Here is a 71,340-nt window from a genome sequence, read left to right on the forward strand (position 1 = left end):
ATAGCCCTAACCACTAGGCTAACTGGAGTACCATAACCGTGACAATTTGGCAAGCTCTCTAAAAAGGTATTAGAAGATTTTTTTTGAGCGTCATCCTTAGTTTGTTTGTAAGAAAAAATAATATCTCTTGAACCATAAGAGACGAAAATGTTTATTGTGACCTGAAATTATGGAAGGACCGGGTTAAAATAAATAGAAACTTCAATGCAAATGTACTTTCGACTTCCAAATCAGTATGACAAATTTCCAAAACTATCAACACGGTGCCTCTAATGTAAAAACTTGACTGTCCCAAACCCAATGTGAATATTTTATATTGACGACCCGCCGGCTATAGGTTATCATTTTCTTTATCATCGTCTCCATCCGTAACCAAACGTTTTACAATTTTATTGTTCCTAAGTGTACATGTTTCTCAAAACATATTTTCTGCCGTTTCAAAAATTTATTCATGAAGCAGGTGAAGAAACCCAAACTCTGCAATTTGCAGCTTAAGCCTGGCTTAGCGCTGCTAAGCCACCTCAGAGCACCGCTTAAAATAAGCCACACTTAACGTAAACCATAGCTTTATTAAACCGGGTTTAGTGGTTAAGCCGAGGTGAAGAAATTGAAAAAAAAGTTAAGCCCGGCTTAAAATGTTGCTAAGCCTGGTTTAAAATTTAAGCCCGGGTGAAGAAATCGGCCCTTAGTGGCAGGTATACAGAAGCAACAGTAATTTTCATCGGTAAGAAGAGCTGAACTGCAACGGCTTATAGATTAGTTTAAATCTGAATTCGCTGGAAAGGCGTTTCGTTTTTGTTTGCCAAACCAACGCCTTGTCGTCCGTGGCTCGAGCAGTGGCTGAACAGAAAGTCGTAACTGTTTCCTAGGAATTTCGTCGACAGCTGACAAGTCGAGCACGCTCTAGAGTTGGGTTGATGTAGATGTGCTTCTTTGCAGAGTAGTAGTCGTGTTGAGCCCTAAATTAATGGAAAGGTTTCGGCAGAGTGACTGATTTACTTGGAATGAGTGTGTCATAGAGGTACTTGCCGTTAAAAACGACTTACCCACGTCGACTGCCGCCAAAGGCTCATCGGACGAATCCGGGACATCCCTGGTCAGGGTCGACGTGGTAAGCCTCGCGCTTGGCGATTCAAACGATGCAAAACTGGCGGATGGCACACAGTTTATGTTGTTAAATCTGTCGTGGGCGACGGAGTCAGATACAATATTGCTTGGAAATGCTGCAGGATTCCATATCACAGCGGCCGAGCTGGAAGTTTGGTGGAAGGCAAACAAATTTGCATTACAAAAAGTTCCTACACCGACCGGCACAAATTTCCCAAATGGAGGAGAAAGTGCCTCTGGCGCCGACCTACTGATACCTGATACACCGACCGGGAATTGAACCCTCAGCACGGCCATACTTACTGAATACCCAAGTCTTAACAGCTGTGGCCAAGGCTGTGGCTGTATGAGGCACTCAACGTACGGTACGTAGAATAAATAATCTGTTTATTAGCTTTTAGTTTTAATCATATTTATTGTATTTATCAAAAAAAAATTACTCCAATCTAATCAATTCCGCACCTTAAGATAAAAGACGGCTTATGACAAGACACTTTGTAGGTATCCGCTACAAAAAATGAGTAAAAGAGCCGAAAAGCAACGGCATCATTCTCTTTGGAATGAATTATTCTGCTATTCTGATATCATTCTTTTTGGAATGAATTGCCGCAAAATCAAAGAAGTATTTAATACATTTTTTATGGTAAGTTGGTGCAACTACACCAACACCACATAACAAAACAAAAATGCTATCACATCTATCTTCCCTTATCCGGTATTCAATCAAGCATTCAACAAAATTCAATCTTACAACTAGTTCTTGCAAATGCACGTTTTTCAATAAAATCAAAATCAACTTCCTTCAAACCTACTTGCTTGATTGAATCTCAGCCGATTCAACATCTGGCCTCGACCGCTTCGCTCCGGAACGACGACGAACACTTCCAGCGGGTTCCACCCGTTTTCCGTTCAGTAAGAGCGCACATGATCGATTCGCTGCAGCAATCTTGCTGGTAACGCTCTCCGGAAGTTCCCAGTTGGTGTTGACCGCCAAGCTCTTGAGCTTCGGCAGAACGATCACTTTCCTCAGAAAGGGGAAGTTCGACTGGAAAGAGTAAAACCGGTTAGAATGATTTTATCTGAATGTTCATAGAGTTGTTTCAAGTTACCTTGGCGAAAACACCTGCGTTGATAACGATGCTCTCCAAACGATTCATCGTTTGCATTAGATCAATAACATCAGAATTGACGCGATCGATGGTGATCGTGAACTCCTTGAGGCCTGGCACGGAACTGCTGAACTTCTTCATTTCGTAATGCAGTTCGCGCATGCCCAGCGAAAGACTGTGAAGATTCGGAAAACGCTTCAGAATGTTGCTTAACTTATCGCTGAGCATCAAGTCGTGGCATTCAAACTTTTCCACCGTTGGAACTTTATCCATATGACATTCGCTTCTTGCGATTATGTAGCCTCCCTTCATCGATAGTTCCTGTAGATAGAAATTAGGACAAGTTCTACTTAGTATAATTATTGTATATTTTTAAATGTTTCATTTACCTTCAAGCGTTGCATCGTGTGCAAATCTTCGAGCGTTGTCACCGTTTCGCTTGAGATTTGTAATTTTTCAACAAGCGGAAGCCCAATGGCTACCGTAGGGAACACGTCTTGGTGATCGATCATCGGAAGCGATAGTAAAGCTGTTTTCAGTGTTTGACAGCCAAGCAGAAACTCAATGAATCCATTGTTGTCGTACCCGTTATGCAACTGAAGCAGCAAAACCTGAAGAGCTGGAAACCGCAAGTTCAAAACAGTGTTGGTAGTGTCTTCGTGAGCTTCCATCTTAAGAATCTTCAGCTGGGGAGCCATGCGTTCTACCAAGCTCAGTGTAGCGGGTTGATGGATAGCAATATCAAGCTTCGTCACGTTGAGGGTGTTGTTCTGGAATGCTCTCTCGAATACCTCCAAATTGGTGATGTCCAAACCCAAAGATGTGATAGCAGGGACATGACTCGATGCGATCTGTATTTCGGATTCCGTAACATTCAGAATGCATGGGCTAAGTTCTCTTCCGAAACTACCAAGCTTGCTGTACTCCAAATCCAAAGAACTGACTGCCGGCGTAGTTTTTCTGGCCCTGTGTAGCATTTCTTCCAGGTCGAAGCTGTGTTTGAAGTGGAAGCCCTTGATGTGCAATTCATTCATTCGGGGGCACAGTGAAAGTATCTTCCCTAGTACAGCCAAGTCAAGCGATTCCAGGCTTAGTTTTAGGGATTCCAAATTTGGAGCCAGCTGTTCGATTATCTTCATCATTTGGTCATACAGTTTGGGAGATCTCAGGTGCAGGTGTTTGTATTCTCTGCCCGGTACCAACCCAACGACTCCTTGTTGAGGAAACTTTCGATAACAGGGATCCAAGTGCAGTAGAAAACGATGAGACCAGTACTTGAAGATCAGCCGATTCCAGTGTTTGCACACACGTGATAACTCGAACAATCCACGGGTCTCCATGTGCCCGAATATTTCGACCCACAGCTAGATTGAACAGTTTTATAAGGGATGAGAAAAGTCTATTCAGGGACGGACTTGGGCATGTCCGTAAACTACGTAGACTCTTGGAGGCGGGGTAAGTCTGGCCATAGTCTATGTTGCATACTAATTGCGAAAGGAGGGGAAGGGGGAGTTTTAGACGGCCATAAATAAGTCTACGTGGTTTATGGACAGCGCCCATTATGAGTTTGTTGGAAGTTATCAAGTCGGCTTTATCGACGGCCGGTCAACAATGGACCAGATCTTCACCATTACGGAAAACCTCCAAAACTGGCGTGAATACCAGGTCCAACGTATCGCATGTTTGTCGACTTCAAAGCGTAGTAATACCGTAGGTATCGACCACACAGAGCATTGGGAAATCATGGACGAAAACGGATTTCTTGGGAACTCACCACACTGCCGGGGGCTACGACAATGCGACAGACTCTCGCACCTACAGTACAACATTGCTCTGAGGAAGGTGTAATGCGAAGAGTCGGGCTAAACAGCCGGGGTACAATTTTCACGATATCCGGTCAATTTGTGTGCTTTCCCAATGTTTACATTTTGGACTTGGCCATTTTCACATGTTCACGTTAGATTTGGCAATTTCGGCGTAACCTCAAACGATGCTTTGCATCAAGAACTACCACAAGAAATAATGTGCAAAACTCTCACTTACCTCGTTCGGCAAATTAATTGCTGCTGGTGGTTTAGAACACTCCATTTTCACCGGATGGTCAACAAATTTCCTGAACAAATCCGCGGCAGAATTCGCCAGAACACAACACGCTGTAACTCGGTTGCGGAGCAAGTCTGGTTCGGTTTTGTTCATCGGCGTCCCAGGATGAACAGAATGAATGACGCCGTCAAGGTATATAGAACTTTACCAAAGAACCATACCACAGACAAACAGACGTAACACAGGCGAAATTTCCTTCGACCACGCTTTTCAAGATCATTTTGAATCTGTTGTCGTCGCGGTTGAAACCCGAAGTTTCCCCACACCCGACAATCGAATTTTCTCAAAATCCATACGTGAAATCTAACGTCGGGCGTAGTGCGCTGGACAGCGGACCTGGCCCTCTATCCAGCGCACTGTGCCCGACGTACGTCCGACATACGGACATATGGGAAATGTGTCAAACTACTGTCACGCACACGCAAACGTATGTGTCGTGTTCCGCCGAGGAACAGCCGGACTCCAGACGAGCTTTACTTTTTTTTAGCAAGATTACGCACGACTATATTTCAACACGTTAGCCGAAAGAATGAAAGCGCGATCCAATTCTTATCTGCTGCTACCCTGATCTGTACCTACCACACACATCCGCATTCTTCCAGTCGATCAAACAGTCCAACTCTATGCACTCACACACGCGCATGCTATCTCAATTTCCTTCTCGCGTGAAGAAGCGCGGAAAACTCTGTTTTCGTTCAGTTAGCATTGGGCGCTTCTCCGGAATATTTATCTAGCCAACGTTATGATAATGTCCTATATTTTGAAACATTATTATTTATATGCTGTTTACCTACTTCTCTTCTCTACAATACCTACCACCCCTACTCTTGTTTCTTTGCTCAGTTTTACATACTGAATAAAAAAATAAATTCTAATTTTTGTTTTGAAGGCCTTCAATGAGGCAAAATAAAATCTGAAACGTTCATTTAACAGAATTGTTTCTTTAATTGACAGAGTTGTACGTTAATACGCATTATCACTTAATGTTGCTTAGTTTTTCTTTTGTAAAGCTGTCCATGAAACTGTGAAGCTGTCATCATTCCATGCATCCTTCCAACATCCAAAGTAGCAAATCTTCCATTCAACCATTTATCGTTCTAAATACTTCAAAGTGGTTGATGGCTATGAGCCTCTGCACGAATCTGGTGTACTGCTCACTCCCACAGAAAATTTGAAAACAGCGCGCACAGTAAAAGTCAAATGTGACTTTTACTGTGCGCGCTGTTTTCAAATTTTCTGTGGGAGTGAGCAGGACAGGGCAAATTCGTACAGAGGCTCATAGGTTTCCTTTGCTCCATAAGTTGTTATTGTTCAATTGCAGTGTCTTATACAATCCTCATTTTCGATGTCCATACCAATTGGTTAGTTGACAAAAAATCTGGAAGATTGCCCGCGAGTACTCCTTAAATTTAATCTGGCAATCTCTTATTCAAATGTCATGTTGCCCTCTTTTACGCTCAAATTCACTTTTGCAAATTTGTCGGGTTTCTGCAGAATAGCCATTTTTATTTCGTTCGCCCCATACCACTATGGGTGATTTCCATACAATCAGGCGGACGAAAATATTTTTATAATTTCTTTTCGTTTTCTGTGTTCTATGGGAAGATTCAAAAATTACGTCCATCGTTTTTCGGGATTTCTAGACCCCCCCCTCCCCCCTCTGTCACGCAATTTTCCTATACCCAATACACGTACTGTCACACTTTTCTAGACCCCCCCCCTCCCCCAAATGTTGGACGTAATTTTTGAACGTTCCCTATACTATCAAAATATTTCGTGAATTTACTTTTTTTAGTTGAACTAGAAAACTTTTCAAAAGGGCGTATATACTTATTTATTAAAAAGTATTTTTTTTTTGTTTTCACATGGAACCATCCATACACTACTTGGAAAAAATATGAAAGCGATACAATTGCTATTGTTACCCAGGTAACCAATAAGCATTTGAATAAGCCGTATTTCTGTTTTATATCTGCATTTGACCTGCTTACTGCCGTATGATAGCAGTTCGACGGCTAAACTGCCCTATATTAGCAATTGAAATGCTACTTAAAATCTGACAGCAGTTATGTAGCATTTGAGATGCACGGTATGTTTTGGTCAACAAGCAGCATAACTGCTACATTAGTGCCAAAAAACTGCTAAGTGGGAGGAGTGATGCTGAACCCACAACACATTTCCACTTTTTAATTTACGTGCCCCGGCTGTAGATGCCATTATCATTCGCTTGTTCTGTCATTTATAGAGTAGCAACTAAAAAAACATACTTTGGCAAATAAATTCCATGGTTTTGGCAACTTTCCAATGCTCGATTTAATTATCAGCACATGCTGGGCACATAGCATATCTGACGAAGCTACTGCCGGTGTAATATTCAAGCTTTAAATTGATCAAAAAACCAACGCACATTATCTAATCATCTATAGCTTACATCGTAGCGAGGTTCAGCACCATCGTCAACCCGAGGATCGAGGGATCAAATCCCAATTTCGCCGAAATCAGCAAAAAAATAACAAGAACAGAATTTCAAAACGTGCCTCCAAGCCTCAAAAGTTGCACAGGAGAGTGAAGATAAAAATAGAAGAGAAAGAGAGGCCGTAAAATGGGCAGGGGAAATTTTTTGTTTTTATTTTTGACAATCTGGGGGGTAGGAAATTTAAGCATTAAATCAGCCGTATATTGGGCCAAAACCTGCATTTAAGTAGCACTTATGGCGCATATGGGGCAAATTAGCATTTAATGACCTGCCGTAAAGGTGCATATAGTGCCGAATTAATGCCATTTTAACTGCTTATTGGTTACCTGGGTATATATAAAAAATATGAAATTGTACTAAAATGCACTAATAAAAAAACCTGATTCAAAAGTTGCGCAACTTATGCGTTAACTTTTTCACCGTAACTTTCTAGAAAAGACCCAGATTATGCTTTAAAACTGCTGGAATATGCGCAACCCAGCGCAAAAAAAGTTGCTGATCAATATATATTATATTTGCGATATTTCAATATTTCAACGCATTTCAGTGTTTTTTTTTATAATTTAGTTCTGTATAGCAACCTTGTGTTTTATTTTTATCTTACAGCTTTTTTTTTTTGGTAACCTTTTCAATGATGTATTGTAAACTGAAGGGTTTCTCATGAAAATAAATTGGTCTAAAATTGATTTAAGATAAACCGAGCTTATCCGGAAAAGTTCTATTTTTCGTAAATTTCCAACTTTGACATTTCATATCTCAGAAACGGAAAGTGTTAGCGATTTGAAACTTTGGGCTTTTCTTTATTTACTTTCGACAAAAAATATAACAAAAATACTTGGTGAGGGTCACTTTTTCGATTTTTTTTTGTCCGCCTGATAGTGCATACTAGCACTGCCCTTTTTCTTTTCTTTTTTTTCCTCACATCAGATTGCTCTTTCTACTTTAAGCAAAACTGATCTTTTTGATGCCTTTCTGCTTTGCAATCCTTAAGATTGCTTTTACGTGAATTTGTAAGTTCAATGTCAACTATAGTTGCTTAATCGCATAGCAGCAAATCCTTCCTATGCACGCCAGATTCTTTAACTCTCAAACCATTTAAAAAATCAAATTATTCTTGGTGTTGGAAACACCGATTCAAATTTGAATTCGATCCAAGCAATCACATGTTAGGGTAGGCTAGTCGGTTGCTAGGCAACCAGAAGGGGTTTGAATTTCGATGAAGAAAAAACCGTGATTCTGTCACGCGAAGTAGTGGAGAAAACACGTGTTGAATACAAGCTGTGAATTCGTTTTGTAAATCTGGTTTTTCGCCGAATTTTCATTCCGAGTCAATTCCGAGTGTCCCCCCCAAAGTAATTCCTACAAGAATTTGAGCAAAGGCAACAGTCCATTCACCCTCAGCAGCAGCAGCAGTAGCAGCAGCCAAAGCAGGTGAGCCCCGGTGTGCGCCCTTGAATCGCAAGTCGTCGTAACATTGGTCCTTCTCTCCCCCGGCAGGTGAGCCCCGGTGTGCGCCCTTGAATCGCAAGTCGTCGTAACATTGGTCCTTCTCTCCCCCGGCAGGTGAGCCCCGGTGTGCGCCCTTGAATCGCAAGTCGTCGTAACATTGGTCCTTCTCTCCCCCGGCAGGTGAGCCCCGGTGTGCGCCCTTGAATCGCAAGTCGTCGTAACATTGGTCCTTCTCTCCCCCGGCAGGTGAGCCCCGGTGTGCGCCCTTGAATCGCAAGTCGTCGTAACATTGGTCCTTCTCTCCCCCGGCAGGTGAGCCCCGGTGTGCGCCCTTGAATCGCAAGTCGTCGTAACATTGGTCCTTCTCTCCCCCGGCAGGTGAGCCCCGGTGTGCGCCCTTGAATCGCAAGTCGTCGTAACATTGGTCCTTCTCTCCCCCGGCAGGTGAGCCCCGGTGTGCGCCCTTGAATCGCAAGTCGTCGTAACATTGGTCCTTCTCTCCCCCGGCAGGTGAGCCCCGGTGTGCGCCCTTGAATCGCAAGTCGTCGTAACATTGGTCCTTCTCTCCCCCGGCAGGTGAGCCCCGGTGTGCGCCCTTGAATCGCAAGTCGTCGTAACATTGGTCCTTCGAAAGTCAACTGACAGTTTATATGGATAAAAACCTGCGAAGAAGCGAAAGAGCTAACGCTGGTACAGTCCCAAAACGATTCGATAGTTTCACCGTCAATCTTCCTACCCTGGTGGACAGAGAAATGCTCCGTACACCCCCGCCGCATGTGCACCCTCGGGAACAGTCATCCGATCTTCCCAACAATGACCATCCATCTGGTATCGAAGATAAACAGGTAGGAAAAAGCGTGGCTTCAGGAAAAACTGGCCGAAGTTCACGAGTTAGTAAATATTCGTCGTTGTCGAGCGCTTCTTCGAAACGAATCAGAGAATTAGAGTTAAGACAGCAGTTAGAAGATGAGGAGTACAGGTTATCTCTAGAACAAGATAGGATACAGGCTGAGGTACAGTTAAAAGAACTGCAAATTAAAAGAGACTTAGAGCTAAAAAAGCAGCAGAAGCAGGTTGAGTATTTGAGGAAAAAGCACGAACGTGAAATTCAAATGGATGAGTTGCGATCTCAATCCGAGGTATCGAGTCGGGCGTCAAGCAAAAGTAGTTTGTCCAATCGGGTTAATGGTTGGATGGAGGGTGTGGCAACTGCTAATCAAACGACGGATCAACAAAATCCTATTATCGAGACCTTCGGAACGGAGTTTCCAGTACAACCTGTACCAAGCTTGCACCCAAGAGGCGAGGATGGTCAACCTAATGCTGCAGCGGTGACGGACGTACTCTCCCAGGCCTTCAAAGCTTTGCAGACAAGACAGATAAGAGAGCTGCCCACGTTCAACGGTAGCATCATGGACTGGCCGATCTTCGAGAATGAGTTCAAAACCTCAACTGCTGAGTTGAAACTGACCAACCGTGATAACCTGCGCAGACTCAATACCGCATTACAAGGAAAAGCGCGTAGAGCCGTTGAAGCCTTGTTATCGTCAGCTGAAAATGTGGAACTGATCATGAAGATGTTGAAGTCAAACTTTGGTCGAACGGAATGGGTTGTAGCCAACCGTCTCGAGGTTCTGCGAAATCTGGATTATGTAAGAGACGGAAATATTGAATCATTCAGATTTTTCTACAACGCTGTAGTTGGTACGGCAACCGCACTGAAAAACGTAGGAGCAGAAATGTATTTGTTGAATCCTGAACTCATCGCACATCTCACCGAAAAATTGCCAAGCTTCAGTAGGCAAATGTGGATCCGTCACAAGGCAGAGCTCCTGAGAACAAGTGAGGTAGTCGACTTCCAGGCATTTTTGCGGTGGTTGGAGGATGAAATGGAGAATCAGCTAGCAAGCATTAATCCAACGTTTGCAGGACGGAAACCAGCATCGAATCCGAAACCTAAGGCACCAGTTCTACATGTCAGTAACGAGGATGGGGAAACCAAGTGTCCCCTATGCAGCGCAACAGATCATTTTTCGTTGGTAAAATGCGAAAAATTTCGTAGATTATCTGTGGAGCAACGTCGGTCTGCGGCTAGGAGCTGCAAAGTTTGCTACGTCTGCCTTAAGAATGATCACAATCGTCAAAAGTGTCCATCGTCAAAAACTTGTGCAGTGTGCGATAAGAATCATCATGAGTTGGTGCACTCTGGTGATAATCCGAGACAGCCGTCACAAAAGCCGGATATCCAATCCGAAACGTCCGAGAATCTGTGCCACGTAGCTGCAAGAAGTTCGAACACATTACTCCGTGTTGGGAAGGTCAGAATACGAAATGGAAGTGAAATTCATGACGTATTCGCTTTGTTCGATGAAGGATCGTCCAGTTCTTTGATCGATGCTTCGCTGGCAGATAGGATGAAGTTATCTGGACCGGTGACGCCCGTCACATATCGTTGGACAAATGGAATCACACACAGAGATGAAGATTCGATGATACTCTCGCTTCAAATATCCGGCCCGAGCGAGCAATCGTCTTGGTATCAGCTCAACAACATGCGGACAATCAAAGGTATCAATCTACCGCAAATAAATCTGGATTTAGACAAGATACAACGCTTGTATCCGATGGTAGACGACGACAAACTAGAAGCTATACAAGGTGCAGTGCCGCAGATACTAATTGGATCCAACAACGCTGGCCTCATCGTACCTTTAAAAACTATCCAATACACACTACAAGGACTACAACTGACACGTTGTCATCTAGGCTGGACAATTCATGGTGAAATCGAACCGAAAGAAGCTGATACCTCCGAACAGATCCACATCCTCATGAGCTCAGAGACAACTGATATGGATCTAACAAACTTGGTCAAACAGATGTTCAAGGTGGAGGATTTCGGAATTACACGTCAAGATCCAAAAATGTCAGAGGAAGATGAACGCGCCCTGGATATAATGAACCGGACCCTGAAACGTCGTGGCAATCATTTTGAAGTGGGACAGCTGTACAAGTACAACAACTTCACTTTTCCAGACAGTAAGCCGCAAGCCCTACGTCGCCTGCAGTGTATGGAAAAGAAGATGGACACTGATTCACAATTCGCCGACAAGTACTGCCAGAAGATACAAGAGTATTTGGATAAAGGATATGCTCGGAAACTGGACCCAGCTGAACTAGGAGAGACTGCCAATACTTGGTATCTCCCACACTTTTGCGTAACCAATGCTAACAAGTTTAGGTTAGTCATGGACGCAAAAGCGAAATCACACGGATTCTCACTAAACGATCTTTTGTTGAAAGGTCCAGACTTCGTTCCATCGTTGGTTTCTGTGTTGATGCGAGGACGCAGAAAGAAAATTGCATTCATGGCGGACATTAAAGAAATGTTCCACCAGGTTCACATACGTGCAGCGGATCAGAACTCTCAAAGATTCTTCTGGCGTGGTATGAACCGAACACACACCCCTGATGTGTATGTGATGAACGTGATGATCTTCGGAGCGGTGTCGTCTCCATCAATAGCACAATATATTAAGAATTTCAACGCCAAGGAGATAGAAGAGCAACTGCCTGGAGTGGAACGCGCCATTGTGGAACAACATTACGTGGATGATTTCTTCGATTGTGCGGATTCAGAAGAGGATGCAGTCGAGCTTATCCACCGAGTAATTACTGCACATGAGGAAGGAGGTTTCAAGTTGGTGAAGTTTCGATCAAATTCCGAAGCGGTGATTCAGTCCATTGACTCATCGCTCTGTGCAGACATCAATGATGAACAAACGTGTGCAAAAATACTTGGATTGAACTGGGATTTAACATCCGATGAATTCGTTTTCTCGATGGAGTTTCCTCAATTGGACAAATCCTTCCGGTCTGGTGAAGTAATCCCTACGAAGCGACAACTGCTCAAGTTCATGATGAGTATATTCGATCCTTTGAATATTTTGAGCCCGATCACCGTCCAGCTGAGGATTATTTTCCAGGAACTTTGGCGTCTACAGATCGGTTGGGATGACCTGCTGCCTGACGGTCTGGTACCAAAGTGGAAGGAGTGGCTAGTAGAAACAGCAAAGCTGCATGAAGTTCGGATTCCAAGGTATTACTTCCCAGGACTTGCAACTTTCGGCAGTGCTGACCTTCACGCATTCTGCGATGCAAGCGATAAAGCCTTTGCTTGTGTAGTCTACTTAGTTCATCGGTGTGGTGAGAAATCAAATGTGTCCCTCGTGATGGCGAAAGCTAAAGTGGCGCCTTTGAAGTCGCAGACCATCCCGCGATTGGAGCTACAAGGATGTGTGCTAGCCAGTCAGATGGTACGAACAATACAGGATGAGCTTAAGATTGAAGTAACGTCATGTCACTTCTGGACCGATTCCAAAATTTGCCTTGCCTGGCTCAGTACTACTGAGAGCAACATTAACGGCGGCTACTATTCGAGCAACCCGCGCAGCGCTACCATTTTGACTTAACCACCCTTTTCCACACCGGTAGCAATCAAATTAGTCACCCTGATTCGTATCGGGAGGGCTGTCATATTTCCATAGAATTTTTAGCAGCGCAACTGTCCCGCTACTATATTTGGTCACCCACCCATAGCGCTACTATTTTGCGAGCGCATCTAGCAGCGACCGGTAAAGTTTGCTGCAATGATGGAGGGCTGCCAAACGGGGTATAGAAGCGCACCGTTAAAGGTGCTCTGAGAAACAAACGGCATACATTGGATCAAGGGTGACCAAAATCAAGGACAATGGACACTACACGAGCATGTGGCACTGGATTCCTTCTAATTTAAACGTGGCTGATTTGGGAACAAAATCTTCCAAGTTTCCGGCGATCGAGGATTGGATCAAAGGTCCTGATTTCCTTTATCAGTCCCGTAACATGTGGCCGCTGGAGAATGACCTCGCCTTGTCAGATGAAGAATCCGTGAACTTCCATACAGGTTTGGATAGCTGTCGCGCAGAAAACGTCATGTGCTTCCAAACGCTAGCTGAAGAAGTACAGGTTTTGCCGGACATCAAACGTTTTTCCGACTATCATCGTCTGATTCGTTCCACAGCTTATTACCTGAAAATGAGGAAGATTTTAGCCATGTCTAAAAAAGAGAAACCTAAGCAGTTCAGGATTGATGTACACGATATGATGGAGGCTAAAGATGCTTGGTATAAAAAGGTGCAACTAGATGAATTTGAAACGGACATAGCTGATTTGAAAACGAAGGGTTTCGTGAAGAAAACTAGTAGGCTGCATGGATATTCTCCCTTCCTACACAATGGAATAATAAGGATGAGAGGACGAATTCAATGCGCGAATACAGCTTTTGGAGTCAATAATCCTGTGATTTTGCCTGACAATCACGATTTCACAAATTTGTTGATTACAATGTACCACATTGCAAATTGCCATCAGGGATTGGAAACAGTGGTCAACAATCTACGGCAGCGGTACCGCATATTAAAAATGAAGTCACAAGTGAAGAAGATGATACGGGGATGCATTAAATGCCGTGAGCTTCGTGCCAAACCATGCGTGGCACAAATGGGGAACCTACCACCTGAACGAACCTCACCTGGTGTATTTGCATTCTGTTATACGGGCATTGACTATTGTGGTCCTTTGACGGTGAAGGTGGGCAGACATCTAGAGAAACGATGGATCGTACTATTCACCTGTATGACAAGTCGAGCTGTCCACTTGGAGATCGTGCCTTCATTGGACACAAACAGCTGCATCATGGCGATTCGATGCTTCATGTCTCTGCGAGGTGTTCCGAAAAAGTTGTTCACAGACAATGGAACAAACTTCACTGGAGCTAACAACGAGATGAAGAAACTGATAGAGCAACTGGATCAACGACAAATGGAGGAAACGTTGAGTGTCAGAGGAGTCGAATGGTCGTTCATACCGCCCGGAGCCCCTCACTTTGGCGGATGCTGGGAACGCTTAGTGCGTTCTGTAAAATCAGCGCTACGAGTCATGCTGAAGGAGAGACACCCATCAGACCTAGTTCTTCGAACTACACTGTGCGAAGTAATGAATGTCGTGAACAATCGTCCGTTGATTCATACTTCAGAAGACCCCCATGAGCCAGAGCCTCTGACCCCAAATATGCTTCTACTGGGACGCAGCAATTATATGCAATATGATCATCAGTTTGACGAGCGGGACCTGGATTGCAGAGCAGCATATAAACATGCACAAGTGTATGCAGATAGGTTCTGGCGAAAATGGATTTCTACATACAGACCAGAGCTTTTGAGGCGGAGTAAATGGCATGACGATCGAAGCTACTACGAATACAAGTTAGGAGATGTTGTCATGATTGTCGATGAAAATATGCATCGAGGATCTTGGCCAAAAGGACTCATTGAAAAGGTTTTCCATGGTCCTGATGGCAAAGTTAGGACAGCAGTAATACGAACAACTTTATCAACTTACACAAGACCGATAAGTAAGTTCATACTGTTGCAGTCCAGTTCTACTCTGGGTCGGGAGGATGTTGGAAACACCGATTCAAATTTGAATTCGATCCAAGCAATCACATGTTAGGGTAGGCTAGTCGGTTGCTAGGCAACCAGAAGGGGTTTGAATTTCGATGAAGAAAAAACCGTGATTCTGTCACGCGAAGTAGTGGAGAAAACACGTGTTGAATACAAGCTGTGAATTCGTTTTGTAAATCTGGTTTTTCGCCGAATTTTCATTCCGAGTCAATTCCGAGTGTCCCCCCCAAAGTAATTCCTACAAGAATTTGAGCAAAGGCAACAGTCCATTCACCCTCAGCAGCAGCAGCAGTAGCAGCAGCCAAAGCAGGTGAGCCCCGGTGTGCGCCCTTGAATCGCAAGTCGTCGTAACATTGGTCCTTCTCTCCCCCGGCAGGTGAGCCCCGCCCGAATAAAAAATACAGTAGAAAAACCGAACGTTATATTGTAACAGTACTATTTAGAACCATATTTTTACAATAGACACCACTGTAAAAATAAAAATACATAAACAATAAGATGTAATGTTGGATACCATACCGTGAATTGTAAATAAGATTTTTACAATATATTATACAGGTTGTTAAGTATCGTAACAATATAAAAAATATTTTTCTCCATATATATTTTTTTGCAAAACCATACATTTTATTGTTAATGAATTGTTCAAAATACTGATACGTGGGTTTAAATATACCGTACATTGTATGGTACATGAATGGTTTCAAACAATAAAATGTACCGTAAATAAATTGTTTTTAATTGTAATTTCACTACTGGTTATTCATTTAATCAAATGGTTTTGGAATGGTTCTCTTTTGTTATGTTGAATTGTTTTACATTACATAAACCATATATTGTTATATTATCTTGCCATTTTCCTCCTGTTAATGGCATCTTAGGCTTATTAGATTTATTAGAATGCGCTTTGGGAATTCCCAGAGCGTTTTGGATAACCCTTCATATATAGGATCGCCCACGTCTAAGTCTGAGTAGTCTCTGATTGCATTAACAGTTGAAGCTTAGGCTCCCATTCCCCACCAGCCAGATAACCGGGTTTCGCAAACTAAGCATTATTTGTGGCAACACTTTGAGCGGCATGATGGAACTATGCCGAGCGCACTAAGTGTTATTAGACCACTAATGTAGTTGCATGAAGTGGGTGACGAGGTACATAAGTATCATTACAGCGTGCTTAACCGTTATTGCAATATTGAGGCACCAGTTTGACTAAAATTTGAAATACATAACAACTCATGAGATAAGGGGCTGTCCATTAATAACGTAAGGGTTTATAGGGGGAGGGGGGTTTTGAGAAATCTTACGCGCCATACAAAAATATTTGGGTTAACATAATTAATGGACAACCCCTAACTGTCAAGTTCGATTCAAATATTGTCTATCCGGTTGGAATCAAGACCGACTGTTGGGGGCATTCATCTCCAGTTCGGCAAAACTCATATCGAAAGCAGCGTTTCGATTCAATCAAAAATTGTCATTTTCTTGGTCCACAAGTGTCGCAACTGTTTCGCATCTAGTGCGCTGTGTTGCTGACAACAACGGGAAGGATGCGCACTACCTTTGACATGATTGAAAAACGTCGCGAGTTGGGTCGCGTCGCGACTTCATTGTGCGAAGTCCGGTTTGGTGGCAGCCCGACAATATAAGTTAGGTTAAAAAGCGAACCCACAGACGAACCTATATTAAAAGTCATTTCAGTGTTCAGTCCAGTCCATATGTTAAAGATGGCTCTACGTCAAAGATAAAGTTTGTCAACCGCATTTTATTCGATTGTGGTCGAAGGCAAGTTCACATGAGAGAAGAGGAGAAAACTCCCCTAAATGCAAATACAGAAAGAATAGTGTTGAAGTGTTGAACTCATCTACTGATTTACGGTAATCTGACCTGCATCTTTCCGGGTTGGCCTACATTGCATTCGTATTTCTCTCATCGCACTCTACACACCTAGCCCGCCCTCGAGCCCGCCATATCTCTTGGACCACATAACATAAGTGGAACTCTGGCTCAAAAAGTTGATGCCTTTCCGAGTTCGTACGCTGTTATACAGGGCATCGAAATGTCAAATGCATTATAACATTATCGCCATACTATTTTTCAGTATGTATACCATTTTTCATTGCTGTGAAGTAAAACAAAGACCTCATAGATCTAGACTAGCAACACGAAGATATCTAAAATAGGACATAAATTGTAATAAAACTTTGTAAACTCTAGTCAAAAATACGTTTTATGGCTTCAAATATAAAGGGAGATCGATATGTGGAACGTGGATATGTTATTTCGAAGATTTCAATGGATTTATGACAACATGAATAAGTGGATTTGCAGCAGCTAGTTATGCGCATATGTCAGATGCCAATCTTTGTTCCTGTATTCTTTGCCAAAACTGGAATAATGGTTGGATCAGATGTTTTTTGTTTACCAAAATAAATGACAGTTCGGTGCCTTTTATGAAAGATATAACAGTTTTGCATGCTGGAAAAGGATACAACTTTTTCCTTCGCTCTGACCATGGAGTTCCACTTATGTTATGTGCTTGGACCCCTGCTTGGACCTGCAGTTCTTAGGACATCTGGTTTACCACTGATTTAAACATGTTATTGACATTAACCCTTTGGAGTCGGAGGGGTCATATATGACCCCGGCGATGAAACCGAGCATAACAAACGTGTTCGACACCAGCGAGGTTGCGTCAACAGCGGCGAAAAAAATCGATTCCAAAAGGTTAAATTGATGTTTCAACTTATTCACTTTTTTTTCTTTCCTTTTCTTTGCATCAAAAAAGTCACAAACATCAACAAAACAAAGCACGGAAAAAATCTTAAACTGAATAAATCTGGTGTTCGATTTGAATAGGTCGAATCTGCATAGGAATCACAGCAAACATGCTATCTATTCAAATCGAACAACAGAAATAATTAAAAATTCACGGAAAAATAATGTTTCGGAAAAGTGAATGGTTCAAACGTAAGAAAAACAGTATAATATATTGTTACATAAAAATCCAATGTAAATGTATAGTATAGCGAACCATTTCATTACAATACACTTTATTGTAGCTGGTACACTGTATGGTGCAGGAATGGTTTTCACCATACACCCTATGGTTAGTTTTTATCCGGGCGGTGTGCGCCCTTGAATCGCAAGTCGTCGTAACATTGGTCCTTCTCTCCCCCGGCAGGTGAGCCCCGGTGTGCGCCCTTGAATCGCAAGTCGTCGTAACATTGGTCCTTCTCTCCCCCGGCAGGTGAGCCCCGGTGTGCGCCCTTGAATCGCAAGTCGTCGTAACATTGGTCCTTCTCTCCCCCGGCAGGTGAGCCCCGGTGTGCGCCCTTGAATCGCAAGTCGTCGTAACATTGGTCCTTCTCTCCCCCGGCAGGTGAGCCCCGGTGTGCGCCCTTGAATCGCAAGTCGTCGTAACATTGGTCCTTCTCTCCCCCGGCAGGTGAGCCCCGGTGTGCGCCCTTGAATCGCAAGTCGTCGTAACATTGGTCCTTCTCTCCCCCGGCAGGTGAGCCCCGGTGTGCGCCCTTGAATCGCAAGTCGTCGTAACACTTGGGTACTGCACATCTCTCCTGCATATGCCAAATAGTGTTTTCAGTTAAATTCAAGCAACATGCACTTTTAAATGAATGACTGACCTTGTTTACACTTATTCAACGCCCGATCGTTCTTTCGGAAATTCTTTTTGTTTTTGGTCTTTAACTAATGCTAGTTCTTCACGCATTCGGACATCTGCCCTGATCGCTATTTCCATCAAGCATAACACAATTTCCCATTATTTGCTCAGGATAATTTTTTCTATGATTTTTAAGATTTTAGAATTGTCAATGAACTCGTTGATCATTTTTTTTAAAGCTTAAGCTTGTTCTTGAATGGGATAGCCAGTTTCCATAAACGTTCAAAAACCATTAAAAGCAGAAAAATGTCAATCGTTTCGTCGAAAATTTGCAATTTGCATGAGCTTCTCCTTGAACAGCTATACAACACAGATTCTAATCGTGATCGTGCCGAAAGTAAACGTTCATCTTATTTATAAAACTTTTTCATCCCAAAACATAAGCTTTTTTGTCCACAATTTCCATCATTTGTCCAAAGTCATTTTTCTTAAATCAAGAGTGGGCATTCCTGACATCCTTAGTCGTTTTTCTCATGTTTTTGGTCTATTTAATCACACTCATTGCTCATTGCACTCATAGCTCGATGTGATTTTGATGAGTTATTCAAAATTCTAATGAATATCACACGAATAGCTCAAAGTGATATGATATTAGTTTTTATTCTTGTCGAAATAGCTGAAAATTTCTACATACGAACAAGTTCAGCTCTTCTGCGCAAAATGGAACACATACACTCATAGAGATGGCTCAATGTTAGTGAAATGCCTTCCACTGCTCAGAAAAGGGCACATTTCGAAGAACCGCATGCTCTTATTCCCATGTTATTTACAACAGCGAGCCACAGTACAGTAGTAAACATCGCCGCCTGTGAATCCTAAGGTCGTAGGTTCGATGCTGGATGCTGCAATTTTTTTTTTGTAGAAAACAAAGTGACAGATCTTGTCTGCTATTGTTTTGATCTTGTAATATCTTAACGAGCTATTATTGAGTAGTTCACCATATTAGATTTTGCTATTATTTCTGTTCTTTTACCTCTTATATCAATCAAACCAATATCAGTTTTTGCTCTTCAGTATTTCAGTAAATCATAACTGAATATGCTATTCATCAGATTTTTCCACCTACTCGGGCATCCATTCATATTTCGAATTCAATGAAAATGCTCTGAATCATGGAACATTTAGGAGTTCAGTCGTTTTTTTTACCCAGAATTGCAGTCACAATTTAGAACAAATTTGTGAGGATAGTCTTTCCTTTCCACACGACAGGTTTTTTTTTGCAACGACTATCGAATAAACATTACTATCTTTTTATGAAAACTGAATATAGGGGAAATTACCTATTCTCGGCCGTTTTGTTCTCTTCGTCTTAGGGGGTTTTTTAAAACCTATTGAACTCAGAGTTGGTCTCAAATCCTTCCCAACTAAGCTGAATAATATGGCAAAGTTTCAGGCAATTTGGCTGACAAAAACCCCTCATGACGAAGAGAACAAACCTGCCGATAATACCCATTGTCACCCTATATCAGCTTTACCATCTCTCTTTTTCACACACAGTAGATTCATTTAACGATAGCAAATCTGTCTTATAGCACGCCAGATTGCTTTCAACTTTATCCAGAAACCCTTGTAATGAAACCTGATTTGAACATTTAATCTGTGCTTTTACTCGCCTCGCTCTATGTTATCACGCTCTAGCGGTCTTCGAAATGTTGTTCAAAATTCCTCACAGTTCCTCAGATTTTCTCCCTCTTATACATGTTAGCAGGCACCAATGTCAAACTTCAAAAAGTTGCGTGTGCTGAATGAAAATTGCAGCTTTGGGGATTTTTTTGAACTGTCCAAACTGTTCTATAATGAAATCCTTCATATCTACAAAAATAACTTTACGTGTTTTCATCATAAATAATAGTATTGCCTAATGTGGAGCGGACCTGGTGTGATGGTTAGAACACTTGACTATCACGCCGAGGACCTGGGATCGAATTCCACTCCCGGCAAACTCGCAAAATGTGAGTTCTTCCTTCGGAAGGGAAGTAAATCGTGGGTCCCGAGATGAACTAGCCTAGGGCAAAAAATCTCGTTAATACAGATAACAAAGTATTGCCTAATCTGCTGGGATCCGCGAAGCTCTTGAAATCTCAAATGTAATTGAGAGACACTACAGGGATATTCCAGGTCAACCAAACTACCTTAGAGTTCAGGACTCCAGGTCTACACTCGTAACAACAGCCATATCTGCTATACTGAGTAACGTTGCATATTTATCCGCGTTTAGTGGACCAATGTGAAGTCTGCTTTTTTATTATAAACCTTTGGTACATTCAGGTTCGTCCAAACTGTTCAATAATGAAGTCCTTCAAATCTACAAGAAAAACTTAAACCATAAACATTAGCATAACATAATCTGCTGAGATCCGTGAAGCTCTTTGTCGTGTTCCGCCGAGGAACAGCCGGACTCCAGACGAGCTTTACTTTTTTTAGCAAGATTACGCACGACTATATTTCAACACGTTAGCCGAAAGAATGAAAGCGCGATCCAATTCTTATCTGCTGCTACCCTGATCTGTACCTACCACACACATCCGCATTCTTCCAGTCGATCAAACAGTCCAACTCTATGCACTCACACACGCGCATGCTATCTCAATTTCCTTCTCGCGTGAAGAAGCGCGGAAAACTCTGTTTTCGTTCAGTTAGCATTGGGCGCTTCTCCGGAATATTTATCTAGCCAACGTTATGATAATGTCCTATATTTTGAAACATTATTATTTATATGCTGTTTACCTACTTCTCTTCTCTACAGTATGCATTGTGTGGGGCACTTTTAGGAGAAAAATCGATTTTCGCGTGTCAAAAATTCCGATTATCAACTGCACGAACAATACCGTTTACCCCGCTGGTTTGACACGGTTTAATACGTCACTTTTTAATAGGAGGCAATCAGTGAAGTACTAGATTGAAAGTAGTGAGCTGAATTTTAGTATGGTGAGATGATCAATTCTCCATTTCTGCAATGAAATGGAGCAAACAGCGTGGGTTATATGATTTCATGTCCAATTTTATGCTGTTTGAGCAAAAGTTTGGGTAACTGTGTTGTTGAAGTTGCAAGAAATAAATAAATAATACAACATCACAGTTACCCAAACTTTTGCTCAAATAGCATCAAATTAGTCAATCAAATTGGTATACTCGAGACACTTTAATGTTAACCATTTCCGAACAGCGTCGCGACGGCGTGTTTGACAACCGAGCTGAGAGAGATGGTTGCAAGAAAATTGAACGCTCGTGCGTGTTTGTGTGCCGGGAGTGTGTACGCAGCACTCAGGTTTTGACGAACGTAATTTTTAAACGAGTCAGATGAATTGGATGAACTGTTCCTACCCTCATATAAAATTCTTGGCGTAGCGACGCGAAATCGTCGACGCGACGCTTGACGTTTGTTTTTCATCCTATGTTTTCGCAGAACCGTTTTGAGTGTTTTGTTGCCGCTGCGAGGTGCCCGAGGTGCGCTGTGTTCAATTTGTATGCTCAGTGTTATTTCTTTTTGTAATTTGTAATTTGTTGAATTGGTTATTTGTTTTAAATAAACTGTGAAGGAATAATGGAGCTTCGCAATCAAACACCAGCAATTAATTTGCCAAATGAGGTAAGATATTTCTCATATTCGTAAGAAGATTTGTGGGAAAGTGCCGACTCGGTTGATTCATTTTTCTTTGGCTTGCACTGAACAAAAAGATCCTGTTCAAATCAAGTAACTTCATTGATAAAATTTCTGAATAATATTTTTTCTCAAATGGAAGAATGTGACATTCGAATTTGATTTGTTTAAATTTTTTAATCTAGATTTGGATTGAGATATTCAAGAACGTGGACAATCCCAATCTGCTGAAGCTTTGCCTGGTTTGCAAACACTGGAATGGGCTCATTTTCAAGTACCTGGTGCATCGCTTTCAGCTCAGTTTGGATGCCGTCAAGATGGAACAGCTGTCCAAGAAAGGGATTCGAATGGCCGCGGATCGGAGCTACAGGCATCTACAACTGACATTACCCATGCTGAACTGCTCGCCTAAACCGATGAAGATTCTGCGGAGGGTAGCGCCAAACCTGGAAGCTCTGAGGCTGAATCTAGAGACGCTTGACATTAAGGTCTTGCTGCGCCTGCTCCAGTTGTGCCCACGCGTGCAGGAACTCACCATCAAAGGCGTTAATCTGATTCTAGATGTGTTTGCATTGATCGATTTACTGAACGAGGCAGTACTGATCGTCAACGGTGTAACTAGCTTGGATGTGGATCATCCGCTGAAGGTTATCGGAAAAACATTTGAACCCTGTGTTGTGGAAAATTCGGTGCCTGAAGTGCTCAACGAGGGAACGATCTTTCCTGCCATCAGATCTTTGGGTTTGGATCTCACCGATTTGGACCAGTACCAGAGAACTTTTCTGCACTGCTTTCCGAATGTGACGGAGCTTGAAATAGTCGCCAGCCAGGCGGATCTCGGAGTCATTGGAGCAATGGCCAACCGTCTGAAGGTTCTAAAGGTAAAACTTCTCCAAGATGCAGTGAGTACTTTTCTCACCTTGCGACTACCCGCGCTGGAAGTGTTGGCTCTCAAGGTCAATGGAGATATTGAGAAAAGAGCGCTGATGCATTTTTTGCTTGGAAGTAAGCTGCTCAAAACGGCCATATTCACCTTCCATCGAACCGACGATGTGTTTCCGGTGTTGGCCGCAAGCCTTCCGATGGTAGAGAGGCTCCAAATATCCGGCCAAACGTCGACCGCTCTCATCGGACTGGAGAAGATGATACATTTGAAGGTTGTAGATTCAGTCGTTGCTTTTACAAATATGGAACCAAATTTGAAAAGGGTCTGATTGCAAGTCGCTGTTTAGTGACGTAGAACACCATTAATGGCGATCACCACTTTTCATATATGTTGGTCCGGAAATGTAGAAAAACTGTTATGCCTAATGTCAACTGTTATATTTTGCAGGAACTCGCGCTGAAGGGCTGCTGTTTGAGGCCGACCTTTATCTATTTCGCCCTTCCAGTGACGTACTCGGTGAAGAAGCTGGAATGCATCGGCGTAATGACCGAAGATCGAGTCGGTGAACTGTTGTACCGTTGTCAGTTCATCAGGAGTCTCACGTTGTCGGTGCGCAACGTCCACGATATGTCCCATTACGCCGAATGCATGCAGTGTCTGGAGGATTTCACGCTCCTGATCGATCGCGTCTATCCGACTATCATCAATCAGATGCATGAAATGCTGAGTCTGGAGCGACTTGTCATCAAGGCAAAGCTATTCTCCAAGGTAAATCGGACTGATCCAAATCGCCGCCATGAGGCTAATCAATTCTGTGGCGTTTTTCAGACGAACTTCAAACTGCTGCACAAGGTGATGGCGCTACCGACGATGAAGAGTCTGACGGTGACCGTGACTGAAGGGCTGATTCCGCGGTACGTTGCCCGTAAGGTGGCGTCGGCAAATCGGGCCTGTTCGTTGGTGTTGAACGGGGAGAGGATCGATGCTTTACCTCTGCTCGTTCGGTCAACCGGAAGGAAACGCAAGGTGGCATCCGTTGCCGTGGTAAGCGAAGCTACTAATTGATCTGATGTTGTGCTGTTGTTGTAAGATGCATTTTATTGATTTTATTGAACGACAAATGAGATTATCCGTCTGTGTGAAGTCTTTGTAGTCTAAGATTTGCAGACTGTTTTATGAAACTTTTATTTTCATGTTGAATGAAGTTGTTTACATTAATACATTTCCATCCCCTTATGAACTGAGAAGCGGAATTTGAATATCAGTTTGTTCTATTTCTTGGTCGTAATTTATATGTTTTAGATGACATTATAGGACCTTATGCAATCAATTTGAAAGAAACGAGTAACGCTGGTCGCTGGAGCTTCATTTTAATATTCAAGGTATCCATACATACAGAGGTACATATCACTTTCATCTGAAATTCTCGGTAATTGAATTGATGATGACCGAAGAACAAGAAGGGTTTCGCAAAAAACGCAAGGCTGCAAAAATCAGGTCATCCTAGATGGAGCCATAACGTACATCGACTACAAGAAGGCGTACGACTCAGTACCGCACTCGTACCTTCTCAAGATACTGCAGTTGTACAAGGTAGACGTGAACGTCATCAAACTAATGCAGCACGCGATGGGGATGTGGAGCACGTCCCTCCAAATTATCGACGGATCTGCTGTGCTGCGGTCTAGAACTCTTAGCATCAGGAGGGGGATATTTTAAGGCGACACCTTTAGTCTGCTATGGTTCTGCCTTGCAGCAGAGCGCTCAACCAATGCAACTATGGCTACCAACTGAAAAGTGGGGGAAGGAGTTCAATAATAACCCACATCTTCCTTTTGGACGACCTGAAGCTGTTTGCGGAATCAGTGCAGAGGCTGCATCAACTGTTGCAGCTTGTAACAGTGTTCAGCAATGGATGGAGTGTGGAATTGACAAATGTCGATCAGTCTATCTTCACCGGGATCAAGTAGAGGATGCCAGCTGTTTCCGCGTCAACAAATAATAGGAGATTTGGAATATTTTTGAAGACGAAGCGTACAAATACCTCGGCTTCCTGCAATCAGGCTTGACAGAAACTCCCTCGCGAGAAAATGAGGAAGCGATTTGGGCGATTTTCTGAGGAGTGAAAATAAAACTCAGAATTCACAACGCCAATCCTCAACAGCAGCGAGCGCGAGCTTGCCGCGCAGCGAGGAGTTCGTCCAACACTCAAAATTGCTTGTTGTGTTTCTCCCGTCCACTCACACTCAAAAAGCTCTCGCGAGTTCCACTCCCATACTGTTCGCGCACATGCGCTCCCAAGAAAAGTAGCAGCATGCAGGGCTGCGCGGGCACTGACACCAACCAATGCATCCGAGTCAACATCGACCACCGACACGATAAACACACACTCACCCGACCCAATGGAACCACAGCGATCAGCAGCGAGAGAGTGAGTGTCGTGAGAACCAGCCGTGAGAGCAGCAGTGAACGCCGCCGCTGCGGCCGTCATTATCATCATCATCGACTCTCGTCGTCCAGCCAGCGTGGTGATGATGATTCGTTCCATGCGCGTCGCGTGGGTTCTACGGGCGCGTAGAACATTCCTCGTGTTTCCCGAATAAAAGAATATCGCTATATAAACGCGAGACCTTCGCGGTAGCGAGTCAGTTGCAATTTTGATGTGAATAAGTGAAAAGCGTACGCGTGGCTTAAAACAACGCGAAGTGAAAGAGTGTAAATAGTAACAAGAAAGAGAATAAAGTATTAAGTGTAGTGTAAAAGTGACCCAGTGTGTAATCCCTCCCATTCCGAAATTCCCGTTCTCTTTCCGCTGTGCTATACCCATTACAGTCCAGTGTTCTACGCCTAAAACTCTTGTGTTCATTGCCGAACACAAATTGGTCCTTCGAGCCGGATAAGGATCCGGTAGTGTTTAAAAGCGTTCCGCGTGGCTTAAACAACGCGGTAGTGTGTGTCTAAAAAGCGTTCCGCGTGGCTTCGACAGCGCGGCAGTGCGTAGAAGCGTGCACGTGGCTTCAACAGCGTGCTGTGCAGTGAAGAGCGTGGACGTGGCTTCGACAACGTCCGTATCCGTGTCGGTCCGCGAGTGTAAACCGTCGTCGCGTAGTGAATTTATCCGTCGTTCCGGAATTCGCGTGTTCCTAATTCCATCCGGTCCGACAAGCGCGTCGATTTTCGTAGTACCAAAGTGAATCCGCCGTCGCATAGTGCTACCTTCCCGTCGCTCCGGGCATTGTGTAAAGTGCTCCACCCGTTGTGACAAGCGCGTCGGTTCCCAACCCATAAGTGATTGATTTAAACGTCGCATAGTGTTTGCGTTCGTTATTCCGGAGTCCGTCCATCCACTGTGACAAGGCGTCGGAATTCTTGTCCGAATTCTGTGTTGCTGACCCGTGAGAATGCCACCCAAACGGACACCGGTGAAGAAGGTTCCTGATTCTGCCGAGTGTGAGGACCAGCTTGGGGCGCTAGTCCACAACCGTGGATTAGCACAACGCAACGTGAACCGAATCCTAACTACCCTCAAGCAGGCCGAAGAGGATGGAAGCGAGCTAAGGCCAGCCCAAGTGAAAGTTTTTCAACGGAGTGTTGAGACCGAAAAGGCCGAGTTTATCAGGTTGCACCAGGAGATTGTTGCTCAGTCCTCAGCCGACAAGCGTGATGAGCAAGATGAGCACTACCTGCGGTTCATGCACCTTTATGAGGAGGTTTCCGTGCTGCTCGAGAGTTCTACAGAGAAGTTGACCGTGCCGCCAACTCAGCAGCCACCGTGTGTAACCAACCAACAACCGATCATCATACAGTCTCAGTCCTTTGGTGCTCCATTGCCAACCTTCAATGGTCGTTATGAAGCATGGCCACGCTTCAAGGCCATGTTCCAGGACCTGATGCGGCGTTCGTCAGATTCGGACACTGTGAAACTATACCACCTTGAGAATTCGTTGACAGGAGATGCCGCTGGTGTCATCGACCTCGAAACGTTGCAGGACAACGACTACCAGCGCGCATGGGACATCCTGGAGCAAAGGTTCGGTAATAAGCGGCTTATCTTGGAATCTCACATTGTAGGCCTCCTAAACATGAAGAAGATGACTAAGAGGTCGTCGAAGGACCTCCGAAGGCTCATCGATGAATGCACCCGCCACGTGGAGAACCTCTGCAAGCTTGGTCAACCGCTTTCAGGAATGTCGGAGCTGCTCGTGGTGACCGTACTCACTCACGCATTGGATGACCAGACCCGTGAGTTGTGGGAAGCTTCAATTGACCAGACGGAGCTTCCAGAGTACGAGCAGATGATCGAATTCCTGAAGCAACGCTGTGTCATCCTAGAGAGATGCGAGGAAAGTGCAACCAGCGTATCCACAAGCATCAAGATCTCCAACCAGAAGCCACCTGCATCTAAGTTCCTACCTTCCATGACATCAAATGCAGCGTTAGTGTCGTCGATGTATATGTGCGACTTCTGTGCCGGACAGCATCAAAACTTCAAGTGTTCTATGTTCCAGAAGCTGTCCGTGGATCAGCGCCATGCCAGAGTCAAGCAGCTGAACCTATGTTTTAATTGTTTAAGAAAGGGCCATCGCTGCATAACGTGTTCCAGTAGCAAATCGTGTGTGATATGTTTGAAAAGGCATCACAGTTTGCTACATTTCGTGCACAAAGGGACTGAAGTACAGCGCGCTGATACTCAAGGGCCTTTTGAAGCCAGACCTGTATGTGTCAGCCTCGTAAGAAGATTGCCAAGCAAATACTTTCAACCAGTGCCAGATGGGAAGTTGACGAAGAACACCGTCGAATGTCCACGAAGGGATACACCGATAGCCGGCACCTTCCAAAACCCAGAGCATACTCTACAGCAGTTAGTAAGGACATTGCCTAAAGGACGGCAGAGGCCAACAACCAATAGAATTGGAACTGCATTCCAACGGGCGGGAGTATGTTCGCGCACATGCGCTCCCAAGAAAAGTAGCAGCATGCAGGGCTGCGCGGGCACTGACACCAACCAACGCATCCGAGTCAACATCGACCACCGACACGATAAACACACACTCACCCGACCCAATGGAACCACAGCGATCAGCAGCGAGAGAGTGAGTGTCGTGAGAACCAGCCGTGAGAGCAGCAGTGAACGCCGCCGCTGCGGCCGTCATTATCATCATCATCGACTCTCGTCGTCCAGCCAGCGTGGTGATGATGATTCGTTCCATGCGCGTCGCGTGGGTTCTACGGGCGCGTAGAACATTCCACGTGTTTCCCGAATAAAAGAATATCGCTATATAAACGCGAGACCTTCGCGGTAGCGAGTCAGTTGCAATTTTGATGTGAATAAGTGAAAAGCGTACGCGTGGCTTAAAACAACGCGAAGTGAAAGAGTGTAAATAGTAACAAGAAAGAGAATAAAGTATTAAGTGTAGTGTAAAAGTGACCCAGTGTGTAATCCCTCCCATTCCGAAATTCCCGTTCTCTTTCCGCTGTGCTATACCCATTACAGTCCAGTGTTCTACGCCTAAAACTCTTGTGTTCATTGCCGAACACATACAAAGAAAGACTCTCGAGGCGAAAATCCCACTCAAAAACCCGAAATAATCATCGGCTCTTTTTTTCGTTCCCCTCTTCCTCGTTCAGTTTTTATTGCCTCTCTGTTTGGGGTTCGTTCGCTCCCTCGCGACGAGGCAAAAGCAAAACACCGCTCTAGAGCATGTTGCAAAACTCTTTTGATTTCGAGGATTATCAAGCCTGCCTGCAATTTCGAGGTATTCGCCACACATCGATCAAGAAGGAGCTTACAGTTCTGACAGCTCATGTCGTAGCGATCGGTCATTCACGAGGACCTACACAGGTTCATAAGCGTATCAACTCCCATGGTCAACTGACGAAGATGAGGATGGAAGCTGTCTCAGGAATTCTTCCCCAAGCGCCTTTCTTTCTCAGAAAATCCGTGGAAAGTTATCTAGGGATGAAAGTGGACGGAGCTTATCCTGAGAAAGAAAACGCCACGTATGTTCTGAAATTACGGAACAAAAATCATGTTGAAAATCTGAAGAAAATATAGAAACTTTTTGACGGCTTCCCGATTAAGATCGTGGAGTATCCGGTTCTCAACGTGTCGAAGTATGTGATAAGCTGCAGCGATACCTGTATCTACTCAGACGAAGAACTGAGGGACCAGGGCGTTAAGGAAGTGCGAAGGATCACCAAGCGCGATGGTAATCAACGAGTCAATACACCAATCATCGTTTTGACTATCCAAAGCACCGTTGTTTCAGAAGACATCTACGTTGGATGGATCCGATATCGAATTCGCCCATACCGATGCTGTGCTGCGATTTTGGACACACGTGAGCTCGCTGCAGGGCCGGATCTAAGGGGGGGGCCGGGGGGGGGGGGGGGCAGGGCCCCGGGCCCCCACATTTTAGGAGCCCCCACAAAAACCATTTTTGGTTCAAGTACTACTCAAAAACAAAGAACAACTGTATTGCTCATCGCATTTGTACCTACGAGGGGCCTCCACAACCGCTCGGGCCCCGGGCCCCCACAGTCGTTAATCCGGGCCTGGCTCGCTGTCAACACCAAAGCAGCCTATATGCGGCAAATTCTCTGGTAAGCACACAAGTAACCCCGAAACTCCATGCACGCTTGTTTCTTTCTGCAAACGATGTAACACAAACGATCATCATCATCCACTGTTATGCCGCAAGCACCCCAACTACGTCAAAGAAGATGAAATCCAACATCTCCGGGAAGACATAGGCGTATCTTTTTCAGCAGCAAAACGTCAGTATGACCTAAGGTATACCTCGAAATCAATGGTATCTACCGTAGCAGCCAGCAATGATCAGCGCATTGCCGAAGTCTCGGCAAAACTGGATAACGTACTGAAGAAAGTTAAATCCAAGGACGATAAGATTAAAACACTACTCACCGAAATCAAAAACAAAGACGCCCAGATAGAAAGGTTGGAATCAGCAGCAATGAAGCTCTCACCTCAGGGACGGCTGAATCTGGTGAAAAACATGGAACTATTTAGGATCTTGTTGACAAGATCCGCTCCCTAGAAGCAGCTTTGACTAGAAATGACAAAGAAGTCGCCATGATTCGTGGTGATAATTACATTCCAAAGAAAACCACCAAAACTAACTCTGGAAACAGAACCACGAACACCAACTGCTCTAACGAATCTGACGTAGGAAAAGATGAACCTATAAAACCTATAAAAACCGACAGCTATGAATGCCTCAACAAACGCACTAGAAGCCGCCTTTCGTCAATCACAACTCCTGATGCACACCCACGTCGGAATCAACCCCGGAAGTTCGTCACTGACATTTCCTCAGGCGACGAACCGATATCGGTACATATATACTGAACTAGACTTAGACTACCGTGATAATTTGAGAATCTACTGGATCATCATTTCCCAGCAACATAACATTTTTTTACATTTTATTTGTTCAACATCACATTTAAGACAAGCCATAATCAACAATAGTAGGGGTATTAGGGGCATAATGGACACCCTAAGCAAATGAGTACGTTAGGCCTGTATAACAGACAAAAACTTAACATATTATCAGTTGGCTTACAACTTTAACTTGTTTTCTACGTATTTCAATCATTTACAGCAGATAGAATGTCATTATTGTGAAGAAATAATTAATTGTAAACCGTGTGTATTTTGGGGCTGGCAGGAAAGGTACGGGGCGAAATGGACACCCATCGGGGCATAATGGACATCCCTGCATATTTTATGCTGTATCTTTGAGAATATCGACAAGTTAAGTAATTTTCCAACGGAGATCAATACCACAGATATAATACTCCATCTTAGACGAGTTAACATAACTTCAAAGTTAATTAAATAAATTTTAGGCTAAAATAATCGAATTGAATTTTTTCAAACTCTCTTAAACGCCTAACAGTATGCAACGCGCGTACATCCATTCATAATTGCCAGTGTTCATTTCGCCCCGAATAGACTACAACTAGAAATCCTCTACATAGAGATAAGCGGAAGTTACATATGTCGATTCGGCAACGCTGTTCATTTTGTTTACATCAGCTGCCAACACTTGTTGCAAAGCTAGATGTTCAAACTTTGTGCGTGACTTCGTAGTGGTTCAAGTTGTTTTGTTTACATTTTCTAATTATAATAGATTTTATTTTCAAAATTTTGAAAAAAAAAAATAGCGGAGCAATCGATGAAATCTGAAATTTATTGTAAAGTGTTAAGCTAAACATATCGGCAGAACTGAAGCAAGAAGCAGCAATGAAAGTTTTTTCGAGAAGTGCAGCAACAAAAGTTTCGTCATAAGCTTGAGCTTTTGAAAGCAGAATTAATTAAATTCTATCTTTTTACTAAACTTACATATACCGTCAATTTCTCGATATTAAAAATAAATAATTTTAATTTATTTAGCTCGGATTGCAATACCGTTCAATCGACGCCTTCTTACGAACGATCAGCCTGTTCATTTGGCTCACACTTTGACAGTTCTTTCTGCACGATTGGCTTACAATGGCCGCCTCCGCAGATCTCTATAATGTAGGATTACTAACTACAACATTGAAATTGCTATTTTCAGTGTGTTCTGATCAAAAATATAATACTTCATCCATTGCTAAATCTACGTATACATGTAGATAAGCTAACAATTCACTTGTTTGTATGGTGGACTGTGGACATACTCAATCACTCGTAATACCTTATTTGCTGCTGCTTCGAAATTATAAGAAATCCACCATATGAAAAACATACTTCAATTTCAATGATATTTTGGTTATTTTGAAGGAATATAAATGGTACTTTTGATAAATAGAACAATGACTTGTCCCTTTACACTTATGCGTTGAAAGTTTTATATAAAAGTCAACGGTTTCGGCAAAAACAGGGGTGTCCATTTCGCCCCGGGTGTCCATTATGCCCCTAATCCCCCTACGCCACAATACTCGGTTTGTGGCTGCCGCTCTCCATCCTCGGTCGCGCCCAATGCTCGCCAAGTCACGCTCCACCTGGTCCGCCCATCGTGCTCTCTGCGCTCCACGCCTTCTTGTGCCAACCGGATCCGTTGCAAACACCAGCTTTGCAGGGTTGTTGTCCGGCATTCTTGCAACATGCCCTGCCCAACGTATCCTTCCGGCTTTGGCCACCTTCTGGATGCTGGGTTCGCCGTAAAGTGCAGCGAGCTCGTGGTTCATCCTTCTCCGCCACACACCGTTCTCCTGCACACCGCCGAAGATCGTCCTTAGCACCCGTCGCTCGAAAACTTCGAGTGCTTGCAGGTCCTCCTCGAGCATGGTCCATGTCTCGTGCCCGTAGAGGATCACCGGTCTTATCAGCGTTTTGTACATGGTGCATTTGGTGCGTGGGTGAATCTTTTTCGACCGCAGTTTCTTCTGGAGCCCGTAGAAGGCCCGACTTCCGCTGATGATGCGCCTCCGAATTTCTCGGCTCTCGTTGTTGTCAGCCGTCAGTAAGGATCCGAGGTAGACGAATTCCTCCACCACCTCGAAAGTATCCCCGTCTATCGTAACATTACTACCCAGACGGATCCGGTCGTTTTCGGTTCCGCCTACCAGCATGTACTTTGTTTTTGAGGCATTCACCACCAGTCCGACCTTTGCTGCTTCGCGTTTCAGGCGGGTGTACAGTTCTGCCACCGTTCCAAATGTTCTAGCGATAATGTCCATGTCGTCCGCAAAGCACACAAATTGACCGGATTTTGTGAAAATCGTTCCCCGGCTGTTGAGCCCGGCTCGTCGCATCACACCTTCCAGTGCGATGTTGAAGAGTAGACATGAGAGGCCGTCACCTTGTCGCAGTCCCCGGCGAGATACGAATGAACTGGATAGTTCACCCGAAACCCTTACGCAGTTTTGCACACCGTCCATCGTTGCTTTAATCAGTCTAGTCAGCTTCCCAGGAAAGCCGTTTTCGTCCATGATTCTCCATAGCTCTGCGCGGTCGATACTATCGTATGCCGCTTTGAAGTCGATGAACAGGTGGTGCGTTGGGACCTGGTATTCACGGCATTTCTGGAGGATTTGCCGTACGGTAAAGATCTGGTCCGTTGTCGACCGGCCGTCGATGAAGCCGGCTTGATAACTTCCCACGAACTCATTTGTTTTAGGTGACAGACGACGGAAGATGATCTGGGATAGCACTTTGTAGGCAGCATTCAAAATAGTGATCGCCCTGAAGTTCTCACATTCCAAATGGTCGCCTTTCTTGTGAATGGGGCAGATTACCCCTTCCTTCCACTCCTCCGGTAGCTGTTCGGTTTCCCAGATCCTGACTATCAGCCGATGCAGACAGGTGGCCAACTTTTCTGGGCCCATCTTGATGAGTTCAGCTGCGATACCATCCTTACCAGCTGCTTTGTTGGTTTTGAGCTGGTGAATGGCATCCTTAACTTCCCTCAGCGTGGGAGTTGGTTCATTTCCGTCCTCCGCTGCACTGGCGTCGTCGTTCCTTCCGTTGCCGTGGGCTCCCGTGCCTACGTTCTCCACGCCGTTCCAAGCACAAAAAGGTGCTGATCGAAGTGCTGCTTCCAACTTTTGATCACCTCACGTTCGTCCGTCAAGAGGCCTCCGTCTTTATCCCTGCATATTTCGGCTCGCGGTACGAAGCCGTTGCGGGCTGTGTTGAGCTTCTGATAGATCTTCCGTGTTTCTTGGGAACGGCACAGCAGTTCCATTTCTTCACACCGCTCCTTCCAGGCGGCACTTTTTCTCCCGAAAGATGCGGGTCTGCTGTTTCCGCTTCTGTTTTTAACATTCCACGTTCTGTCGGGTCCCTTGCTGCAGCATTACTGCCCTCGCTGCGTTCTTCGCTTCGTCAAATCATTCGTTCCATCGATTCCGTTCCGATGGTGCTCTCGGCTGCGTCGTTGATGGCTCTAGAAGGGCCTCATCGAGCTCGCCCTCGTCTGGCAACGCGGCCTCGAGATTCTACGTGTATGCTGAGGCGACATCCGGTTGTTTCAGTCGCTCTAGGTTGTACCGTGGCGGCCGCCGTACACTGTTGATGACGGAGAGTTTTGGGCGCAGTTTGACCATCACCAGATAGTGGTCGGAGTCGGTGTTGGCGTCACGATAGGTCATGACGTCGATAATTGTGCTCATTCTGCGAATGGAGTGACGTGAGAAAAGTCGGAGTCGTATATCGAGGTGAGAAATCTCGATTCGATTGAGGTGACTCTCCATTTGATTTACACGGCGAGTCACTTCATTCGAGACGGTATTCCTCACGTCGATATACGACTCCGACTTTTCTCACGTCACTCCATTCGCAGAATGAGCACAAATGTCGGAGAAGTGCTGTCCGCCAATCAGAACGTGGTCGATTTGAGATTCCGTCTGATGTGGTGATCTCCAGGTGAAACGATAAAGGAGACTGTCAGTGTTAACTGGATCCGATCGTCACAACAAAGTCGTCGCACCAACACGCTCGACAGTGTGCTTTAGGTCAAAAGGATGAAGCGGATAATCTTCATCGTCATTACTGTATCGCTAGACCATTATGTCAAATTAATGGCAAGCTAACCAAGTATCGTAAACCGGGGACAAATTGATCTCCGGGTCGAAACTGATCAGATGTTTTTCCGTTCGATGAAGCATATTTTAAATAGTTCTTTTTAAAGTAGCGCGCTGTTGACATCAGATACAAAACGATATTTGTAAGGAAGCTACTTAAACTTTAAAGTATACTTTATCCAACAGAAAAACGTTTTATAAATTTCGGCCCGGATATCAATTTGACCCCGATGTACGACCTAGCGAAGGAGTTGAAGCAGATATTTCACCTGGAGGATGTCCGTACAGTTGTTATGGTTGTCCTCTCGGCAAATGGAGTCGTCCCCAAATCTCTCCTAAAATCCCTAGACGAGCTGAAATTGAAGAAGGACTTAAACAGCATCCTGAAAGTGATGATTTTTGAACCTGTAGTATAATGAGACGGTTCTTGAGTCATCACAAGTTCATCCAAATGCAGACTCTTTAGGATATAAGCAAAACCGTCTTATGAGATACATAGAGCCTAATCTACTTTTGCATGCAGATTGTCTGAGGTAGGTGGAAGTTTCCAGCGTTCAGTTGAGAAGTGTCAAAATTCTATAATAATACCCTGGCTGTTCAACCAAGCATTTCACTAGGATTTCTCATACAAGCAATTGGATTTTATATTAAGCATAGAATACTTTATTATGGGACATTCATCCGAAGTCTAATAAACCTTTCAACGTCTATAGATGAAATTTACTAAATCGACTAATATCTTATGAACGCGTTCGATCCCCTTCCCATCCCGACTAGCTAACAGCAATAAATACACCACAAAAGTTAACAAAATTAAAACAATATTCCACTCCCACTGACAAACGGATATCATCACACCTTCACCCTATAACTTCACTTCAATAGAAGAACAATTCCGGGAAATTGTTTTCGTAGATGGGCCGTTGCTGGTTCATCTTGCTGTTCGCTCCATCCACCACGGTTGCACCGGCTGCGGCCATCAGCTGGTTCCCGCAATTGATCTGCCGCTCGGCCGACAGCGAGTTGAAGATTTCGTTCAGCTTGTTCTGCAGCACGTCGTGCTGCGGTTCCGTCCGGCGCACCAAGTCCTCGAATGCCGTTTCGCGGAACGTGCGCCCGATGGCCGCTTGCTTCTCCCGCGCTTCCCGCTTGTTGGCCTCGGTCGGTTCCGCCAGGACCCGTTTCATCGATTCGAAATTGAAGTCCACCGGGAGGCTGCGCTTCTGGACTCCGGGTGAGCTACTGACCGATTCGGCGTCGTAGTTGGCGTCCACGATGCTGTTGCGGGCGGCACCTGGAGAAATCGGTTCGGGAGGATGTTAATCATTTAAGTTGACTGCTGTAGCGTTAGAGATACTCACTGGTGTCGACCCACGAGTGCCGATGAGCGGACATGTCCGTCTGGTTCAGCGAGTATGGGGTTCCCGTTTGGACTCGGTTGTGCTCCAGACCGGCCTGCTGGAGACACTCCGCCACGGCCAGCTTGTCGATCATCAAATGGGGTTGATTGGTGTTGAGAGTGCTCGGAGCAGGTTTTTCATTATCCAGCAACGGAGGCAACAGATAGGACGCGTCCTCCATGCGAGACTGAATGACTTTTTCGGCGTACTCGACGAGGGGTCCGATGCCGGTGCAGCGGCCAATCAGGATCAGCAACGTGATGGCGATGCTGTGAAGATTGCAGCGGTGCTTTGGCGATAGTTCCACTTCGGCTACCGCCACCTGTTGGATGCTGGAAGAACGGAAGCGACGATTTTCAATGTTAGTTGAGGTTGTCACATGAATTATGCGTTGCATTTAGTTGTTAGGAGTGAGCCACGTATGAGAACAAAAAGAACGGAATAATCGTTAAATACCCTGACGTAAAAAAGTGTGAAATGTGTTAAATAGAAAATGCTCAACCAACAGCTTACCTCAGTACAAACAGCAAAAACTCCTGCACCGTTTCGCTGCAGGCCAACTCGACGACCATCAGCCCGGCCGTATTGTAAGACGATTTGAGCACTTCCATGTGATTCTCTTGGGACATCCCGTCCAGAATGGCTTGCAGAATGCCCGCTCCGTACTTGTGCGTGAAGAGGATATCCGAGCGGGACGCTTGTTCCACCGTCAGTGTGGGATAGTGGCTGACCGAGAGGGAGTTCAGCAGATGCTGATTCTGATGGCGGTCCAGCAGTTGTTGGAAGATTTGCATCACGATGACCCGGATCGGGACGGAGGCAGCCCGGGCCATTTTCAGAAGCGGCTGAAGGAAGGAGACCGGGAAGGCTTTTTCAAAGGATACCGTCCGGTATTGGGTTCCGACTTTGAGGAGCGATTTCAGAAGAATGCTTTGCAGGAGCTGATCACCTTTGTTTTTCTTGGTGGGATCCGGAACGGTGTTCATGATGAACAGCATGATTTCGATCTTCTGATAGTCTGGATGATGGTTGGCAAACTCTCCGAGGGCGTTGATGAGAGCTTCCTGGTATTGGGTCTCTTCTGGTGTGGATTCGTGCTGGGTGCTAACGGAGGTCTTGAGATGAGTCAGGAGATTGTTAATGATGTCCAGAGCGGATGGTCCAACGCTTTCGCCCGCTGCGATGGCAATGATCTTGGAAAGGACAACTGCCAGGGAGGTTCGTGTTTTGGGAGATGATGCAAGATTCTGGTCCAGATGGGACATCAAGGTCTCTACGACCGTGTAGGAATACTGCGGCTGGATCGAGATCATCACAATCCGGAAGGTATCAATGGCGAACCGGTTCGGGACCCACAGTTTGTGATTGTCCAAATGTGTCAGCAGTGGCTTCAGCACCGCCCTGATATGTCCGAACGAAGCCCTAGAAACTAGTTCTCTTAATACTGATTCGGCCAGAACCGGCGGCGTCGAAGGAGTCGCTTCTTGATCCACAGCCTTGCTTCCACTGGCCGATTGCATGTTGAACAGAAGCGAAGGAACGATCTTCTCCATATGCTGCTTCTCCCAGATATTCTCCACCAAATCATCTGACACCGTTTTCCTGATTACTCCCTGCAAACCTTTGATTCCGGCCATCCGAATACTGTCCCTCAATTCCAGATCGTCGCTATTCCCGTAGCACATCGAGCTGAACTTCGAGATGAAGAAATCGTACCTTCTATGGTACGACGGAGTATCCTCTTCAATATTCGCAAACCGCACGAACGAGTTCGTGGCCATGATCTGCAACGTCGGGTTCACGTCCTCCATCAGTTTCTGGACCATCCGTAGAAAGCTCTCCACAAACAGATTCAAAATCTGCGCGTGGCACGCCATCAGCAGTAAATCCATAGCCTCCATGGCAATCTCCACAAACTTGTACCGCTTCCGGTTGATGTCCTTCGAAGCCCGCTGGTACAAATACTCCCCGATTCGGTCCAGCTTCTCCGGCGAGCGCAACGAGTAGAACGTCAGCTTCTCCATGTTCGACTTGACCAGCCCATCCTCCGGATTCACCGGAAAGATGTTGTCCACCAGCCGCTTGTAGCGAGGCCGGAGGGCCGAGCAGCAACCACAACAACCTGAAATTTTGCATTGAAATAACGAAAACTTAATGTTAAACAACTAACTAATGAAACGATGAGTCATTCAGTTATTAGCTATGCTATTTTGTCTTGGAACCAGCCCCAATGCCAACATGGCCGATACAAGAAAACGGAGATGAAATTCAAAGTATACAAACCCATCATTTTATGGCGTTATTTGAACACTTGCAGAACACCAAACAGAACAGGAAAACACTAATCAAGCGACCGGACACACTATGACAATATTTTTCACGCTTTTAGGCGAATTTCCAACATTTTTCACTATGCGAGCTCGAGATAAAATAGAGGGTGTTTTGGAATGAACGAAAAACACTACGCTGTTTTTTTTTCTTCCAGCCAAGTGCAGTTCTGTCAAACCTTAGGAACGGATGGGAAATTGGAACAAAACAAAACCAGCTGTTCGGAACCGGCAGGGGTGGGTGAATCGGTGGGCGCGTAATTCCGAATGCAAGGTTGGAATGCAGCGGACCGGGCGAAGGGAGGCGACAGTCCTGTTTTATCATCAAAAATTGTCATTATCGCTAGCATGCAACGATCGGTGCCTCACAATCTTTCTAGGAAGGTACCTTCTTCGTGGTGATGTGGTGAAGCTTCACAGCAAGCAACATCGTCAAGAAAGTAGCTGTACCCTCCAACATGCGAAAGATGGTGGTGCATCGATGATTGCAAGCTTAAGATTACCTACCATTTGGAATGTGCATCTTGAAGCACATGCGAAGGTGCAGCAGCGAAATAAATTTGAATCTATTTTTTCTGTTGCGCATCATTAAGCTTATTAAGAGCTATGCACTTATCCAAAGTAAGTTGCGACATTTCTTAGGTTAAAAATCAATTTTCGCACCGCCGGTCACTTCGGATTTCAACCAAAACCATAATATTGTCGTCGCGGTTGAAACCCGAAGTTTCCCCACACCCGACAGTAGAATTTTCTCAAAATCCATACGTGAAACTTATCGTTGGACGTAGAGTGACTGGAAGGGAGAGTGGCGTCATGTTCCCATTTTGACAGGTCTCCTGCTCGTTTGGAACAGGAATTTGTATGGATTTGACAGATGACCGCTGTTCCAATTTTGACATTGACGCCACTCTAAGTTAAAGCCACTCTAGTTGGACGTAGTGCGCTGGACAGCGAACCCGGCCCTCTATCCAGCGCACTGTGCCCGACGTACCTCCGACACACGGTTTAGGAGAAAAATCGATTTTCGCGTGTCAAAAATTCCGATTTTCAACTGCACGAACAATATAAGACCTCTGAAGTTTGTGAAAGTTTGTGAAGTTTGTGAAGTGACGTTATGGACGTTTGCCCTTCAAAAACATCTACAAAAATTCCTTCATAAAGCAATCCAAAGATTTTTTAGGAATTCCTCAATCAATTCCTTCAAAAATTCATTCAGGGATTCTTCAATAAATTTTCCCATGGCTCCAAGCAGATATTCCTCCGGAGAATTATGCTGAAATGCATACAGAGATTCTTTCAGCAATTCCACCGGGTACTCCTTCATGTATTTTCTCAGAAGTTCTTCCGGGTTTTCTTCCAAAGATGTCGAATTTCTCATGAAACGATCCCTAGAAATTACTACATACAGAAATTACTTTTGGATATTTCTCATGAGATTTTTCTATTATACTTAATAGAAGTTTAAGTGTTTCTCTAGGCATTCATCCAGACTTTCCTCAAAAAACTTTCACGACTTCTTGCGGGTATTCGTTCAGAAAATGCATGAATTTTGATAAGGGATTCATTCAGGAATTTCTATACTAAATAGTTCTTAATAAATTACTAAAGGAATTCCACCAAGGGTTTCTCAAGCAGTATTTCCCGGTATTACTCAAGGAATTTATTTGACAACACCTACGATTCCGGTAATTTCCCTACGATTCTTTCAGATATTCCTCCAGGGATTTTTCAAAGAATATCTCCAGAGATTTCTATAGAAACTAGACAGAAGAGTTATTTGAAAATTCCTTCAAGGTTTTTTTCAGAAGTTCTTCCACGGTTTTTTTTTCTGAAACTTCTTCTGGAATTCCTCCAGAAATATCTCCAAAAACTCTTTCAGGATTTTTCTAAACATGTCAGCAGAAATTCTTCCATGGAGTTTTTTTTCGTAGAAATTCATCTAGAGCTTGTTTTGAAAAGTCTTGAGCGATTCTTTGGAAAAAATTTCAAAGGACTTCACCAGGAAACCCCTACATAATTTTATCAGGGGTTACTGAAGAAGTTTCTAGCAGGTTTCGTCTTGGTACTGATCCTGCAGTTCCTTCAGAATTATCTCCTGGAATTGCTTCAGAGAGTTATCCAGGAATTCTTTCAGATATTTCTTCACGGATTTTACAGGAGTACCTCACGAAATTACACAAAAATATCGTAGAAATTTTTCTTGGATTCTCTGAAGGAATTTTGAAAAGGATTCCTAGAGACGGCTATCTCTCTGGAGATTCCAAGAAATTTTCAAAAATTTCTAGAAGAGATTCCTCAAAAAAAAATCTAATGCGATTTCTAATGTTATCTTCAGGCTTGGCATTGGTCACGATACTCACAAGTGTGCTATGGTTTTATTCTAACGATCCTTCATTAGCGGACTCGATGGTAGTAACCATAGGTCGTATACGCTAATGGAAAAGTCGTAACCAAGAAACCATAGGTGACCGTGACGATTTGTTTATGTGTTTGAAGGTCTTATACACTGACCGTCAGCAAATTAACCGTCAGTCAAGAGTTGTTAACGTAGTTGAAATCTCCTTACAAGCATGAATTTTGCGTATGAAAACACCATCACCCGAAGAAAGCCCTTGTATCAATGGATAAAAAGATTTATAGTAAGATTTCATAAGTTCAATTCGAAATTCTTAACAATTCAATGTCACACCATTATTCTAGTGCAACTGCAAGGAAATCTGGATTCATAACAACCGATTGATATCGTCAGGTTAGATGCTCTCACATATTTACCGATGGAACGAACGTGTCCGAGTCAAGTTTGTTGAGATTCCGGCAAATAATTATTGGATTTTTTGCTGCTCAGTTCCATCTAGAACTGAAAGTCCCGGAAGAACCCTGCTGCCTACAGTAATCTACCCCTGGCGTATTTCTAACCCCCACGCAATGGAATAGGCATTTTCAGTGAACGTAATAAAGTGAAAAAAATATTGCATTAAAATGTGTTTCAGTAAATAATATAGACGTAGATTGAACTTGCTCGAAGTTGCTGCATCTCGCTTTTACCCGTTTGATGACAAATGGGTAAGAGCAAGATGCAGCAACTTCGAGCAAGTTCAACCTGCGTCGTTGAACAGGACTATTATGGATACGTTTTTGTTTCATTATTCATACTCCATTTTAGAAACCCTGGGCAAAGGCACAACCTTGTGATCAGCTTGATTGCTGTCAGGTCTCGGGGCTTAAATGCATCTTTACTCTACAGAGAAAGATGCACACTCGTGGTGCCACCAAGAATCGATACTTTCCATGATCAGACAAAGAAGCTCTGGGGTCCTTTTTAGTTGTTTTTGATATATTTTATCTCTATTTGCAGGAAGGAAGTCGATACAAAATTTTCCTCCACTTTGTTATAATTATTAACTTAACTTCTTAGTACTGAAGACACAAGAACAAGAAACACAAGAAACTATCCTAATCTGCTCACTGAAAATCAAGCATCGTTACCGTTTTGTATGAAAATGGATTGCCGGTAGTTTTGCTTTGTCTGACACTGTATGCCCAAAATTCTTACTGCATTATTGGTACCATTTTTTCAAAGGTAAATTACGTTGACCATATAATTAACAACACATTCTTTCACAGCTCAATACAAAGTTAATCTCCCACCTTTCCTAATCCTTGAGGTTGCAATGCCTACTCCTAAATTCCACAGATTCAATGTTAGGAAGAAGTTTTTGATACCAACGCAGCTTGACATGACGAAAACTGATCACTTATTTAGCAAGATGGACAACTTAATTTATAGGGCACTGCATTGTTTTGATTTTATATGGGATTTTGACGTTTCTTGGCCTTGTTGTTTACACAATTTCTGTAAGAGTGAAAGAGAAGGAGAGAATTTCATGCAGTGCCCTATAACGACAAAGTAGATATCTTTACAAAGCCAACGTGTGATCAATACTCAATTCTTAAAATACATTATTGACGTCAATGAGTTCTATCTGATACTTTGGACAAACATTTATCATTTCTTACTAGCTGAACTGAAAACTCATAAAAAACATCATACTCAATGAGTATTACTCATATGACCGAATATACAAATTTTTGTTGATCTCTAGGTAATATTAAAGCATGACAGAAAGATAAAAGAAATTTTGTTAGACGCTTCTTTTTGATAACGACATGATTAGGATTACAGCATACTTAATTGAACTTCAATGAAAATTCCTATAATTTTTCTATAGTCTATAACTCAAATTTTAGTATTGAAATAAAATTTAAAATATAATTTTCTCTTTTTTAATTCAGAATAGTTGATCTTATTTATTATTCTATGAATTAATTGCATTTTAAATCAAGAAGTATATCACATACTTTTCGTCTTTGATAATTACCATTATTTTTTATTTGGATACAATAATAATCAACAATGATGATCAACAAAATTTTTAAAATTTCGTAGTATTATTTGCATTATTGTGCCAAGTCTAATCCAACCCCTTTCCCCAACCCATACCATTACCCATCCGATGGTGTTCATGTGGTCCGCACGGACTATTACGGCCATTACCCCTCCTTGATCTTCGGCTTTGGATTGACTTGCGCTCTTATTGCCCCACCAAACGCTGCAAAATGAAAATGAAAATGAAAATGAAATTATTCATACTCCATTTTAGAAAGATTCTATACGTTGTTTATTCTGCTGCGTTTTTTTTTTGGTCAAGCTATATAACTTTCGTCGTCCTTTTCCAACCAATTTAGGCACCACAAGCCGTCCAAGTCTTCGTTAGTTTTGGTCAGTTCTAGTCGTTCCGTCGCTGAATGACGTGACTCAACTACAGCAGCCCGTTCGACCCTATTGGAAGTCCGGGGCTGGGTTGAAAGTGAGGACCCCACTCTCGAAACGGCGTCGATACGCGGCGTATCTCATCGATACGGAGGTGCTGATCAAATGAGCGAGGTTCAGTTTGCCGTTTATCTTGTAAATATTCCGTCACCCGACGTAAATAGAAGAAAAAATAAAAGTGGACTAAATTCGTAAAAACCCGCGAAAAATCGTTTTGAAAACCAGGTCAATTCACCTTCACTTGTGCCGTCATGCGCTTTTGGGTTTATTCTTTTTTTTCATTTATAATGTTGAAATGAAAAAGTTATTCACAGCGTCCAGGTAATTCAAATTAGTACGGTAGCTATGTAACTGCTGCAGTGACCGTCTTGACTTGACCGTCAATTCAGTAACCGATGAAGTTCAATGTTTGGAAAACTTCATTGACTTATTCTATGGTTACTATAGCGTTCGATTGACGTTCGTAGCCCGAAGTGCTCCCGAGCAACGCCATAGACGATTTGAAGAGCCTATTGCGATGGCACGACTGTGAACGCGTAGAGCTGGTTTTGGTTACGTGAAAGTGATTGCCAACGGTGATCAATGCCAAGCCTGGTTATCTTTGAAGGAGTTTCTGCAGGAATTTATGGAGAATCACTGGAGGAACTCCTTGGAATGGGTCTGGAAAAAATCCTAGAAGAATTAATTGAGAACAAAAATTTTGAGGTAATCTTTGGAGGACTATTTGGAGCAACCTCTTGAGATAACTCTGGAGGAATTCCTAGAAGAATTTTATGAGAAACTTTCAGAGGAATTCAAGAAAAATTTTCTTGAGGTTTTTTTTAAAAACAAATCCATGAAGTGATTTCTGAAGAACACTCTTGAGGAACTGCTGAAGTAAACTCCGGAAAAAAAACTGGAGGAAACTTTGAAATAATTTCTGCTGGAATCCGAGCAGAAACTGCTGACATTGGTATTGGAGGAGATCTTGTTTAAATCCAAATAAAAATTTCTGACGGGAGTGTTGGAGGATTCTTGCTTCTTCTGAAGCAAACCCTGGAAGAACTGCTAGTGATACTCATGGCTGAGTTCTTAAAAGAATTTCTTGTAAAATGTATGAAAGTTATATGATGATATAAGTGGACAAAATCTCCTGAAACATTATCTGAAGCATTAAATCAAATGATCGCCAGAGGAGTTTACGGAGAAACCCCAGCATAAATCTGGAAGAATTGAATGAATCACTAAAAAATGTTTCTGGAGAAAATGATTTTTTCGAAGGAATGCCTGAAAATGTGAAGAATTCTCTGCAGTTTTTTTTCATGAAGAATTTCTTGAGGAATTGTCGAAAAATCGAAAAAAAATACAGGGGATGGCCAAAATGTTTGGGATAGGCAACTTTTTTTCTCCCACAAAAAAATTCAACATGCTATAACTTTTCATAGAGAGCATAAAAAAATTCAAATTTTGACTGTTTGCCAACCTATTATATGTGCATCATTGGTACAAATTTGGGCTCGATTGATTGTTTTTTCGCGAAGTTAGAACCGTTCGGCTAAAACACTATTATTTAGACAACTCATTTTTGAACTGTCATATCTCGGAAACCAGTGAACCGAATTGAATGATTTTTTTAACGATTATCAACAATATATTGATACTTAATACGACGTTATAAAATGTAATATTTTCTCACGGCGAATTAAGTTATACCTGATTGAAATTTTTACCCATATAGAGGAAAATAAGTCAAATTTACAATACCACACAAAAACTACTAATTGTGTTCTTCCTTTAATCTAAATAGGCTCAAATATATCTGATTAGAGATAACTTGAGAACAGAAGTGGAAAATCTTTGGATATCAACACTAAAATTTATTGACATTGATGTAAAAAAATATTTTTTCGAGAAAAAATCGAAAAAGTGTCAATCCATGATAACTTTTTTCAACATTTAAAAAGTACCTATGTTTTAATTGTTTATGAAGCATTTTCATATTGTTAGTGTACGTTCAAAATTTCATTCAATTCGGTTCACTGGTTTCCGAGATATGACACCTCAAAAATGAGTTGTCTGAAAAATAGTGTTTTACGCGAACGGTTCTAACTTTGCGAAATATTGATCAATCGAGCCCAAATTTGTACCAATGATGCACACATAATAGGTTGACAAACAGTCAAAATTTGAGATTTTCCGATGCGCTCTATGAAAAGTTATAGCTTGTTGAACTTTTTGTGAGAGAAAGAAAAGTTGCCTATCCCAAACATTTTGGCCATCCCCTGTAAATGCGGAAGTGATTTATGAAAGAATCCCTGAAGGGATTTCTGAAGGGTTTTTGGAAAAGCATCTGGAAGAATCCCCTAGAAAGGTCTCAATGAATCGCAAAAGAAGTTTATGATGCAATCCCTGGAGGAATCTTTGAGAAACTTCTGCGACGAATCTCGTGAGAACTTTCCAGGGGAATTTCTAAAGTAATGTCCAGGGCTGGTTTTACAAATGATGAGGCCCGGGGCCACAGTGTTGTTGGGGCCCTTTTATATAGAGAATATATTTTTGTAAATATAACATGTAAATAATTGAAAAAAAAATGATCATTTTATAAATATAATAATGATGGTATTAATGTCGTTATTTAAGAATTTGAATTTAGAACAATAAGCAGAGCTAGAAAAAATGTTAATATCCACTAAATTTATCCTGAACAGATTTGAAATTCTGGCATAAAAACAATGATATTTGAAGTTTATATAAAGTAAAAAATGCTTTTCACGAGTGTATTCACGGCATTGGATCCCAGATTTAGTAGAAATTCATGCCAGAGTTCATAGTGAAACTGCAAAAAGAATTTATAGCTGCAATTTTTTTTTAATTTTCTTTAAAATTTGTAGTGCAATCGGTTGTGTCGCTTTTGCGAAATCTAAAGACAATTTCTAGTGGATTCCTGCTGTAATCTCTAGAGAAGTTGTTGGTAGCCATAAAGCATGAACACTTAACAAAAACTTGTTCTAGCGCGACTCAGTGGCGTAGCCAGAAATTGTCTCTGGGAGGGGTTTTCAACGGTCAATGATACCTATTTGATTTGACACTTACATTTTTTAAACAGTAATGAGCAATAGAATTCGTAGTTTGAAAATTTTTTCGTCGCAAAGCGCTTTATACTGAAAATTTGTTCCACAAATTTTGGCTGTAGGGGGGGGGGGTTTAACCCTAAAACCCCCTCCGTGGCTACGCCAGTGGCGCGACTGCTTGGGGAGTTAACAAAACTCCAAAATAAAAAAGGAAATTCTATAGGAAATGCTGAGGAAATTTTGGAGAGAATCTATGATAAGCTCCCGAAAGAATTTCTGACTTAAGTTACAATGGAATTTTCTGTTAAATTTCTTGAAAATCTTCAGTGGAAAAATCCGGATATATTTTTGGTCAATTCCTCCATAAATTTCTTCTAATTTTCTCAAGAAATCTACGAATTTAATCAGAAGCTTGATCAGGAGTACACCATGGATTCATTCTTATTTCAGTAAGCCAATCTCTCAACTCAAAAATTTTTACTGGAACTCTTCAAAATAATCTGCTAGACTTCCTAAAAATGTTTCAACGGTTTTGGTGTTCTCCGATTTGAGCAATTCGTAAGTAAAATCAGACACAAGAATTTCAAAAAGAATTCTAAATTCCGAAACAAAAGTCCTTGGATTCATCCAAGAACTCTATAGAAAATTCTTCCGAAATGTTTGACTCTGCAAAAATAATAGAGTTTTGGAGTTCCTGTAGAATTCAGTCGAAAATTTTCTTCAGGATTTCCGATAATTTTTTTAAGGAATTGCACAAAAAAGGCAAAATTTTAAATTTCATGAATAGCTGGAGAAACAATAAAAGACTTCCTCAGCATAATCAGCACATATCACATACATCTTGCCAGTAGACAATAATTTGAATTCTTGTGATAAAAATCAGATCAAGAGAATTTCTTGCACTACTTTTTTTTCTTGTTTCAATTTTTCCGGGAAGTGGAATTTCATGGGGGCCCCTGGAATGTTGGGGACCCGAGGCTCTGCCCCCCCCCCCCCGGTCCCCCTAAATCCGGCATTGGTTATGTCTGACAGAATCTCCGGAGGTATTCCAGAAAGTAACCTCTCTAAGAGTTCCAACAAAAAAAAAAAAATAATCAGAAAGAATTCTTGCAAAAAAAAATGAAATTCCGAAGGAATCGCTGAATACTAGGAGGAACCTCAGGAGAATTTCCTGCAATGATTTCTTGAGGAATTACTGAAAAATAACTGGAGTAATATTTGATGAAGCTTCTGAAGGGTTCTCTAAAGGATCTTCTCTTACAATCTGTTAAGGAACTTCGAGTTATTTCTGGTAAATCTAAAAAAATATCCTAAAGCACTTCCAAAGGAATCTCTGAAGGTATCTTTGGAGAAAATCTTGCTGAAATCATGAAAAGGGTTCCTGCAATAATTCCAGAACTTCTTGAGGATTTTTTAGAGAAACTCTAGAATTTCTAAGCGTCTGCTCGAGGTAGCCTCTATTCGAAGTATTGGTCCATACACTTGCTGGTCCTTCGATTAATATTTTACTCAATAAATAAAGAATACCGTCTTGGTAAGGAAAAATCATCCAAATGATGTGCATAACGTTCAATATTGAAATATTTTTTTAGGGGCATACCTGTATGTATATGGAGTGTGGGAATTTGGGATCCTTGGGTAACCAGATCAGATGTTACCATTACAGCACTTGTCTATTAAGAGTTTTAGAAATACCCATAGAACAGGCATGCAACTTTGTAAATATCTGCTTTGAGGAATTTTGTATAAATGTCTTGCAGAACGTATTTAAGACCCGGGTTTAAAAGATAAAAAAATCTTTTTTTTTAATAATACCACACACACAAACAGACGTAACACTGACAAAATTTGCATCTTCCATGGTTTTAACGATCACTTTCACAACCAGAGGCGCGCGCAACGTTTTTGTTCGCGTCTGACGTTTCACACTAGCGCCTGCTGTTGACGATATTGCAAAAGCTGAGTGCTTCGCGCAATATCGTCACCAGCTGGTGCTAGTGTAACTGAGCGATGCATTTTTGAGGAGTTTGCTCTAAGTGTTACGTCTGTTTGTCTGTGATAATACGATCAAGCATGGTTTTGCTCACAGACAAACAGACGTAACACTGCGAAATTTCCATCGACCGCGCTTTTAACGGTCAATTTAAATATTCATAGTTGTGACTTTCACAACCAGAGGCGCGAGCATCGTTTTTCTTTGCGTTTAACGTTTCACACTAGCGCTTTTTGTTGACGATATTGCATAACGCAGTGCTCCGTAAAACATTTCCATCAAGTGATGGTAATGTGAACTGTGGAGTGGGCGATAGATTTTCACGAAAATTGTTCTAGGTGTTACGTCTGTTTGTCTGTGCTATTCTGATCACAACAGTGCATTTCCAGACCTCTAAAAACAAAGGAATAATAAGCAACAAAAAACAAGAAATAAGTAAAAATTTGACCTTGGTAAAGTAAATTTGACCTTGGTAAGTAAAAACTTTGACCTCTAATGTCAAACTAAAATTGTTTACCATTTAATGGTAAACAATTTTAGTTTGACATTAGAGGTCAAAGTTTGTCGTGAAATTTCCACACCGGCGATCACAAAATGTTTCTATCTGACGTACACGGTAACAAAAATTCACTCAAATTATGTGTTTGAAGCAAGGGGTGGGACACAAGGTCAAAAATTTAAAAATATATATCTTCAACCATAATCAATAAAAACATTGACAAATGAGTAAATAACTATTCTTATACCATCGTTTGTTGTTTGTTGTTAAATCTGAGTAGCTCTTTAGGACCCTGTTGGACGATTGATTTTTTAGTAAGAAGAGTTGAATATAATCAATATAGGTATTTCCATATCACAATCTTTCAAAATGATTTCGAAAAGAAAAATGTTAATTGAATTTTTCGTTCGTTGAACTGTCAAACAGTTCTCTATAAAATATTCAATCTATGGCTATATTCAAACACATTCAACTGTTATTCGTTCATTCTAATACATTCAATTATGTTGATGCTGATACATCTATTATCAACTCACGCCTGTCTGCCCTACATGTGAACGGCGGCGTGAACAGGCAATAATCTAATTACTTAAATGTTACGACGTGAATCGCAACCTAGGCCGAAGCGAAGTAGTGACAATCGATGATGAGGCTATATGCATATGTAAGTATGTCCAATCAAGTAGGCATATCATACTCAAACCTTGTTGGGTCGCCCCTGCATTGGTCTTATGTTTTTGTTACGCCTGCTATGTTTTGATAAGTTGCGTAATTTTGAGAACAAGTTGGGATGTTGAGAAACTCTCAAGTATGTAAAAGTTGTTTATCGAACTATACTAAAATTTAAACTATATGAAAACCTACATCTCTTTGTACTTACATCCTTCGGTGCACTTTTTCACGAATGAATCCAGGAACTCGGGCATCTCCACCGGTTCGAAGCAGCATCTTATCATCGACATTTTTTTTGGTTCGGCGAGATTATTTTTATGACTTGTGCAAGATAACTTCGAGTTCAAGTGAATCTGCTACTCCTATGTATTGACTTTTTCATAATATCATAGTCGAACGTTTAATTTGAGTATTTGGGAAAATTTGAATATTATCGAACTTTGGTGATTGTACCCGAAGGAAAACTTTGGAAATTTGACTAGAGTTGCTCTATAAATAACCTTGAGATCGATTTTTGAAGCTTTGCAGAGATTCAATTCTGAGCTTGTTAGAAGCACTGCTATCCTACACTATCACACTTATCAATTGAAACTTTGTTTAAACTTTTTGGTATAACTTGCAAGCCTATTTACAATTTCACTACAGAAAACCTGTTCAAAATTCAACTTTTTCGTTTCATAATAACACTCCTGGTGGTCCGAAAAGGAAAAGTTCTGTTTAGAAGAAACAAATTTCACCCACTCGCGAATTCACGTCATGCGCAGTCCGGCATTGCACATTGAAGCGCGGTCGGTTATCAGTCATCAACTGAAGGCAAGCGACACCGACACGATTTCCCATTGCTAAAATGTAGGTAGGTATAGCTTCCAGTTTCGGTCTCAAAGCGAGAGCTTGTAAGGGGTCATCCATCTAGTACGTCGTGTGAAACTTGAGATCAGCAAACTGTTCTTCAGGCTTGCTGTTGCTTCAATTATTCCTGTTTGTCTGTAACGAGAAAGGAATGATCCCCATTCTTGGTGTTGGACGCGTATTTTTTGCACGATCCACAATAATTAATGTGTGTAACGACACCGCAGGAAAAACAAACAAAATATGAAGCGCAACAGCAACAGCAGCACCCGCCAAAGGTAGCCCCAAATCGCTCACTCGTAAAAACTCACCACATCCGCTCGCTCAACGCTCATGCTTCAGCTTCTGCGTGACTGCTCTGCTATATGAGAGATTGAGAGCAACAGTCCATATTCACCACGCCACCCTCCGCTTGTGTACAAATACACCATGCAAAGAGGCAATCAAGCGGACAGAATAACAAAGTAGGCCTGGGATGGGGAATTCCCGCCGGATGACAACGCGCATGGTCACTGTTAGTGTTTTGATTTGAATTTATTGAATTGAATTTATGAATGAACATCCAAAATAATGAGGGTTTCGCATCAATTAAAATGACATTATTCCTATCTTCTTTAGAAATTCTACTAATGAATATGGAAACTTTACAAAAACTTGTGTTTGTTTTTTTTCGTAACAATATTATTGTTACAATGATATTGTTCGTGTTTCAGTTAATTCTTCATTAGTTTTTCTCGATTTCTCCACAACAACCGGTAGCCGGTTTGAAATTTGATTGTTTCCGTTGAACGCCGCAGCTAAAAATTAGGTTGACCTTTAAACCTCGTGTGCAATGAGTATTGATGACCGACCAGCGACCATGAGTTGAAACTCGAGTGAAATCAGTATCAGTACTTTTGCGTGACGCGAAATTGAAAACAATGTCACCATTGACACAGGAACACCATGACATTCCATCACCGGGAATGTCACATCGTCGGTCCAGCGACCTTTTTTCCGGTCATCTGACACTTTTTTGCAATACAACTTCTTCATAAAAAGCATAAGACACATCGACATCAATGATCAATCATGGCACTCTATTGCGATTATTAACGAGCTCACCACACTCAATCAAAGCAACCTGCCATCAGGAGGCAGCGAATCAGTGCCACTTTTTCGCGCACATATGGCCGCCGCAGCATGGCACACTATGATCGCGTTGTCCGCGCGTCCACACGAGATCGTTTCAAGGTCGATTGGCCGCTCTCGCCGCCCGGCTCGCATGTGCTGTTCGCGTGCTGTGGTGGCAAGAAATTTAGAACTCCTTGCGACGGCATTGCCGGCGCATATGGTGCGTTCCATGGTAAAGATGACCGCAGCTGCGTAGCATTGAGCGATATGGAAAATGTAAAAACAGTTGAATCTAATTTACGTGTATGCAACTTATGGTACCTTTGGATAATTGTACTCATGGTACTTATGACGATTAAAAAACAGAACTGCGCTGGCCATGTCCTTGCTAAAGGTTAGGATAGGGAGAGAACGTCAATTTAACTTTTATCTTTGTATCCGTGTTGTGTGATTATCGAAAAGCCCAATACTATATCATAGAAAGGTAAAACAATTCCACCAGCAATGCGGGGAGCCGTTTGCGGTCGTTCTTGGGATATCTGTTTATGGTAATGGTCAGCATGTTTTTATGCTCGCAGTCGCTATACCCGATTCACCTTTTGCACCTGATTGGCAATGTGAACGGAATGATATGAAATGAAAAACGTAGATTGGATCGAATGAAATCAATCTGGGCTTTACATCTGTTTCATATGCTTCAATTGAAAGAGTTTGGCGTTAATGATCCGCTTAATTATCACCGATTAGTTATCCGATGAATACTTATTTTACTTTCAGTCCTGAGCACCAATGGTGGTGCAGAGGGCCGAATTAAAAGATCTCCATCCTGGGCGATTGCCAGCCATCGCCTTGATCTGTGGCCAGGTCAAATTTCTATCGACTTCCTTTATTTCCTTGTTGAGGTTGCGCCGCTATGAGTCTCTGGACCCTGTAGCATTAATCTTAGTCCCCTTGAGGCAGCGTGAGAAAACGTAGAGGAGCTGAATGCCGACTTTCTCGCCTTCTTCAGCTAGGGAGTTCGCTCATGTTATTTTGTCCCGCTTACACGAACGCTTCACTTCCTTCTCGAGAACCGAATAGCGCTGACGGGCTACGGCTTTGGCTCCTCGCGTTTTCGCTCGCTCTATCGCGACTTTGGCATTTTTTCACTCCTCTTCCTCCAGGTGTCATCTGTTTCTTCGTCGTTGGCGAAGGAGGCGTTTTTAATGGCACTCCATTGATTTTCTACGTTCCTACCTTCTGGAATATCCGCAGCTCGGTTCTTCAGCTCCTCGACGAAGGAACTTGATTTTCCATGATGCCAGCACGGAAAACCCATGTCACTTTGTGCACTGGTCGAAGGGAAAAGAGAGATCCCCCAATCGCCATGACATTGTTGCTACAAAACTCTGCAAACAGCTCACCATTCTCGCTCATTTCTCCGAGACCATGGCGTCCCATGACTTGTTCATAGTCCGAATTGACCGAACCAACCTTCGCGTTGAAGTCGCCCATGAGGATGTTGATCCGAAGCTAGGAATCCGAAGGTAGGATGTGACAACAGAAATTCGCCTGCCTTGTTATTTTTCCGTTTGATTTCGCCGACGATGAAAATCCAGTGCTGCCGCTTTTCTTTATTCCAAATCTTTTAAACAATATGAATTTAATTTGAAAAATTCAGATGCATATTTCGCATCGCAAAGCACTATTTGCAATTGATACAGCATAACTTGCGGACTGCAAAACGGTGAGTTGATAAGGAGAGCGTTCAACATAGCTCTGGTCCTCACAAGTTTTTACCTCAAGCTTCCACGGGTCAAGCGATGACAAAGACCGCTAGCTAAGAGTTGTGTGCTTAGCTGGTAGTGCAGCCTGAGCACTGTTGTCCTTCTGACTTCAGCTAGATTGACGAGGTACGACCCGAGCGTCTGTTCAACAAGGAGTTGCGGCTCAAACAGCGTCTGTTCTGGCATCCAGCGGCTGAGTAAGAAACGCTGCACCACGTCCTGCTAGATCCAAGGTGGTAGCCCCATCAGCGTAGTCGTCCTAGTGTTGGTTGGCACGTTAAACAGAACTGGCACGATGGCCCTCCGGCGAGACAGGAGTGTTGGCGTAAGTCCAATAAGCCACCGTAAAAATCCCCATTGCGAATAACATAGGAGAAAATACGACTCGATACAATCGGCAAAGACCCACGCGACGAAATAAGGACTACGATTGGAAACTTGGAACATGGAATTGCAAGTCACTAGGTTTCGCAGGATGTGACAGGATAATCTACGACGAACTACATCCCCGCAACTTCGACATCGTGGCGTTGCAGGAACTTTGTTGGAGTGGACAGAAAGTGTGGGAAAGGGGGCATCGAGTGGCTACCTTATACCAAAGCTGTGGCACCACCAATGAACTAGGAACAGGATTCATAGTGTTGGGCAAGATGCGACAAAGTGGGATCTGGTGGCAGCCGATCAACGCAAGGATGTGCATGTTAAGAGTTAAAGGCCGTTTCTTTAACTACAGCATCATCAACGTCCACTGCCCACACGAAGGGAGACCTGATGACGAGAAAGAAGCGTTCTACGCGCAGTTAGAGCAAACATACGATGCTTGCTCGCCGCGTGACGTGAAAATCGTTGTCGGCGACATGAACGCTCAGGTAGGAAGGGAGGAAATGTACAGACCGGAAATCGGGCGAAACAGCCTGCACGCCCTATCGAATGATAACGGCCAGCGATGCGTAAACTTTGCAGCCTCCCGTGGTATGGCAGTCCGAAGCACCTTCTTCCCCCGCAAAGATATCCACAAAGCCACATGGAGATCACCCGACCATCAAACAGAAAACCAAATCGACCACGTTCTAGTCGACGGTAAATTCTTCTCGGATATAACCAACGTCCGCACATACCGCAGTGCGAATATAGATTCGGATCATTACTTAGTCGCTGTATGCATGCGCTCAAAACTTTCGACAGTTATCACCACGCGTTGAAGTCGAACGCCGTGGCTCAACATCGAGCAGCTGCGTGACGTAGAAGTGGCTCAAGACTATGCGCAGCAGTTAGCAGTGGCTCTACCAACGGAAGAGCAGCTTGGCGCAGCTACACTTGAAGATGATTGGAGGGACATCCGATCCGCCATAGATAGTACCTCGGCTACAGCACTAGGCTTCGCGACTCCGAATCACAGAAATGACTGGTACGACGGCGAATGTGAACAGTTGAAAAACGAGAAGAATGCAGAATGGGCGAGAATGTTTCAACACCGTACGAGAGCGAATGAGGCACGTTACAGACAGGCGCGGAACAGGCAGAACTCAGTCTTCCGGATGAAGAAACGCCAGCAGGAAGAGCGAGATCGCGAAGCGATGGAAGAGCTGTACCGCACTAAGGACACACGAAAGTTCTACGAGAAGCTGAACTGCTCGCGCAGAGGCTTTGTGTCACAAGCCGACATGTGCCGAGGCCGAGACAATCACGGGAAACTTCTCACGAGCGAGCGTGAGGTGGTCGAGAGGTGGTGACAGTATTATACGATGAGCACCTCAATGGTCACCGAAAGCGGCGTGGTAACAGATCTAGGAGTACGTGAGCAGGACGAAAGATTTCCAGCCTTCCAGACAACCTTCAAGAGATTGAGGAGGAAGTTGGCCGGTTGAAAAACAACAAAGCCGCTGGAGCAGATCAACTACCAAGCGAGGTTCTAAAACACGGTGGAAAAGTACTGGTGAGAGCACTACAGTGGGTCATTACCAAAATTTAGGAGGAGGAAGTATTACCGGAAGAATGGTTGGAAGGTATCGTGTGTCCCATCTACGAAAAGGGAAATAAGTTGGATTGTGGGAACTACCGCGCGATCACACTACTGAGCGCTGCCTACAAGATACTCTCTCAAATTTTATGCCGCCGTCTACCACCGATTGTAAGAGAGTTCGTGGAGCAATATCAGGCTGGATTCATGGGTGAACGCGCTACAACGGACCAGATGTTCGCCATCCGCCAGGTGTTGCAGAAATGCCGCGAATACAACGTGCCCACACATCACTTGTTCATCGATTTCAAATCGGCGTATGATACAATTGATCGAGAACAGCTATGGCAGATTATGCACGAATACGGATTCCCGGATAAACTGATACGATTGATGAAGGCGACGATGGATCGAGTGATTTGCGTAGTTCGAGTATCAGGGACACTCTCGAGTCCCTTCGAATTTCACAGAGGGTTAGTCATTAATTGTCGAAGACAAAGTACATGATGGCAAAGGGCTCCAGGGAGGAATCACCGCGTCCGCCACCCCGAATTCATATCGACGGTGATGAAATCGAGGCGGTTGAAGAATTCGTGTACTTGGGCTCACTGGTGACCGCCGACAACGACACCAGTAGAGAAATTCAGAGGCGCATTGTTGCAGGAAATCGCAGAACTCTACGATCGAATAATGGAAGGTGTTGTGTACCATCTACGGCGCAGTGCGGATGGAAGACGGGACTTGGAGAAGGCGAATGAACCCTGAGTATCAGCTGCTGAGAGCCAACCATCATCGTTCAAACCGCGAAAATGGGGAGGCTACGGTGGGCAAGGTTGTGAACCGTCTGCAGAGTGCGGAACTGGCTACGCACAGCCATGGACCGAGTAGAATGGAGACTACTCTTCCGTACAGTAGAGGCCTTAGTCTGACCGGTAAGATAAGTATGCTGAGGGTGACGGATTCGATTCCCGGTCCAGGAACTATTCGTGATGGAAGTTTCCTTGACTGCCTTAGGCATAGAGTATCTTCGTGCCTGCCACACGATATACAATGGACATTGTCATAGTAAGCTCTCAGTTAATAACCGTGGAAGTGTCCGTAGAACACTAAGCTGAGAAGCAGGCTTACGTCAAGAAGAAGAAGAAGATCAAACCACAATGGAACGGGTCAGGTGTTCATAACGGCCATTAAGATACTGACCCGGTTCCAAATATCGACGGCAGTCGTTCGATACCTCCTAATGTGTTTACACTGTTGTTGCACAATATTACAACAACTTAAACATGCCGTCATGTGCGGTGCAGAGCACTTTGTAAAAAACATTTAACCGAAAATTTACAGCCGCATCTTCCGCGTACAATTACCCGTTAATTGCAACCATTCATGCTGCGCTGCCATCTCCGCGCATGTTTCTTTCATTCTATCTCGACTCGATACTTGTTGCCGCGTTTTTTTTTTGTTTTCATACCATTTTCCGCAATCCATTTTACAATCATAAATGACCCTCTCACGGAGTACATACACTACCCGTTATAAGTACGGACTCACAAAAAGTATTGCAACAGTATTGCATCACCCTGACTCACCTCGATATCTCTAAAACCAGAACACCTACAAAAATGCCGCCTTCAGAAAAGTTGTTGCTTTTGGTCTTCTGAATAACTTTCCTGAAGACAGCATCTTTGTAACTCCTCAGGTTTTGGAGATATCGAGATGAGTCAGGGTGATGCAATACTGTTGCAATACTTTTTGTGAGTCCGTACTTATGACGGGTAGTGTATTGCCGACAAGAGCAACAGTGGCATCGAATAGTGATGCCGGCATTTTTTTTCTCGATGACTGACCACCGCAAGCATTCATTGATCGCAACAAGGACCTTCAACGCTGAGCAGCAGATCGCCACAAGCTTCCAATCGAGTTGAGTTATCCTTGAAAGTAATGGGCGAAAATTTCAATGGTAAAAACAATTGTATACTTTCCCCGCAAAATGCCTCTACTTTTGAGTTATATTCGTTGTTAGGTTATTTCTTTTCCATTCATCATTGGAAAATTGCGGACCTTGTTGCGAACGTTGCGAACAACATTGCGTCGTTCCAAATTAAATCTACTATTTTTTTCTGTAGCACTTTCGATCAATTCTGAAAGTATGATCACCGAGAAGTAGACATAACATTTGGCATTTGATCAGAAGGGTCAAACGCTAAATGACACAAACGAATTAAGCCAGACGTCAAATTGTTTAATGTTTGCCATGCAACGTTGTTGGTTGGGTGGCTTATATCCAAGAAAGCGTGCGGCTGATGGCAATTTCACCAAAATTACGTCTGTTTGTCTGCGGCATGGTTTCCGTGAGATGAAAACCGAAAATTACACGTCTCAGTATTGAAGCAAACAAAGCCAACGTCTAATTTTCGGACGTTCTTGCACACGTGTGCGGGTTGGAGCTAATGTACGACGATTGAGTTGCTTCTGCGAAGATTGGTCGGTTATACAACGCCTCAGGGAGGTTCAAACGAATTTACCCGGCAGCAGATCGAAAAAATCAGACCAGAAGTGAATATTACCGATAATTACAGTGCACGGGTAGGTATTTTCCTGCTGCGCCAACATTTCCCAGCGAAGTGATGTCAAGAATTTGCGTTGGGAGCACTTTCATCGAGTTTTTGAACACCAGCACGGTTATATGTAGAGCGCCTCTAACTTGAACCACGTTCTGATTGATGGACGGTACTTCTCCGATATTGTCGACATCAGGTCACGATAGGATTGTGACTCTTGGTGAAGGTCAAACTGCGCCCAAAACTTTTCAACGACATCAACAATGTACGCTACCGGCATGGTCGGGTACCAGTGGCGTCTCGTATCCTCACTTTTTACCTGTTCAACGACCCTAAAACTTGCAATTGCGGAGGATTCAGGATCAGAATCAAATTGCTAATGGACGGAAACGGCTATTCTCGTCATTTTCTACAAATTACAAGCCAGTGTGTTGAGAAAATTCAAGAATTTACATTCGTTGAACAGGTTGATTTGAGGTTAGGGAATCGCCACTGTCGGGTACCTTGGACCTCGACACTCGTTGGGTGCCTGTTGTTCACGGATTTCCCGGAACAAATCATACACGTGGGTGAACTCGTGTAGCCTTGTACCTTATGGCCGTCGCCGCCGCATTGTCTGCACAACCTGCTCCTGTCAGGTCCAGACAACTGAAGCAAACCTCCGGCAGCTCATGCAGAGTCGGTTGGCATACTGACCAACCCACCTTGAGCTTCCCTACTTTTACGATCTTGTTATCGTCTGCCACAGAGGTAGCTGTACCAAGGCCGCCTGTATTCCTGCCGGGCCCTTCCGTAGCGTAACGGCTGTGGTGCCTGCAGTGTATATTAATTATTATGAAAATTTTATAAAATGTGAGATATGTCTATATTTTGCAAAGCCAGTATTGATGTTGGTGTAATCGCAAATTGCATAGTCGAGATAAGTTACACCAAAACCAACCTTGAGTTTACTACAGCTAGGTCTAAACTATATTTTGTGTCTCTAGGACCCGTTAAGTTTTGGTCATCATACCGCAAGTTTTCCGGAAACTTCTCCGGTGTAAGCCCCTGTCGGTCCGCTAAGACCTACGGAAACAGGCCAGCGTTCGTAGAAGACACGTAAAGCATTATGCTATGATAGTCAGCAGAATCACCGAGTCCCAGTTCCGACGACCAGATTCATCAAGAGGGCTCAATCAGGTGGGAGCGATCCCGTAACCGGACATGTACGTGTGTCTGGTAGCTCAGCGAGTGGCCCTAGCCAAGCTCCCCAACGCTACATCCACCGTCCAGCAAGATTCGGCATCTCCGTCGTACCACCGTTCCTACAGATCCTGTGGACCTCCAAGTGTTCCTGTAGACATCGGCCGGTCAGGTACAAATAGGTTAAGTACATCACACTACAGTACCTACCTGCACCTCGCATTGTTGCTACAGTGCCGTGAAGAGTTCTTCCGCGTTAGTGTTCTCGTCTTGCAACGAGTGCGTCGCCTTTCTCGCGATTGGCACTTACCCTCCTACGTCTCCTGGGTCTGGTGTCCTCACGCTCTTGCGCATCTAGCGGTTTTTTCTTCTTCCTCTTCCGCTCAACTGTAGTCTAAGGGAGAGTGCTCCCTACTTTGTGGTTGCGAGGGCCGCACAACATTTCCTTTTTCTTTTCCATCTGGGATGAGCCAGCTTTTTCAGGACCACTATTTCCGGCTTTCCGGAACGTCTTGCTGGGGTCCAGCTTACTGACATTACAGCCGGCTTTCGCGATTAGTAACCGCCTAGCCAGGGTCGGATCTAAGGGGGGGGGGGCGGGGCCTTGCTGGCAACGCCTGGCAGCTCCTCTACTGACGGCTGCCTCACCCAATGCTTCTCAAAAGCAGTCGCATCCGCCGCTATCTGCGAAAACTTTGAGCAAGGCTTCCGACCAGCTAGACATCGAAATCTTTGGCTTCGCGGGTTCTGCCGCTGCAGCAGTTTCCATAAGTTTCTCATGGTCTTGATTGGCTGCCGTGATTGACTTTCGAAGTCGCATCGGGGCCTGCTTGAGGTCCTTGCTAATGCTGCACTTCGAGAACGCAGTCAATGATGGAGTCAAGCTGCTGCGCAGCTACCTCTGCCGCAGGGAACCCATCTCGAACATCAACCACGCATCATCCACTACTTAACCCGACAAACTAGCCGAGGAGGAAATCGGATAATCAACGCTGGCACTACGTGTACACCTCCCTAGATTGTTGGGTTGTTCATGTTGTATCCCATAGGCTCCGATAATGATCGAGTTTTTTTTTCACTCTCTCGAGAACTCATTTCTCGGCATGGTTTACTTGATTGACACCTTGAATTGGGTTTTGTAGTCTTATTCTTAGCTGGAAACTACACGGCTCAACGTAGTGTTCAGAATTTCACCTGTTAACCTTCATCCATTTGCGAATACGGACATTAGCTCCTTTACTGATCGAACCATGCGTTCCCAAATGCCTCTTATGTCCAGTGCCATTGGAGGGTTCAACGTCTATTTTGTTCTCGCTCCTGTAAATATGTAAATATTTGCGCAAAGTACATTTGCCATTCATTTCAGTTCATCGAATGAGTTGATTTCTGTATGTGTGTGTATGCCCGTGTGTGCATGTATGTCTGTGTCACTTTGAAAGTGAGTGATCTTCCCATTGGCCAGATATCAGCACGAATCGAACCGGATTTTTACCGCCTTTTTTGCTATTAAAAATGGTCCGGATCGGTCGAGGCGTTTTGGAGTTATGGCCACTTTAGAGTTCCGGACCAGCAGCCGAGGCGGAATTGACCATACACAAAACTGAACCAAATCTCATCAAGCTCCACATCAAATTGTGCCAAATTTTGGAAACCTTAAGGGCCCATATAGCCGAGGCGGTAAACGCACGGGTATTCAGCATGACCATGCTGAGGGTGACGGGTTCGATTCCCGGTCGGTCCAGGATCTTTTCGTAAAGGAAATTTCCTTGACTTCCTTGGGCATAGAGTATCTTCGTGCCTGCCACACGATATACACATGCAAAATGGTCATTGGCAGAGGAAGCTCTCAGTTAATAACTGTGGAAGTGCTCATAGAACACTAAGCTGAGAAGCAGGCTTTGTCCCAATGAGGACGTTACGCCAAGAAGAGAGAGAGAAGCATGCTTGACGTTTTCTTTGCCGAGCTCATCAATGGAGAACAGAAAATTCAAGATGGTTGGCCTAAAATCCAAGATGGCGGCACAAAATTCACGATGGCGGCTGTTTTAGGATCTCCATTCTCTTCGCCCAGATGAATTTTTAAAACGCGTTTTGCAACGAAAAAAAAAATGAAAGCGCATAGTGTTTTTTTTACAATGTCTGAAATATTTTCAAAAGGGTGGGGGGGGGAAGTCGAATTTGGAACATTATTATGTCAGCACTTTAAGGCTTTTTACGGCATCATCAGCATCGGCAGCCATGTTGGATATGTGGCTCGAAATTTCAAAGTGATAATTCTCGGCCTTCAAAGCGAATAGTCGTATGAAAAAGTATCATCCTATTTGCTCACTCGTAGTGATTGCGATGATACTTTTTCTGTTGCGTGGCTGCAAGATTGACAGTTTTTTATCACTTCAAAAACGCGAGGCAAACAATCATTGAAAAGCAAAAAGTCAATGATTCGTATGAGAGCTTGGTGATGCATCATGACACCTTAATTAGGGAATCTAGTGAGCGGGAACAACGTCTTGCCCCTGGGACCAAGAGGGTTTCCAGGAAGTTCTCAGAGAGCCCAAATAAGGGGGTTCTAAGGGGCTTTAGGGGTATTTCAGAGGGTTGTTTAACAGGATTTCAGGAGCATTGTTGTAAGACGTTGTATGGGTGTTTTAATAAGATTATGGGGATTTCAGGGGCGTTTCAAAAGTTTTAAAGTTGTTTCCAGGGACGTTCAGGGAAGTCTCAGGAGGCTTTAAAGGACGTTGCAAAGCGTTTCAGGGGCGGTTCAAGGCATTTCAGAGAGTTTGGAGGGGTTTCGGGAACGTTTTATGTGCGTTACTAAAGGTTTTAGGAGGATTTGATAGCATTTCAGGGGCGTTTCAAGTGGTTTCGAATGCGTTTTAGGGGGTTTCTGAAACCTTTCAAAGGCGTTCCAAGAGATTCCAGGGGCATTTCAAATTGATAATGATGATTTCAAGAGTGTTTCAATAGGACGTCCTAGTACTACGTATGTTTCAGGGGCGTTTTGAGTCAGGTTCGTACCCCGGGTTTCAGTAACACCCTTCAATCAAAGGGGTTTTAGGGCATTTCATACGGATTACGAGTCTTTCAATGGGATTGTGGAGATTCAGGGCTGTTTCAAGGCATTTCAGGGAGGTTTCAAGGGTTTTTGTGGAGGGATCTCTGAAAATCCTCTAACTTCCTCAAATGCCTCCGAAAACCCCTAAAGCTCGCTCGGTCGCCATGTAACGCACCTGAGACCCCCCTTCGAAACCCCCAAAAACGCATCTGAAACCCACCGAAATGATATGAAGCTTCTTTAAATGAAGCGAATTGAAACGAAATCCCCCTAAAACCCCATCGTACCCTATGTAACGCACGTGAGGCTTTTCGTAACGCCTTTTAAACCAGCCAAAAATGCTTTGAAGTTTTTGCTAAAGTAAACAGCCTCCGAAATCCTTCTAAAATCACCTCAGACCGTATATAACGCACCTGAGAAAGCCCCGAAAATGCCTCTGAAACTTCTTGAAATGCATCTGTAATTCCCTAAGATGCCATGTAACACACCTGAGACTCTTCAAAATCCCCGAATACGCTTCCGTGTTTGAATTGCTAAACATCTCCTGTAACTTCCTGAGATGCCTCCGAAAACCCCCTAAAGCCCCTTTGGACCCCGTTTAACGCCCCTGAAACCCTTCGAAATGCTCTGAAGTTTCCCTGAAGACCACCATCTCCTAATCGGCGAGATCCGACTGCGCATTGCTGGGATTCAACGACAGGAGGAGAAAATCGGGCGCCGGTTCAACACACGCCGACTGGAAGACGCTGCGTTGAAAAGTTCCTTCGTTGAGGAGCTAAAGAACCGTGCTACGGATATTCCGGAAAGTGGAAGCGTACAAGATCTGTGGAGCGTCATTAAGAACACCTTCATCGTTACCGACGAGAATAATTTGGTTGAGCTACGCACTCAGAGAAAGCAGTGTAACACATATGAAGGAACGTCAAAGTCGCGATAGGGCAGGCGAAAACACGAGGAGCCAAAGCCGTAGTCCGTCAGCGCTTTTCGGCTCTCGGAAAGGAAGTGAAGCGCTCATGTAGGCGGAAAAAACAGCGTAGGCAGACTGCCTAGACGACGTAGGCGAGAAAGCCGCAAATACTGGCGACATTCGTCTCTTCTACGATGTCTCACGTCACCTTAGTGGGACTAAGATGCTATGATGCCCGTGAAAGATACGTCTGGACAACAGTTGGACAGCTATTGACCGACCCGGCTGACCAGCTGGATCGCCGGTTCGAGCACTTTGGAAATCTTTTTAAAGTGTCGGCCACGCCACCAACACCTCAGCATGATCCGCCAAGGGTTCGACTCATCTGGAGCCATCTGCAAAAAGATCCTTAATCGGATCCGTAGCATGAAATCGAACAGGGCCCCAGGGGTCGATCGCATATGAGCTGACCCCGTAGTACAGTATGACCCATAAAAAATGCGACAGTTTTCAAAGTCATCGTTCCCCTACTTCGAACTGATTAACCTCGCATGTATCTATTGGATAGTATAGTAGAGCCACTAATCTTATAATGGCAAAGGAACATAGACTGATTCCATGCAAATACCTTCGGAAATATAACGTTGAACATATGGATGTCGAAATCGTCCACGCGCCAGAGGCCGTTTTTTAAGGATATAATTTTCTTTCAATTGCTTTCAATCACATTCAATCAAATTTTATTTTCAAAATAGCACTTTTATGGCTGGATAAGGTCTTCAGGAGTTGGTTGGTTCGTCGGACAAGCACGAAAAAAATATTAACTTATAAATTAAGAGACATTTTGTAAAAATTGAATTATTTGACAAATGATAATTTTTAGAAAATATTATGTTTTAAGCATGAAATTGTTTTGTAGTACATAGTATTTGTACCTATCATAAAGGTAGGTATATATGCCTTCATCGACAAAAAAATGTTTTGAAAAATGTTCTAACAGTGTTAAGTTTTTTATTAATTTATCTTAAATACGGTTTTTAATATGTAGCACCTTTTTTAGTTTTTGTTTCCTAAACATTTGAAATTATTTTTAAAATATTTTTCAAACATGGGCGTATTAAAGAGTACCGTAAAATGGGGTAACTTTGATAGTTTTTCAGCGATTTTTCTTATTATTTTTCTATTTATTTATTTTATATTTTTAAAACAAGTACTGGGGTATCAGTTATCAATTGCAATTGAAAGATTTGATGATTTTAAATATTTTGGGTGACTTTTGGTTTTCCATATCAGCGAGATTCAGATTTTCATTTTGGGGTAACTTTGATAGTGCCCTGAAAAACACATCAACTCTTAAAAAATAACCACATATTGAAATCTTAGGAATATTAACATGATGAGAGAAGCCTTGTGGAATATACCAGAGATTTTTTTATATCAAAACATTGATTTTTTACTAAATTTTACATATAAAAATGAGTTTGTGGAGTACTGAGTGAAAAACACAGTGAATTTAGCCATCAAAAACCATTATCTTTGTAAAAATATATGTTTAACGGTACATCAACATATGATTGCATGCTATTCATGGTGAGTTTTCTTTTTTTGGTACTTTTTAATGTTCTATTAACAAATTTTGAATAACACAGATTTATCTACATGAAATTACAAGGGCATTGTATACTTTTAGGCGTTTATTGGTGTATGGAGATTTATGTCCCAATTTACTAAATTGAGTCCAGTTTGCAAAATCGCACTTCGTTAAGAGATTCAAGGCCAGATTTGGAATCTACTATAATGGATCTACCGAGAATAGGTGGCCATTCATTGAAAAAATAGTTAAAACAGAGCTGTAGAGCAGATTGTTTGAAGGGTTTGACAAATGACAGAAATATCATCAATTTTTATTTTTAGCCCAAAAAGTTAAATATAAACTCGATTTTAATGAAAATTCGTTTAAGATGGACTTTCATATGTATAGTTTTGATCTACGATTGCCTTTTTCTTAACTGGTTAAAGGAATCATAGTTATAAGGTAAACTATACCATGCCTGTCGCGTTATCAAAGTTACCCGCGTTATCAAAGATACCCCATTTTACGGTACATATTTCTTCATGGTTTCCATGTGTTTAAAAGTTTTTATCTTAGCTCATTTTGCTATGAAAATTATAGGAAAACTTGATTTTATTTAGAAATTGTTAACAATTATAAGGTATCCCATATACGTAACCAATGAATATTTTGACAAAAAATTTAGAGATCCTGTATGACAATGACCTCCTTATTGTATCCTAATCCAAAAAAGTTTAATTCATTGGGATTATTTCATTAAAAATCATCAAATACTGCAAAAAAATGGAATGTCGCATTTTTTTATGGGTCATACTGTATCCGCACAACTACTGCATCAATTATTCCGCAACATATGGGAAACCGTGACATTTCCGGTCGACTGGGTGTAAGGCGTTTAAGTAAAGGTACCCAAAAAGGGTGACCTGACTGTATGATCATGTCATGTTACTGTGTATTGTCCTCAAAGTCCTCTGCAAAGTGATCATTAACCGGATACAGGAGAAGATTGACACAACTCTCCGACGGCAGCAAGCAGGATTCCGTGCCGGACGATCCTGTCTGGACCATATTGTCACGCTCCATATCATTCTGGAGCAAATCAATGAATTCCAATCTCAATCTGTCTCAATCACGAAAACATGTGGGAAGCCCTCAGGCGCAAGGGTGTCTCCGAGAAAATCATCGGCCTCATTGAAGCACAGTAAAGAGCATTTTCGTGCAGGGTACTGCACAACGGTGTTTTGTCCGATCCCATCCGGGTCGTTGCTGGAGTGAGGCAAGGATGTATACTATCACCGCTACTGTTCCTCAAAGTAATCGACGAGATCCTGGTAGGTGCGATTGACCGTGCACCAAATCATGGACTGCTGTGGCAGCTCATTATCATGGAGCACCTAAATGACTTCGAGCTGGCTGATGACGTTGCTCTCCTAGTTCAACGGCCCTCTGATAGATATGCAGAGCAAGCTCGATGTTCTTGCCAACCGCTCCTCAGCGGTAGGTCTTACCATCAACGTCAACAAGACCAAATCGTTGCATGTGAACACGGTCAACCCTTCCAGCTTTACGGTAGCTGGACAATCAGTGAAGAATGTTGAAAGCTTCCAATATCTTGGTAGCCAAGTGGCGGCCGATGGCACCAAGATCGACATAGGTGCACGGATCAAGAAGGCGAGGGCTGCTTTTGCGAGTTTAAGAAATGTATGGAAAAACAACCAGATCAGTCGACGCACCAAAATCTGAATTTCTAACTCGAACGTGAAATCTGTGCTGCTATACGCCAGTGAAACTTGGTGTGTATCAGCTTAGAACACTCAACGGCTGCAGGTTTTCATCAATAGATGCCTGTGGTATCTATATACAAGGTGGCCTCATAATAGGGTCCTAAAATGAAAAACATTTTCCCGGTTTTACTGCATAACACGAAGGAGCATGCTTTTCTGATCTCAATGGTATTTTTTCCGAATTTAAACAATGACAGAATAGGTAATAAACTCGAAAATAAAATAATGATGAGCAGGTCTTGTTTGACATTCGAGGTCAACCTTGACGTAACGAAACTGAAACGACGGGTTGCAAAAGACATCACATTGGTTCACTTTTGACAACAAATGTTCCTGTTTGACATACACTGTAAACAAAATTTACCCAAAATTGAGTGCTAAACAAGGAGTGTTGCAAAAATTATTAAAATTTTTGAAAATTTATTTAATGGGCTTTACCTAATAAGACTAGTCAAAAAACGAGTAAACATGTCGTTTTAATCAATGCTTGATCGAATTATGTAAAAATTGAGATGGGCCTTTAGGAGCCTATTGGATCTCCAACGTCGACGGAAACTCCACCGTCGATGTCATCAAAAGCCTATAGCGACAGAAATTCGGGAAGCGGAAGTGGAGGTGGACCGGAAACGAAATCTGCAAGATAGCCTTAGAAGAACCCTGCTGCTTTAATGGCGAAATCCGTCCCCCACTCCTGCCACATCAGTTGGTGGGCTGCGTCACATTTGATTACTCAGGCACAAGGGAGTATGGAACAGACTGATATGCGAAGGTTTTACGAAACTGTCAATGGGACGAGGAGAAAAACAGCGCCTTCTCCCCTCTTGTGCACCGATGGAAATTTAGACAGATCGACAGACAAATTATTTCTTTGTAAACTTTATTGTTAAATGACGAGAGCCACGTCCTAACAACTGATGATTTTAGCTCTAACAATTATGGATAAAAGAAAATTTGTCACTTTCAAGTGGAAATGGTTTAGAAAACAAGAAAAGGCCAAAGCCTTCGTATAAGTTTCACTTTAAACATTCTCCGTCTTTGTGGACTGTTCAGTAACTGCAAACATTATGCAAACCTATTAGCCCCAATTTAGGAAATTTTTCAAATATCTGCATATCAAATCGTTCTCCTCAACAACAAAGGGCGCCCACCTTTTGCATAATCCTTCATATTTCTAGGTGCATTATCCGTTGCCTCACGACACCCGCTGACAAGCACGCAGCAGCGATGACGTTAAAGCGATCCGCCCCTTTCAATAACCGATTGACCACACTTTGTACCGTATAATCGACGCTAACACGTATCACACATCGCATCGCCACACACTTGCCACACATGCAGTCACTCGCACACAAAGTCACGCCAACGACGTCATCCATCCATTCAAAACTAGATGATGACTTTGAAAACCGCAAAATGCAAAACATCTCCTCTAGCCCGCGCAAGCGGCCCCGTTTTCGGACCTTGTTCAGACGCTTCCCACGGTTTATTTTCCTTTGCATTTTTCGATACAGGCTGGCCAGTGGCTGATGGCTATAATTCAATCAAACGTGCCAAAGAGGCTCGTGTTCACCCGCCTGCATGCTCACCCGCCACCCATGAAGCGATCTTCGAAAAATGTAGATTGATTTTCCGCATGCCATCCGACCAGTTCAGCTGCTGCTACTCACTCAAATCAAATCAGCCTTTGTCGATATTTGATTTTATTATTTTCATGGTTATTTCAACTATTCACTCGATCGCGGTCGCACAGCCGCCTGCTTTGTTGTGCCACCCCACACACACACACGCGATAGATCGACGCGATGATCGAATCCAATCAAATCGAAGCAGCCGGTGCACAACCACCCGTTGCGATGTTGTAGCGGATGCCCTAAAGTGCATAGTTACGCCCAATAGCGCCCCAATTGGACCATTTTACTCAAATTACACCAATCGGCATCGAATGGTCCCATTTTGGCGCGGGTGCAGTGGCCAAATCCCGCACTAGTGGCCACATTTGCGAACATATGTTTTGCACCCGTGCGTCGTCGTAGTCGCTGTTGTTTCGTTGCGCGGTTTTGCGTTTAGGTTATTAGTGGTGCTTTGCCTTCGGGCAAGGTGGTTCAGCCGTTTTGGGGCAGATGGGTTAGATGGAGGGAGGAGGCGAGGAGGAATTCTTACGCTTCATTCATTGCGACGAATGGCCTGTGGCATGGCACGGAGTGCCGGCCGCGTCTTCTCATCCTTCAGCACCGCACGTTTTTTGCTATTCGGTTTGACGGCTGGCTGGTAACCGCAATCAATACTCAGGTTCCAGCTACAGCAGGCTGCTGCTGGTAGTGACAGTGAACTGCTGAGTGGATAATAGTGACTTTACGCGCAACTTGTTATGGTTGGTGCACTACATGCATTGCATACATGTACCTACTGTACCTACCGCAAGTGTTTCACCGGTCGCGATCTTGGTATTTTTGGTATACTTAACTCACCAATGGGTTACGCGATGTGATCGTAAGTTTTTATAGCGGCAGGTCACGATATGTTCGGAGTACATTTCGAACATATTTGTGATGTGAGTTCGTATGCGTAGGAAATTCTTGTTCGGCAACAGAGAACATAACATCTGCTCAATTGGTGAGGGTAATTTGTTTTATAGTAAGTAAGTAAGTAAGTAAGTAAGTATGTAAGTAAGTAAGTAGGACTACTTACGCTTCCCATGTCTGGTGGCCTAAAACTAATGAGGCTGCTGCAAGGGCGAAGCTCAACAAAATCCAACGCACCGCTTGCATAGCGATCACTGGTGCAGTTCGTAGTACACCCACTTTGGCCCTAGACGCAATGCTTCACCTGCCCCGGTTAGATCAATTCATATAGCTGGAAGCGGAAAAAAGTGCTCTAAGGTTAAAGAGAACAAAAAACGCTGCTGTCGGGAGACCTTACGGGTCACCTCAGCATATTAAATGAATTTGCCATAAATCCCGCAATAGGAATTTGTAGTGACTGGATGGAAACGGTAGTCAATTATGACCTACCTTACGATGTGCTCATTCCTTCCCGCCAGGAGTGGGAAGGAGGTGGACCCAGCGTTCCAACAGGCTCTATAAATTTCTTCACAGATGGTTCGAAAATGAATAATCTGACAGGCTCCGGAATCTATGGCCCTAGAACAAAAATCTCTGTCCACTTAGGACAGTGGCCCACAGTATTTAAGGCGGAAATATATGCAATATTAGAATGCGTGTTATTATGCCTGAGGAGAAAGTATAGGTTTGCAAAAATATGTATTTTCTCTGACAGCCAAGCGGCACTTAAGGTGAAACGGGACGCCGTGTTATTTTTCCTATCTTGCCTCTCTTTCTAACAATTTGCCTCGCGATTTTGAAGATGGTAATCTCGAGTTCTATCGCACTGAAGATGCTGAAAAACAATCAGCATATGCACTGCAAGTGAGCATACACAGTGATAGGTTTTTGTTGCAAAATATGAAGTAGAATCTGAGATTACCATCTTAGTAGCAACAGAGCAATGGCGGATATTTCCCCGACCGTCCCGTCCGCCCTTAAGTCGCTTAATAACTACACTTGTAACTCAAAGCTAGTGTGGGAGGGAATGCATTCTGGCTTTGAAAAACTTATCCATACGCAATCGAGTCTACCTATATTGGATCCCAGGACATACGGGTCTAGAGGGAAACGAGATTGCTGATGAGCTAGCCAGAAATGGATCTAATGAAAGGTTCATTGGCCCTGAGCCCTTCAGACTGCTCTGTAAAAATGGAACTGAACAAATATATGGTCAGTCAAATCACATCAAACTGGAATGCACTTCCCCATACGAGCCAATCTAAAAGGCTCGTAAAGTCTCTCTAATAAAGACAAATCAATCAATCAATAAAAGGCTCGTAACGATAAACCCCAAGAAAACCCAACAACTATTAGGTCTCAACAAAAGGGATCTCAACATCTACACCGGTCTAATAACTGGACACTGCCCCTGCAGATACCATCTACAAAAGATCGGAGCAATCCAAACCTCAAATTGCCGCTTCTGTGACGAGGAGAGGGAAACATCAGAACACATCCTCTGCTATTGCAGTGCACTCACTCAACGTAGGTTCAAAGTTCTCAGCAAGCCCTTTTTAGGGCCTGCTGACATATGGATCTTATCTCCCAAGGACGTGGTTGGCCAGAATGGGGGAGTCACATACTGTAACTCAGGATCTCTATTCATCAATAATAGATGGTCTTGAGTTCAGTCGATACCAAGGTATCTCAGTGACAAATATGTTACTGAGATAACTTGCGTACCTCACAGCAAAAGGGTATATCACAATAGTTCTAAAATCTGGACGCAGTGATCTTCACCCGACAAACGAGAGAAGAAGAAGGAGAAGTAAGTAAGTAAGTAAGTAAGTAAGTAAGTAAGTAAGTAAGTAAGTAAGTAAGTAAGTAAGTAAGTAAGTAAGTTTTCCAGCTTCCAGAGGTAAGCTTTTCCAGCTTCCAAATGAAAGCTTTTCCAGCTTCCAAAGGAAAGCTTTTCCAGCTTCCAAAGGAAAGCTTTTCCAGCTTCCAAAGGAAAGCTTTTCCAGCTTTCAAAGGGAAGTTTTTCCAGCGTCTAGGGAAAGCTTTTCCAGCTTCTAGGGGAAGCTTTTCCAGCTTCTAGGAGAAGCTTTTCCAGCTTCTAGGGGAAGCTTTTCCAGCTTCCAGGGGAAGCTTTTCCAGCTTTCAGGGCAAGCTTTTCCAGCTTTCAGGGGAAGCTTTTCCAGCTTACAGAGGAAGCTTTTCCAGCTTCCAGGGGATGATTTTCCTGCTTCCAAAAGGAAGTTTTTCTAGCTTCCTAAGGGAAGCTTTTTCAGCTTTCAAAGGGAAGCTTTTCCAGCTTCCAAAGGGAAGCTTTTCCAGCTTCCAAAGGGAAGCTTTTCCAGCTTCCAAAGGGGAGGTTTTCCAGTTTTCAAAGGGAAGCTTTTCCAGCTTCCAAAGGGAAGCTTTTCCAGCTTCCTGGGGAAGCTTTTCCAGCTTCCTGGGGAAGCTTTTCCAGCTTCCTGGGGAAGCTTTTCCAGCTTCCTGGGGAAGCTTTTCCAGCTTCCTGGGGAAGCTTTTCCAGCTTCCTGGGGAAGCTTTTCCAGCTTCCTGGGGAAGCTTTTCCAGCTTCCTGGGGAAGCTTTTCCAGCTTCCTGGGGAAGCTTTTCCAGCTTCCTGGGGAAGCTTTTCCAGCTTCCTGGGGAAGCTTTTCCAGCTTCCTGGGGAAGCTTTTCCAGCTTCCTGGGGAAGCTTTTCCAGCTTCCTGGGGAAGCTTTTTCAGCCTCCTGGGGAAGCTTTTCCAGCTTCCTGGGGAAGCTTTTCCAGCTTCCTGGGGAAGCTTTTCCAGCTTCCTGGGGAAGCTTTTCCAGCTTCC

General features: G+C 43.4%; 4 protein-coding genes across 5 annotated transcripts; 2 read left to right on the plus strand and 2 right to left on the minus strand.

Annotated features, from left to right (window-relative positions):
• Positions 1 to 1,489: 1,489 nt before the first annotated feature.
• On the minus strand, positions 1,490 to 4,677 carry LOC109433515 (uncharacterized). The gene is made up of 4 exons (XM_029854379.2): positions 4,260 to 4,677; positions 2,606 to 3,580; positions 2,217 to 2,537; positions 1,490 to 2,152 (listed from the first exon to the last, which is right to left on the minus strand). Exons 1-4 carry the CDS (start codon positions 4,410 to 4,412, stop codon positions 1,916 to 1,918), a joined length of 1,686 nt encoding a protein of 561 aa, XP_029710239.1. The 5' UTR covers positions 4,413 to 4,677; the 3' UTR covers positions 1,490 to 1,915.
• A 4,217-nt stretch (positions 4,678 to 8,894) lies between these two features.
• LOC115268175 (uncharacterized) lies at positions 8,895 to 14,796 on the plus strand. Its single transcript, XM_062858311.1, has 3 exons — positions 8,895 to 12,560; positions 13,657 to 14,193; positions 14,719 to 14,796. Exons 1-3 carry the CDS (start codon positions 8,895 to 8,897, stop codon positions 14,794 to 14,796), a joined length of 4,281 nt encoding a protein of 1,426 aa, XP_062714295.1.
• A 7,023-nt stretch (positions 14,797 to 21,819) lies between these two features.
• On the plus strand, positions 21,820 to 24,172 carry LOC109433514 (uncharacterized). Its single transcript, XM_019709951.3, has 4 exons — positions 21,820 to 22,015; positions 22,213 to 23,184; positions 23,361 to 23,681; positions 23,742 to 24,172. Exons 1-4 carry the CDS (start codon positions 21,971 to 21,973, stop codon positions 23,976 to 23,978), a joined length of 1,575 nt encoding a protein of 524 aa, XP_019565496.2. The 5' UTR covers positions 21,820 to 21,970; the 3' UTR covers positions 23,979 to 24,172.
• Positions 24,173 to 35,083: 10,911 nt separating this feature from the next.
• On the minus strand, positions 35,084 to 50,014 carry LOC109410649 (protein EFR3 homolog cmp44E). 2 transcript variants are annotated; one of them, XM_019684181.3, is made up of 4 exons: positions 49,429 to 50,014; positions 36,362 to 37,970; positions 35,810 to 36,180; positions 35,084 to 35,742 (listed from the first exon to the last, which is right to left on the minus strand). In XM_019684181.3, exons 1-4 carry the CDS (start codon positions 49,508 to 49,510, stop codon positions 35,327 to 35,329), a joined length of 2,478 nt encoding a protein of 825 aa, XP_019539726.2. In that variant the 5' UTR covers positions 49,511 to 50,014; the 3' UTR covers positions 35,084 to 35,326. The 2 variants fall into 2 exon arrangements, with proteins under 2 accessions (XP_019539726.2, XP_019539727.2); XM_019684182.3 differs by lacking the exon at positions 49,429 to 50,014 and adding an exon at positions 38,132 to 38,323.
• Between the last annotated feature and the right edge of the window lie 21,326 nt (positions 50,015 to 71,340).

This window comes from Aedes albopictus, chromosome 3 (assembly GCF_035046485.1).
Source record: "Aedes albopictus strain Foshan chromosome 3, AalbF5, whole genome shotgun sequence".
Classification (NCBI taxonomy): Eukaryota; Metazoa; Arthropoda; class Insecta; order Diptera; family Culicidae; genus Aedes; species Aedes albopictus.

Excerpts from the sequence above, each read along its gene's own strand:
- LOC109433515 (XM_029854379.2), bottom strand. The coding sequence starts at position 4,412 with ATGAACAAAACCGAACCAGACTTGCTCCGCAACCGAGTTACAGCGTGT. Across the intron at positions 2,538-2,605 it reads ACACGATGCAACGCTTGAAG|GAACTATCGATGAAGGGAGG; the intron begins GTAAATGAAACA and ends TTCTATCTACAG. Across the intron at positions 2,153-2,216 it reads ACGCAGGTGTTTTCGCCAAG|TCGAACTTCCCCTTTCTGAG; the intron begins GTAACTTGAAAC and ends TACTCTTTCCAG.
- LOC115268175 (XM_062858311.1), top strand. The coding sequence starts at position 8,895 with ATGGATAAAAACCTGCGAAGAAGCGAAAGAGCTAACGCTGGTACAGTC. Across the intron at positions 12,561-13,656 it reads GTGTGCTAGCCAGTCAGATG|GGATTGGAAACAGTGGTCAA; the intron begins GTACGAACAATA and ends AATTGCCATCAG. Across the intron at positions 14,194-14,718 it reads GCGGATGCTGGGAACGCTTA|TCCAGTTCTACTCTGGGTCG; the intron begins GTGCGTTCTGTA and ends ATACTGTTGCAG.
- LOC109433514 (XM_019709951.3), top strand. The coding sequence starts at position 21,971 with ATGGAGCTTCGCAATCAAACACCAGCAATTAATTTGCCAAATGAG. Across the intron at positions 23,185-23,360 it reads AGAAGATGATACATTTGAAG|GAACTCGCGCTGAAGGGCTG; the intron begins GTTGTAGATTCA and ends TATATTTTGCAG. Across the intron at positions 23,682-23,741 it reads AGGCAAAGCTATTCTCCAAG|ACGAACTTCAAACTGCTGCA; the intron begins GTAAATCGGACT and ends GGCGTTTTTCAG.
- LOC109410649 (XM_019684181.3), bottom strand. The coding sequence starts at position 49,510 with ATGTCGATGATAAGATGCTGCTTCGAACCGGTGGAGATGCCCGAGTTC. Across the intron at positions 37,971-49,428 it reads GAAAAAGTGCACCGAAGGAT|GTTGTTGTGGTTGCTGCTCG; the intron begins GTAAGTACAAAG and ends GCAAAATTTCAG. Across the intron at positions 35,743-35,809 it reads GCACTCGTGGGTCGACACCA|GTGCCGCCCGCAACAGCATC; the intron begins GTGAGTATCTCT and ends CGATTTCTCCAG.